The sequence below is a fragment of the Armigeres subalbatus genome, chromosome 3, assembly GCF_024139115.2.
Source record: "Armigeres subalbatus isolate Guangzhou_Male chromosome 3, GZ_Asu_2, whole genome shotgun sequence".
Taxonomy (NCBI): Eukaryota; Metazoa; Arthropoda; class Insecta; order Diptera; family Culicidae; genus Armigeres; species Armigeres subalbatus.
The window spans coordinates 187392231-187463871 of NC_085141.1; the positions used below are offsets into that span (position 1 = coordinate 187392231).

The 71641-nt window shown below is 41.2% G+C and overlaps 4 protein-coding genes and 3 long non-coding RNA genes across 8 annotated transcripts; 4 read left to right on the forward strand and 3 right to left on the reverse strand.

Moving 5' to 3' along the window:
• The first annotated feature begins 1241 nt into the window (after window positions 1–1241).
• Window positions 1242–2386, forward strand: LOC134219698 (uncharacterized). The gene is made up of 3 exons (XR_009981641.1): window positions 1242–1819; window positions 1887–2146; window positions 2248–2386. It is a non-coding gene; the product is annotated as an uncharacterized LOC134219698 (long non-coding RNA).
• Window positions 2387–15172: 12786 nt separating this feature from the next.
• On the reverse strand, window positions 15173–18159 carry LOC134227933 (uncharacterized). Its single transcript, XR_009983794.1, has 5 exons — window positions 18057–18159; window positions 17140–17262; window positions 16226–16873; window positions 15882–16160; window positions 15173–15791 (listed from the first exon to the last, which is right to left on the reverse strand). It is a non-coding gene; the product is annotated as an uncharacterized LOC134227933 (long non-coding RNA).
• A 4527-nt stretch (window positions 18160–22686) lies between these two features.
• On the forward strand, window positions 22687–25165 carry LOC134227064 (flap endonuclease GEN). Its single transcript, XM_062708295.1, has 3 exons — window positions 22687–22970; window positions 23031–23973; window positions 24033–25165. Exons 1-3 carry the CDS (start codon window positions 22813–22815, stop codon window positions 25140–25142), a joined length of 2211 nt encoding a protein of 736 aa, XP_062564279.1. The 5' UTR covers window positions 22687–22812; the 3' UTR covers window positions 25143–25165.
• A 108-nt stretch (window positions 25166–25273) lies between these two features.
• On the reverse strand, window positions 25274–26503 carry LOC134227065 (SRR1-like protein). The gene is made up of 2 exons (XM_062708296.1): window positions 26328–26503; window positions 25274–26220 (listed from the first exon to the last, which is right to left on the reverse strand). Exons 1-2 carry the CDS (start codon window positions 26486–26488, stop codon window positions 25464–25466), a joined length of 918 nt encoding a protein of 305 aa, XP_062564280.1. The 5' UTR covers window positions 26489–26503; the 3' UTR covers window positions 25274–25463.
• Window positions 26504–31278: 4775 nt separating this feature from the next.
• Window positions 31279–31725, forward strand: LOC134223225 (uncharacterized). The gene is made up of 2 exons (XR_009982485.1): window positions 31279–31489; window positions 31556–31725. It is a non-coding gene; the product is annotated as an uncharacterized LOC134223225 (long non-coding RNA).
• A 628-nt stretch (window positions 31726–32353) lies between these two features.
• On the reverse strand, window positions 32354–33613 carry LOC134226759 (lipid droplet-associated hydrolase). Its single transcript, XM_062707727.1, has 2 exons — window positions 33352–33613; window positions 32354–33278 (listed from the first exon to the last, which is right to left on the reverse strand). The coding sequence occupies exons 1-2, from the start codon at window positions 33548–33550 to the stop codon at window positions 32545–32547; spliced, it is 933 nt and encodes a 310-aa protein (XP_062563711.1). The 5' UTR covers window positions 33551–33613; the 3' UTR covers window positions 32354–32544.
• A 9052-nt stretch (window positions 33614–42665) lies between these two features.
• Window positions 42666–61979, forward strand: LOC134226675 (histone acetyltransferase KAT2A). Of its 2 annotated transcripts, none has more exons than XM_062707606.1 (7): window positions 42666–43272; window positions 43881–44794; window positions 60453–60733; window positions 60805–60983; window positions 61032–61318; window positions 61396–61488; window positions 61551–61979. In XM_062707606.1, the coding sequence occupies exons 1-7, from the start codon at window positions 42811–42813 to the stop codon at window positions 61615–61617; spliced, it is 2283 nt and encodes a 760-aa protein (XP_062563590.1). In that variant the 5' UTR covers window positions 42666–42810; the 3' UTR covers window positions 61618–61979. The 2 variants fall into 2 exon arrangements, with proteins under 2 accessions (XP_062563590.1, XP_062563591.1); XM_062707607.1 differs by having other exon boundaries at window positions 42668–43272; window positions 61047–61318.
• Window positions 61980–71641: the final 9662 nt, after the last annotated feature.

Genomic DNA, 71641 nt, shown 5'->3' on the forward strand with positions numbered 1-71641 from the left:
TTCAGAAGCGACACTCGCGACGTAACCGTAGCCTTTTCGTGGTACTTCTTCAGTTTCTTCCACACTTCGACCGCCGATTTGGCGTCTTTCACTAACGGCAACTGATTATCTTCGACGTTAAGAATAATCATTGCCCTCGCCTTCTGATCTTCTTTCGACCATCTCGCAGTCTCTGGCTCCGGTTTCTTCTCATTCACCGTATGCCACAGGTCGACACTGATCAGAAGCATTTCATTTTTTTTTTCCATGTTTGGTAATTCTTATTACCCAAACGCGCGATCGAAACTTTTTCAGCCATTTCAAAATCGTTCGTTTTCTGATGGTGCACACTGTATTCCCGTACACACACGAAGTCGGTACACAACAACGTCTTCGATCACCACCGGCTACAGTTACAGCTCGTTGCACAAAATGGTTCTCAGTCCGCACTAATTGCTTCCGAATCCAGCTTCGATGGAACGAAATACAGCTGGCAATCCGGACACTAACCACCTCCCGGTAATCACTATTTACCTTTTCCAACGTTCTCAGCTGCATTAACCACTCACTGCAGCACAGTCTAACGAGTGGAACAAATTTGCTCCCGCCGAACGACAAGCACAAAGGGTAGCGTCCGCGGGCAAACTTTCACACTGTTTTTAGCGAAATCTACCGTTTTCTCCACTATCACTGGGCCAATAACCTGTGGGAAGTTATCACTGAGGCTTCCCACGGTACACAGCGGAACCGACACAACTCCCGGCGGGGTATTTCGGACGCGTAAAGTGGACGAGAAAACACAAGCGATTCGCTCTCCGCGGTGGTCGTTTATTTACTTCTATTTACATTCAACATACAATAGACAACAACATATTCACAGGGCTGGTAAGGGATTATAAACATCGTACACATAACATTAGACTTGTCCAACATTCAACAGAATATTCCTGCCATACGATGGTGATCCTAAAAATACTTGTTATTTGGCAACACTATACAGTGGTGAGAACATCGTAAAATTACTTTTTTCTGGCAACTCTGCTTCTTGTTTATTTACAATTCAAAATGTCAAAAATGAAAAAGCGGCTTATTATTATTAGTGCTGTCCAATGAGCAGCTCGAAGTAGCTCGAAGTTGTTCCCGTCCTGCTCGTTCTTTTTTGTCAACAAACGGGCATGAGCGTGACAGGAACAACTTCGAGCTACTTCGAGCTGCTCATTGGACAGCATTATTATTTGTCGTAGGAAATCGGAAGTGTCGGGACTCGGGATTCCGAGAACTTTCTTGATTATTCATTGCCATCTAACCGGATCTAGGAACCATCTGTCGCGTAAGCAAAACAATGTTGTGAGTAAACTGGATAAACTGATAGGCTTGCATATCTAGTCCAGCACTCGTCCAGCACCATCATAAATCGCCTCGGCCGTATGTAGATGCCATTATTCAAGTGAAGTCTGACCAACGGAATCGAAACCGGATGGAAAACCAGGATGCAATTGGAATCGATTGGGGCACGAAGACATTTCCTATTGAAAAAGAAGGAAAGTGATCAAGCGATTGGTGCGAAAGGTTTTGTTTTGGAAAAGAAAACTCGGAGGAAGAAAAATGTTTAAGCTAATGTTGGTCGTGCTATACTACTATGAAGACAGATCAATCAGCTGGGCAATACCGCAGAGAAAGGTTTTTCGGCAATCGTCAGCAATATCAAAAGCCTCTACCTACTTCGTTTTTGAATTTTTGCCTTGCTCCCTGCTGGCAGTTCCGGATGAGTAGCATCATCAAACGATTGTTGCAATTTGGGACACTGGCGCGGTAAACAACCACTTTCGACGCAAAATTAGTAAGTAATTCATTCATTCAATAAAATACTGAACTATTTTCATAAAGTTCTATTTTTTCTATTGCAGAATTGTGCGACCGATTGGCTCTCATTGGGGCCGCCTCGGGAATTGTACATCAGCAAATGGAAGCACTCAATAAACCCGGAACGTTCGATGACGGCTGGTATGAGGGAACCGAACCAAATCCATCGTGAAGCGGCTGCACTGCAGAGTAATTCCAAGGATAAGCGCGACCGGAAGGGTTAAAATTCGTTGCCAGGACCGTTTTTGGGATCCGGTGGTGATTGGTGTCGTTGATCATTTCCAATCCAGGATAAAATACAACGGTGAGTCTTTGAAACTTCCAGCTTCCAAAATGTCATCCGAATTTCCTTCCTTTTCCGAAGCTTGCTGGGAATTCTTTCTTAATTTGATCAACATATTGCAGAATGCGAATGCTGACAGGATTCATGGAGAAGCCGACTATTCGTGGAAGGAAGGCACCAGACACCAGAAGTCGCGAGCTCAGCGTCGTTGACCTAGACCTCTACGGATCGATTCGTTCACGGTTCCATAAGATACAAGACGTAAGAACTAATAGCATAAAGCAACGAAAGAAGAGTATCAACACTCAACAGAAACGGTTCAACTAGGAAGTGATTGACTACCAGCCGTGTATGAGACAAAGCATAGTGTGAACCTGCTAGCTACTTCACTTTAAAGGTGGACCAAAACACAGAACTTAGTTCTTTGGTTGCCCCATTGTTTGGTTTGTCTCCGCAGGACACGAGTGTGGAGGACTTGGAGCTAGGAACGTGTGCGTCTCGTTGCTGTAATAATTAATTACCAGACAACAAACGTACGAGCCAACAGCAGCAACAGCAAAGACACGGTGAGAAGCCACCCAAGTGCAACAAAGATTTCACCCAATCTTGCAATCTACAATCGCACTACCGCCAGAATCGCGGTGTCAACGCGAAACTTACTTCTAGTTGTTTTTTTAGCTACAGATGTGACAGCAGACCACTGCCAGCAATTCTGAGTCCAATTATTCATCTCCTCAGTAGCTATCATCGTCGTCCGTGGCAATGCGGGAAATGCAGATGCTAATTCCCAAACCGTTCCAGTGTTCTGTTACGACAAACCATTATTTGATATGGAACTGCTACTCATTCACGAAGAAACCCACGTCTCGGAAGCACCGTTCGAGTGTTGCTTCGGTACCACGATGTTTACAGAACTGTCCCAATCTCAGTTCTCACGTCAATGTACACGAGGCAACTTGAGTGCTTAACCATCGCAGGCCCGTCACCTGATACAACAGTAAACTGCAGGGATTCGAGTGTTTGTAAATGGTCCGGTCAGGCGTAAAATGGTATCTTTTTATTCTAAATCTATTCTGAAACAATAGTTGCAGAAAAATGTTGTCTGTAACATATTAGGAAGCAGGGCCATTTGGGCTGCATCCCGATTTTTGTCCTCAGTTTTTTTTTTCTCGGTTGTATTCGCAGTTCTTTATGGGTTTTTACAGTAGAGCAACAGAGAGGAGGAGAATTTCGCCATCGCCAATGCTGCTACATTCGTTCTGATGCACTCGTGGCGTAGTTTAGCGCATGCAATGCCACATCAGTACTAGCTCAGGAAGCACGGAATCGTCTTTCGTTGTTCGTGTTTGCCGTAACAATTATGGGTGTTCAGCACATCGCACGGTGGACAGTCGGTGTCCGAATGACAGTTGTGCAGAATGGGGTGGAAACAGCTGTGTCGTCGAGAACTCGAAGGGGCACAGAGCAGTTGTATTGTGTTTTCCCTTCATACAGTGGCATTTGTGCTCTAAAGCATCTTCACATTAAATACAGGTTCTGTTGCGGTATTTTTGCGGACAGATATTGATACCGCCACTTAAAGCTCTTTCACAAGTGGTATTGCAAAGGATCTCATTTTTCAACGGCATATCATCGGTTTGGTGTAACGACCGCATCCACAGCTTCTCTGAATTATCGCCTGACCTGAAGAAGGTCCCGGATTGCAGCGCTGAGTGCACGAATGTTCACAATGCTCTTCTAAGCGACGACATAGAAGCTCTCTGCACGAATGGATCACATCGTTCCGATTTTATTGGGAGTAATGGCTGTTGGAAATACCTAGAAATAGGTATAAAACATATTATCTATCTAGATTCTTGTATTTCTACATATGGGTTTCCAATCACTTACAAGATCAATAGTCAAACCGGTCATCTCGACGGTACCAAAAGAAAGACCAATAATAGCGGTGCTTTTCCATATCGTGGGTTCCGTTCCGATTGTTGCTTTCTGTATTTCCATGTCAGTAGATATGGAATCGCTTTAGATCCTCGCAATTTTGATTTTCCTTGCGCCCCCACCGATGAATGCACTGCTTGTTAAATCACTCCGGACAATGAATTCTCGCGCAAAACCGATGAAACTATAACCGAAGAACACCTGAAACCCAGGACTATAGACCGAAACAAACAAATCGTCTGGATTATCTAGCGAAAACAAACAGAATCGCCCACGTTTTTTGAATGAAAGTCCGCAAAATTTCGAAAACAGATCGTTCGTAAATGTCTCGTAAATAAACAAAAAAAAAAACAAAAAAATTCACCACATGCATGCACAATATTATTGGGGAAAAAGGGGTACTGCGGGATTTGTGGGGAGAAAAATAAATGGGGAATAAAGGGTGAAATAGTGAAAAAATAGGTTTTGATTGTTTTTCAATAGTTGCGGGCTCCAAAAAATAGTAGTTTCTTGAGCAAAGTATCTCCAAAAAAATAAAGGAATCATTTGAGCAAATAATAATTTTTCACGGGAAAGGTCTATTCCAAATGAATAGCCTTAACTGCAAGACACACGAATATACAGATGTATGCCTTTACTCGAACGGTCTTACGCAGAACAACCTTTATATTCCGTGTATAGTAGAAAATCGAAAATTTGTTTTCAATAAAATGAAATATCTGCAGTTATCAGACGTCGCAACTCATTTCTGATTAGTGCGCATGATAGTACATCCATGCGTGCATGATGCGCAATACTAATGAAATATTTCAAATTGTCGCGACTCGCCGCGCAGCGCGAGTGCTCAATCGCGCGGTCCGGTTTGGTGGCGGCCCGACAATATACACCGGTCCCGCGAAGTCTACACCGGTTCGAGAGAATGGAATGGACGGAACAACACGAGCCTCGGGCAATCGGCCCATCATGGGTTGAAGACAGCGAGGGCGATTTCGAAAACATCTCAATACGAATGGTTGATTTGGCGTTTATCAACCAAAATCGTTGTCGCAACAACGACATTAATCCGGACGGTCCAAGATGTACATTTTCTAGATGCATATCGCGGATGAGGAGCTCACAAACTGGGCTCTTATTAGGTAGTAATAATTGGTGGCGAGCATCGTACACTAATAAAAATCCACACATTTTTATTGGCAAAAATCTAAAGAAATTTACAAATAAATGTTATGTGTGCGTTAATAACCACCCGCTATGGGAGAATCCACATAAAGGTTATTAGTTAATAACGATTATATGTGTTTCCACATATATGCTATGCGAATTCACATAGCCGTTATGTGGGAAATGCTATAGTCAAAATTTATGTGTGCCACACATAATGGATATGATTGAATTTTTGTCAGTGTAGGGTAAGCGAGCATTATCGAGTCTACCTCCTACTCTCAACAGGCCATCCACCACTACTGGATCTAACGCAGCGAAGCGACGACTAGGTTTTCCCGCGGAGATCAAACTGATTTCATCGGCCATTTCAAGGCGCTGGACCAATCCAACTATAGTTATCATCGACTTACGTAATTCGGAGACTGTCAAGCCTTTGTTTGATACACGATCATTACGATTCGATCGGCAGTTCGTTGCAAAGCGTAAAACGTATCCCACAATTCTTTGTAGTTTTCGAAACGATCCGAAGGCCTCGAGGAATGTAACGTCTTGTGGATCAATGGTGGTGGATATAACTGGCATAGTGAAAACGGTTTCAGGTAACTCAATTTCTGGAGGTAGTTCAATGTTAACCATTTCATATTGCAGGGTTTTCAAAAACGACGGACCATTCCACCACAGCATGTTGTTTACAAGAATCTGAGGTAATTGTCCGCGGGACACAACATCAGCTGGGTTCTCTTCGGAGCGGACATAAAACCAGTTGTGGTAGTTATTTCCGTCACAAGGTTACGGACAAAGACTTCGAGCTGACTGGGAGATTTCTTTAATCATGCCAAAACAATTTGGCTGTCGGACCATAGACAGACGCGATAGATTTCAATTTTCAGCGAAGCAATACGTTTGGGAATCAACCTTGATAACAACAAAGCCGCACACAATTCCATTTTTGGGATCGTCAAGGGTTTTAGGGGAGCAATTCTTGACTTATACTACAAAGCAGTGAAACCTTAACATCTGTACCGGAAACTGCTCTCAGGTAAACAACAGCTCCGTAAGCACGATTCGAAGCGTCAGCAAATCCGTGTATTTCATAGAATTCGATGTTTGGTAATCCAACGAAGCGTGGTATTTTGATAGAATCCACAAATTTTAAAGACTCTCTGAACGTAATCCAAGCCTGCAGAATGTCACCTTCCAAAGCATCATCCCATCCCACTCCATCCTTCCACAAAAGTTGCATTATCTCCTTGGCCAAAATTATCACCGGAGCAACTAATCCCAACAGGTCAAACAATCGTGCTATTTCGGAGAGAACGATGCGCTTAGTTGGCCTCGCCAATGGTTGGAAGTTCAATCGTTCAATTGACAATGAAAACGAAAATTATCTTCTGCAGGATCCCACAGTAGGCCTAGGCTCTTGATAACCTTATTGATGTCAGAGTTTTCGAATTCCAAATATTTCTCACGGTCGGTTTCGGGAACGGTTTCAAGAATGGCTGTATCATTCGCACACCATTTATGGACTGGAAATCCACCGGAATTCAACAGACTTGTCAAATCAGAAACAAGTTGCATGGCTTGCTCAATCGTATCAGCTCCTGATACCACATCATCTACATAGACGTCCTCTTCTACCACCAAAGACGCTGTTGGAAAACGCTGGTACTCATCGCGGGCTAACTGCAACAATGTTCGAGTGGCCAAGAAAGGGGCGCTGGATGTCCCATAGGTGACAGTTGTTAGTTCTAATATTTGAAGCGGATCAGAAGGATTTTCTCTCCTGAATATGCGCTGGAGGCCGGAGTGAACTTCATCGACACGGATTCTCCTGTACATTTTTGAAATGTCAGCCGTGATCGCAAAACGATACTTCAGAAATCTAAGGACAATGGCAAAAATATCATCTTGAATAGTAGGACCAGTCATCAAGACTTCGTTCAGCGAAGGACCAGATGTTCTTGCTGAGGCATCGAAAACAACCCTCAGACGGGTAGTGGAACTGCTTGGTTTCAATACTGCGTGATGGGGTAAATAATGGACCAACTTCTCTGGTGTATCATCGGACTCTGATACAATTTTACAATGAGACAGTATCTTATACAGTCGGGATTCGCTGGTTGGGATCTTAATACTTGGGTCACTTTTTAGTTGGGCCTCCGCTGGTTGGGCCATGACCCAACTAAAAAGCAACCGTACGTCAAAATTCAATGTAAACACGGAAAACGGGATTGGGCGTCACTGGACATCATTTGTGATGTTCAAGTCGAAATACACGTGTTCAAATGACTGTCAGTTGGCCCAACTAAAAAACCGAATTCGTTAGTTGGGCCGAGGTCGTGACCCAACCAGTGAATCGCGACTGTACTCATTAATGAAATCAACTTAAGCCATCTGAAGCATCGCAGATCTCACATTTCGCGTCACTGTTGGCTACGGGTGCAGCCACAGCGAACGACTTCATCGGCGTGGGCTTCGAGGTTGGTTTCTGGCTGGATTCCTTGGTTGACGATTTTGGACGACTGGCTTCACAACGCTCCAATAGTGAGCAGCGCTCCTTCAAAAACTTAACGGTGTCTTCATACGTCGGTATCTCCTTATGGGGAATGGTGGCTTCCCACTGCTTCCTGGTCTCGGGGTCAAAGGCATCAGATAGGACAACGACGACAAATCTCTCGGAAGCTCCTTCCAGATCCTGTCCTAGCAGCTTCAAACCTTCAACGTGGCGGATTGTCTCGTTCAGTAGGCTTCTCATTTGTTTGGAACACTCTCAATGCATCCGCTTCAAGCTCAGCAGACCGTGGATGTGGGAGTCTACCGCCTTTCTTTCATCTTCATAAACGTCGAGCAGTAGATCCCAAGCATGTGCAAAATTACCTTCGCTGAGTGTTCTCGGGTCGATGATCTTGGAGGCAGAACCACTTGCTAGAGCTTTCTCAAGATGATGTAGCTTGATGGCGTCAGAATCCTTGGACCTTGACATTATATCCATAAACACTTGCTGGAATCTCGGCCACTTCTCCGGTTTCCCATCAAACGAGGGGATTGGGACCGGCAGCGGTTGCTGCTGCACGACTACTTGTGCATGTGGGACACCGGGCACGGTAGCGGGTACGACTGCGGGGGTAGGTGGCGGGGTAGCATCCTGGATTAATGCTTCCACTAGCATTGCGGTTTCGGTATGATGGGTCTCGAACTGCAGATACATTTCATCGTTGTCATCCAATTTCTCCGCTGGCAATAAAGCGGTGATTTGGTAGTGGAAACTCAAATATTCTTGGAAGTGAGCATCCAGATTTTTCGAATACACTTTCAGTTGGGACAATGTTAATTGAACAATGCCAGCTTTCGAAATTTCTTCGATGGTTTTCCGGATCCTTGTCACTTTGGCCTTCGCTTGGCTACGAAGATGTACGAGCGTCTTCAGCTCGCCCATTTTATCTGCAGCACACTTTAAAGGTGTATGCGTCAGCGACATTGATGTGAATAGAATTCACCATTTTTTCAGTCCAATCGTTCACACACACTACAACACTGTTCTTTCTTCTTACCCAAAAAGGGCACAAACACTACTGAGCTGTCTATACCGAAACTTGTTCGGACCTGTTTCAACAGGATTCACTTACAACTCGCGCGAACTGTACTTTCGCAACGCGATGGCGAGGAACACGGGAAACGGAATTGTCACGACGGTATTTTCGTTTCACTACCAGAGCCAAACAAACATCCTTCAACTGCCTTCAGGGAGGCCCGATGCTGCTATCCGGTTCGATTTCGGACCAAAATGTGCGGTGCGCAATGTGGGGGAACGGAAGGCGACAAATACTCAATCTCTTCTTCTTCGGGGGTGGACAATCAATTTGCATCTCTGGCTAACACTAACAGGCCAAGGAAAACAGGTTGTCCGTGTGCAAGTCAGTCCGGTGTCCACAACAGATTACCGGAAGGGTCTGAGAGTGGATCGGACTGATGGAACAAACACTGAATTCCTTTGTCAGTGCTCCAGGAACAATTGACGCCGTGCAAATAGCCTGTCCGTGTGCAGTCGAACCGGTGTCCAAAACTGACTACCACTGGAGGGATCAGGTAATGGATCGGAACGAGGGGACAGCACTATTTGACTAGATGAGCTCGGATGAGCAACCAACGATGGACTGTATCGGCAGATTGGAGCAGCAGCAGCGATCGGTGACGAATATGGGAGGAGGTAATGGTTCTCTTTCGGTGGCAGGAAAAAGACTCGGAAACGTTTAACTCCTTCTATTCTTCGTTTGAAATATACAAAAACAATGAATCGCTCTGCGCGACGTGCTTCTTTTTGCCTTTCTCGTACAACAAAGTTGTACCAGAAAGGCTTTCATTTCACTCCCAAAACGTACTTTTTATAGAGCGCTTGTAGACCCATAGTATTATATACCATTCGATTCAGCTCGACAAACTGAGCAAATGTCTGTCTGTCCGTGTGTGTGTCCGTGTGTGTGTGTGTGCGTATGTGTGTGCACATTGAAACATTAGCCAATTTTTCTAGTACTAAACCTGAATCGATTTTGCTACAACAAGTTGCATTCGATGGGGAATGTTTTCTTCTTGTTCACTATTGAGTTTCATAATGATAGCGCTTCTCAAAAAATAGTAAATATTCAAAGAGTTATGAGACATCATTATTTCGTAACAAATAAGCTATCGATTTTCTAGGTTATGTTCTCCCAAGACACAATTTATTCGAAACCGGCACACTGACAGCATAGAATACACAGCTTACACGGAAGAAAAAACTTCACAAAGAAACATAGAAACCCATTAATGAGTTAAAAAGTACCTATTTTAAGATTTCATGTATACACTGAAAATTCTCGTTTATTTTTTCAAAATGACCTAAGAAACATATTTTCATGAATGAATTTTAATATTGCGATCAACAGACCAATATGATAGCTTTTGATTGCAGTACACAAATTAATTCATGAATAAAAGGTGACATATGTTCTTTTTAAAAGTTAAGCGTCATTTCTGCCATTTCTTTCCCTATGGGCCGATGTGAGCAGTGAGAAGTGAAAAGTGAGACGTGAGAAGTGCGAAGTGAGGAGTGAAAAGTAAGAAGTAAGAAATGAAAATGAGAAATGAAAATCACCAGATGATCCGAAATGAAAACAAAAATGTTTTTCCAAATTTAATCTAGACTATCCTTTGAAAAGAGCTGAAATTTTTTGCTAATATTTTCAAATGGATATAATAGAAAAACGAAGCATCCCACAAAAATTGTTGTATGGGTGACCATCGCAAAATCAGTCAAACTTTCTAGTGAAAATATCGAAACAATCCAAATTGAGCCCTACACTGAAAAAATCAGTTTAAAAATTTTAAAGTCGATTTGCGAAAAACGCCCTTTTTAATTTAAATGAAATTTTGTCTCAAGATAGGTGATTATGTTCCCTACCAACCGTCCATACATCGCAAGCTGGGCACTCTTAAGGAAAAAAAGTTTTTCTAACAAAAACTTTTTCTTGTCGGAATTATTTTCAGTGTATTTTCATCTGAAATTAAACCAATGAAAGCCATCGTTATAGAACCCCAAGCAAATCTATTTTTATTATACATTGTCTAATTTAGTCACTAAATATAGTTTGTTTTTAAATTAAGAGTAATATTAAGAAGGGGTTTATATCTTCAAAAAAAATATTATATTCCATTATTAGCTTCTTTAGTTGCGACCAGTTACGACCAAAACATTGTACTCTGCCTGACTGTACAGGAATACTTAATATGAGTATATTATGTATACATATGTTAAATCCACCCCTTAAAGACACTTAAAAAATCAATTCCGTCAAGAAAAAGTTTTTGTTAGAATTTTTTTTTTTCCTTCAAAGTGCCCAGCTTGCGATGTATGGACGGTTGGTAGGGAACATAATCACCTATCTTGAGACAAAATTTCGTCCAAATCGAAAAGGGCGTTTTTTTGCAAATCGACTTTTAATTTTTTAAATCGTTTTTTTAGTGTAGGGTTCAATTTTGAGTTTTTCAATAAGTTTTATTAGAAAGTTTGACTGATTTTGCGATAGTCACCCATACAACACTTTTTTGTAGGAAGGGTCGTTTTTCGATTATATCCATTTGAAAAATCAGTAAAAACAAGTTTGACCCTTTTCAAAAGATAGTCTGAATCAAATTTGAATAAACTAAGTATGCACTTTTCTTTTAACTGCACTTCTTAAATATTGACCAATAAATTTACAAAAAGTCAACTTAAACAATCAGAACACTTGCAAGTTCCCAAAAAGTTCTATTTTGGCTTTACGCATTTTATTACATTTCCCGCATAACTTTTCAAAAGGACCTAAGTAAATTTTTTTCATGAATTCTCGCTTAACTTTTCAAAAGGACGTACACACTTAGAAATTTTTACAGTATACGGTAAATTTTTACCGAACTTTCAACAGCTGAACGTTCGGTAATCTGTACGGTAATGTAAACAACTACCGAACGTTCGGTACTTAATGTTTTTTGATTACCTGTCAAAAATTACCGTACAGTTCGGTAATGGAATTTTTGCTCTGACGTCCGAATTACCGTACTGTTCGGTAATTCGAGTAGCGTAGGTACCGAACCTGTTCGGTATGTTGTTCATATTGATCTCTAAAATTCGGTTTTTTTAATCATCGTTATGCACACTTTTTTATTTTCATTTATTTAGACGATCCCCACCGATGTGTATCCAAATGAGTGTCTAGTATAGGAACGAAATGCGTTCATATTTTATTTATGCACTTGTTCTCGCACCGGTTGTTTCTATCAAGGTTGTTGAAGTGCAATCATGCTTCGCACCGGTGGTGAATATCCGGTTGCTATTGAGGCAAACACGGAAATAAAGAAAATCAGGAAAAAAATATTATTTATTTTCAAATCTTTCAGAACGCGCTCCAACTTTTGTAATATAAATATGTGCGTAATGCATTTTGTGATTATCAGATTAAATAGACACACATCTGCTAGGTGGCGCTAGCTTATATGCAATAATTTAGTGAGGTGGATATCTCGAGATCTATAAGACTTAGAAAGATTTTGTCTTCTACAAAGTTGTTCGGGTAGCCATAACATTTATGATGGAGACTAGTTTAGTTTGGAATTCATACGCATAGCTGCGTTAGTGTATGAGAAATAACCGGTTAGGTTAAATATTTCTAAATCCGTTAGAGTTAGAAAGTGGCCATCTTCTACAAAGTTATCCGAATTATCTGTTAGGTTGGTTATTATGTAAGTTTTAAAAGGGTAGTCAAAGCCAGAAGTTTAGTTTGAAACCGCAATACTCGTTGGCGCTCAAGGGGTGTCTCACAGCTATCGATCGCAGTGAATATCAATCGAAATAAAGTCGATTTAAAGTAAAGTACTGTTTGATCAATATTGCAACACACCTTCTATGACATTGAACTGAAATTTTTGTCCAAGCAAGCGTGGATTTTCACGTTACCAATGACATCAAAAAGTTGTTTATTGATCCTTCAACAACAACAAAAAATGGGTGGATCTTCTGAATTCACAATTGTTCATTGCATATAAACTAATAATAGATTCCCTTCTTATTTCAGACATTATTGTAACTGGAATAACCAGTAATCAAATGCGGTCTTTCGAAGCTCATTGGTTCACCAGATTCGTATTAGTTACAAAGACTGTTAAAGCATGCACTAAAGGACAACACAATCCCATGCGAAGATGATTCACAATAAAACCCACTAAAGCTGGGGTGTTGGCGTTTCATAGGAGATTAAACTCTTGCAAATGAGTCACTTGCAAATGTGATATTATTTTATTGTCGGACCAGACTTTAATAAACACAGCACAAATTTTGTATTCGAGACTCAAGTTATTTAGAGGCTCTAACATTGGTGGAAACTCTTGTGTTGTTTTTCCATGTGCCAAATCGTCTTTATTCGAAGATACATCTTCATTTTTTGAGTTCTTCTTTAAAATTTGCTTACACAGCTTTGATACTAAATGAATGGCATATAACGTGTGACGTAGTTTTTGGATGCATCCACTAACAAGAAACTAGGACACATTCCTGCTACTGAAATCTGATTTAAACGACTGAAAATGTATAGGTATAATATGCCGCAAAATTCAATATTTTCTCTTTTTTGATGTACCTAGTTGATCTATGTTTCTTGAATAGGCAGCGATGGATACACAGCTTTTGCTAAGTTAAGCGATTAACAACGACTATTTTATGTATGTCTTTGTTCAAAATAAATGCTCTCTCGAAACACAAATTCGGGAAATCTAAAGAACTATTTATAAAGAGTAGGGAGCCATCAATACTAATTTATATAAAATATGCAATGTAGGTACTTCTCGTGTTTAACTTGGGTTAATTTTCTTGTAAGCATTATCTATAAATGAAACGTGTTTACTATAAAACTGTCAACGTTCGATTTGACAGATAATGACGTTACGTTGCTAAAATCAGCAATAGCACTTTTAATTGGTTTTGATTTACATCGAAATAAAGTCGCTTTGGTTACTTGGTTAATTTTCAGCAGATATATTCAATTTAATCTATGTGAGACACCCCTTGTTGGCGCTTGAGTTGAGTCGAATAGAGTCAAGTACGAGACACTGAAGATGGCCTTACTGTAGAAGTCGAAATAAGTATCTGTCAAAGGTACAACCAAGTGGTGGAATTAAATGGAATTGAACGAACTCGTCTTAGAGCATCATTATCGGTCGCGAGCATTTTAATCACCCGCACAGCGCTTTCATTTTAGTTTCGTCACTCGTTTCCGTATCGGTCACTATTTTCGGCTCTCAATTTGGTTGCTGTATTCCGTACCGGTGACGTTTGACAGTTGACAGTTCATCAAATAGCAGCGCTCTTATCGCGCTACCAAATTTGGTCACCTGTCAGTCGCGCTACTGTTATAGCAGCGCGTTTAGTAGCGACCGGTAAAGTGTCAAGTAATGATACTGCGCTGCCAAACGGCTTAAACTCACCACCGGTAATCTTGCTCTTATGGCAAGTAACTTTGTAGAATACGGCAATATTCTGAAAATTCCCGATTTTGAGATATTTAACCTATCAGTTTATTTCTTATACACTAGCGCCACCAAGTGGTTATGTCTTAATCTAAACCTGCGTTGTTCATAATGGTTTTGACCACCCGAACAACTTTGAAGAAGGCGGCAATATTCTAAAAATTACATATTTTAATATACCTGACCTATCAGGTTATTTCCAATACACTAGCGCCGCCAAGCGGTTGTATTATTAACTAAACATGCTTTCGTCATGATGGTTTTAATCATCCGAACAACTTCGTAGAAGACGGCAATATTCTTGAGATTTCAACTATCGAAATATCTAACCTTTTAGATTATTTCCAATTCACTAGCGCCGCCAAGCGGTTGTATTTCAAATTAAACTTGTTTTCGTCATGATGGTTTTAACCACCCGAAAAACTTTGTAGAAGACGCCAATATTCTAAAAATTCCAGATTTCGAGATATCTAACCTATCAGGTTATTTCATATGCACTAGCGCCGCCAATCAGTTGAAATCCAAACTAAACTGACCTCCATCACAATGGTTTTGATGATGAATAATCGAACAGTTTTTCAGAAGGCGGCACATTTTTTATTTATGCGTTACTCTACACTGAGCTTAATTACCATCTAGATTGTATGTGCATTGCACATAGATTTTTGCAATCAAGCTTTGCATATAACTTTTATTAATCATGCACATAAAATTTGAAAATTTGGGAGCTCTTCAATTTTATGTGCAATGCACTCATAAAATAAATGCGCATCTAATCTAATTCAATTTGCTTTTCCAATATAATCTAAATGCAGCTGCAAATATTATTCATGTGGCCTGCTTCATAAACCAAATGTACTTAGTTTAGTTTTTTGTATTATTTATAAAAGAGGTTAACAAAAACACAATGTATTTAAATAAAGGTTTTTAATTATAATTTTCTGTTAGCGGAATAAAATCATGATGTTTACAATCGATGGTACAATGAATTACTATGCAGCACAGTTTCTTTGGGTCGTACACTAATTACGTAAGCACTTAGAAGGAAGGAGGTCTGTCATTTTCTTACTTTGCATATAAACAAAGAATAATTTGTATGGGAAAAATCTTACAAGGGGAAGGGGGTTTCGAAAAACCCAGAAAAAATGCTTACGTAATTAATGGTCGACCCCTATATATATTGGTACTAGCGATGTTTTTCTTGGTGATCCGGAGAGTGGACAGTATAGTGCGGATGCGAGTAATTCTGCCAGGGTTGATCTGGCAACTTTTGCAAAGGAGGGAGTACCGTAGAGTTGTAGCAAACGCTGGCACGTTTCATCGGTGGCGATGATTTGCTTGATGGCAACTGCAGCAGACTGGCTGGAAGTGGCTTGGGGATTGGTTGCAGGTAGAACAGCTCCGGCACCTGATGATAAATGTCTTCCAGAATTTTCATTTTTCGTCAGCAATCGGCAGCATTCGCAGCAGCAACTTACTAGCCAGGACCACGGCGATAATTTATGGCTCCCACAGCAGCGAAACGGTTTTACTAGAAGAATCATTTCCAAATTATTCACCATCAGTACTATTACTGAAGCTTCGCGCTGTCGCCTGTCAAGCATTTTGCGTATTTACTTACCATGAACGAATAAGAATGGTCCATTTGCAGGTCAAAATTGATCATTTGTAAATATTTCCGCTCCAGGGTCTTCTTACTTGGGATCATCTTCAAAGGATGGAAACTTCTGATCTATCAGCTACCACGAAACCAAACAACGGTGATTGCCACCGTGTTGTGGCCCAAGCTCAGAAGTGTTTCAACTTTCGGCTTTTATGATGAAACGAGCACACTGCAATCCATCTCGCAGCCGATTCCATCACGGATAGATGGCTTATTCCGGCACTGGTGCAGGTACAACTGGAGAAATTGAAAAATAAAAACTCACTAGAAGATATTCTGAATATTAAACTAAATTAACTTACATTTTGCTGGCGGAACGGCGGAACCTTCCAACCACAAACATTCCACGACAAAAATGTCTATTAGAGTTCGCTATTAAGTTTTATGTGCAGGAATCGATAATTATCAACTATCAACCATTGCACATAAAATTCACTGGCAGTTCCAATGACATGTAAAAAGATTACCTTTATATTATATATAGATAGCTATTAAATATCCTTGTTGATTAATTCATTCTAAATGCTGCACATGAAATCGTGATAACTCCTGTCGAATCGTTTTCATATGATTTGCGCACATAGAATATAACGGTGATTTAATTTCAGTGTATATTTCCGTGTGATGGTTTGGCAACGGTTGGAGCGGGTCGCCAAATTTGCCAACTCGCTATTCACCGAAGGTTGCGTTTACATTTCCCAAACCCGTTTACCAACGACCGGTGCGAGCTCGCGTCATGATAGAGGTTGCTATTTTGGCTTTATTTACGCACTGGTGGGGATCGTCTTAAGCATTTTATTTAAATTCAACTTTAGAAACAATCAAAAACCAAAATCCAATTTTGGAAAAGTCACACGTGTACGATTTTCATTCTCGTTGAGTGCCATATACAGCTCGATATACAGCACAAAAAGCAGCATCGAACGCAGCGCAGTGAAGTCGTCTTGTACCTACAAATATATATGTAAAATAATTAAAAAAAAAGAAATATTTGGATTAGTTATACAGTCAGGGCTCTGCAAAATCACACCAACCACCAACTAATTACAATTTTGCAAACAAAGTATTATAAGTCAGTCAAAAATGCAATGGTCTGTTTTCGTCAAGCCTTTGTCATATTTGCATTCTAAAAGTTGCTGATTTATTTATTTTGCTTACAGGCAGAAATGTTTTCTTGCGAAAACTTATGGAATTGTTTATTCCTTCAGCAATTTACCTGTTTCGTCGCCACACTTCAGGTTCCTGCAAGATTCCGGTCACTAAAAACGCGCACATTTTCACACAAGCGAATCGCAAATGATTTTTTCTCGGATTTTTCATTTTGAAAATGGCTATCAATCTGACAGATCATTTTAGTTTACCGAAGTTCGGTACATTCAATTGAATTTCACAGTTTGTTCGGTAGTTTTTTCACCATATACGGTGAAAATTTGTTTTTACCGTACGATTTGTATTGTTTCTACCGAATATTGTAAAAAATGACAGATCGTTCAAAACAATTTACAAAAATACGGTAAAATAAATCATGTTTACCGAAAAATCTGTAATTTCTTAGGTTTACCGAACTATTTCGTCAATTTCTTTACCGAACAGAAAAATTGAATTTAAGTGTGTAAGTAACATTTTTTTTCATGAATTAATTTGAATACTGCAATCAATATTGTGATTCTCGAGATATTATAGCATTTTGCTCATTCACCTCTGCCTCGCTTAGTTGTGCGCCGCTAAGGTATTGTGTCATATTATGGTACTTTACTCAATTTAAGTGTAGAATATTACATCACAAATTAAACATAATTGCACTACTAATATCCACTTAAACAATATCCCGAACGCAACACAGGCGAAAGAAAAGCAAAAAACTACTAAACCTCGAACAATTTCACTTAAAAATATCTTTTCGTAAAGGGACGACAATATGCTACATACCTTACAAGCGAATGTGGAAAAGCTTACCGAAAGCTCACATCTATTTGACATTGGTTTATTTACTTTTTGCATGGCGCACAACTCGGCACATGGGACCCGGCGCGTAACTGGTGAGCCAGTATGCTAATTTTAGAAAAGAATCGCAATAGCTTTCATGTTGTTCTGTTGATTGCAGTACTCAAATTAATTCATGAAAAATGTTACTTAGGTCCTTTTGATAAATTATGCGAGATATATAGTACAGCAGAAAGTCCATTGCTGATAAACGTTCATTTCGAACAATACACCGCAGATTGCTGGGTAATTTTTTTTGACATATACTCTGTCTCGCTCAAACCAACAGCGAATAATCTAGCGACTACTTTAACGAACTATTTAAGGAACAGCTACTTTAACCGACCGTGTCCATTTAGCAAGTACGGTGTTGAACATAATCTGGAGATTAAAATAACACTTAATAAAGTTTAAAAAAAACGAACAGTGGGTAATGTCTGTGACATAACCGCTAAGTGGACGTAGGACTTGACTTGACCATGCCTTTAAGATACATAATATGTCCAAATTTCTCACATCAACTATTTTGGATAAATAATCGGCGTTGCATACCATTCGTTGGCAAAATCTTCTCATCAAACCGACACAGAAATCAAATCTACCTCGAACAAGAATCATCAAAAACAATTCAGGAAGTATCTGTCCGGTCACGGAATATTAGCCTCGACAGTGGCAACCTTCCCACTGAAGGACTTCCTGAAATAAGCCACAAGTTGGCCCAGCAGGGGATGTAGGGCCTCCTAATCCGTGCGATAGCGACTGAAGGAGAACATTATTTTTAACTCTTATGGCCTTGAACAAGACTGTTTGCTTCGGCTTAGTCCAAAAAGTAAGAAAACGATCTTTTCAAATAACCGCGAATTTCTAGTGGTGGTATAAAAAAGACTGAATGCTCTGCGAGCGAATGCACTTTTCTTTTATACCTTATTTTGAATCTTCTCTGCTTCCCAATTGGTGGGCCAATCAGCCAGTTTCTTTTATCCCGCTTCTTTGTCAGCCAAAGCGTCATCATCATCAACGCGTTCGAGAAGGGCTTCTTCTTTTTTACGCTTGTTGCTCGCTGCTGGCGTCTATTTCCTAACGGGACTTTTCGCTTGATACAGGCCAATAAGCCGGGCAAGCGAGCTTAGAATTGCAGTTCAGGTGAGAAGTACGTGTTCTTTTCTGAGACAACATTGTTAGTAGTAGATGGAAGGAAACACTCGGACATGGGATTTCGAGTGATAAGATTTAGAATTGGTCATGGGACGATCATTCAGTCACGTTCGCTTTGTGTGCGGTCAGTATCAAACAATGTTTATCTAGATATTTCTTGATCAATGCCAAAAAATCCAACATTTGATGAAAAATCGATTGATATTTTATTTATGTTTGAGCTGTTATCGGTGTTTTTTTTATTCCAAATATCCAAATATTATGTGAGAGATTTGGACATCTTAGGTTTTTTAGGCATGGTCAAGCGAAGTCCTTCGTCCACTTCGCGGTTAAATCAGAAAAATTATCCACTGTTAGTTTTGACGCTATTTATGAAAATCACGCATAAAATTTTATCTCTAGAATATTGGATTTGGCACCCAAGTACAATTTCTATCCCGAAGGGTATTGAAAGCTTTGATATTGGTCTCTATTATTGGCTCTCTGAAGAACCGTTTGTGTTTTGGACATACATGATGCATCATGTGGCTTTTCTTCAGCCTGTCTCGGCTCATCACCGATGGCGGCCGGTCTCGGCTCGACTCTGCTGCTGCTGCCGGTATCTGCTCAGCATTGCTGCTTTGTCGGGTCTGTAGGGTGGACTGCTGCTGTACTGGCTAGGTTTCGGCTGATGATGGTGGCTTCGATGGTGTCGAGCCGAAAAAGCGGACGGTGCAGACTTCATTCCCTGCTAAAAGATGTGAGTGCTGTTCAATCGATGGTGCGGTTGCTTCGCTTGTCCCGGTCAGAATGAAAGGAAAAATCGCGTTGCGCTATTTTATGGCTTCTCGGCAGACCCAGCGGCTGCTCATTCGCTGGTGTCTGCACCAATGAGAACGTGGTAATGGAATAATGCAAGAATTATGCGGTACCCATATTTATAGGTTCCCTTGATCTCAATGTTTTCCATTGAAAACAGTTTCATGCCTATTGAAACAAGTTTTCGGGTATTATCAAGCATGGACATGAAAGGCATACTTGAAATCTGTCGATTGAGGGCTTACCGCAGAGATTCGTCCATTGAGAAGAACGCTATTAACGTTTAAAATCTTTCAACACAGCGTAACGCGGTCGATTTGAATTTTTTTGAATGACACCCGGTATAGTAACGAGAGACGTAAGTCCTACGTCAAAACTTAGCAAGTAACCGCACAATATTGAGTAAAACAAATTAAGGGTGTAGCATTTCTGCATGCGGTGAATAAATTTCGCACCGTGTATATAACTGACAGCATGAATGTTTGTGTTGCTTCTTTCGTGCTTTATTGATGATGCTAACCTCTCAAGCAAAGTTTTCCAAAGCTTCAAATGTGGAACACGAAAACTAATGGACGAACACACACGCGCTAGAGACCCGAAGCCGATGACTTCAGCCGCTCGCCTCAACACAGCTGTAAAAGTTTCGTCGTTGGAAATAAAAATCGCATACCTACGTACATGCTATCTCGTGCGCTCGTTACGTTTGCTGCCATTTTGTTTCATGCTTTGGAAGGAAAGAAGAGGCGTGTCATTAAGGCTAACTGCTTTTTGGTTTGGGTGGTTTGGTTGGTTTGGGTGGAATGATGGTGTAGTTTGGGCATATGGGTGATTTGAACCTCGATTTGAACATAACTTTCGTTTTCATACACCTCCTTATTTCCATATTATGCGGCTTTTTTTTCATTCATATTTATGTGAATTGTTGGTTTCATTTTCCCAAATGTACTTGTTCAATTATTACACAAAGGGATGCAAAATCAATGTATGACATACAACTATGTAGTATTATTGAACTTTAATATTACATTGGTGAAAAAACACTACGTGGGAATCAGGAAAGTTGGAAACATATCGAATTTTAATCCATATGTATTTTTCAAAACGGAAAACACGCCGTTGCGCTAATCATTGTATTTACTATCGCTAATCATTGTACTACCGCACGATCGCATATTTGTAACATATGCATTTTTTCCTTTCTCGTACAACAAAGTTGTACCGAACGGCTATATGATTGCTAAAAAAACTTGATAAAAGGCCCGGAGACCCATAGTGTTATATACCGATCGACTCAGCTCGACAAACTGAGGTGACGTCTGTTTTTTTTGTGTATGTGTGTGTGTATGTGTACAAATTTTGTAGGCACACTTTTTAGAACTTAGAATTATCCGATTTACTCGCAACAAGTTGCATTCGACGGGGAATTGTTTGCTATTGGAAATGGGCCCGATCATTGCTTTTCGGAATTATTGAAAAAACATTGTTTTTCCCCAAAGGTCCCCCTTGAAAATTCAAAGAACAATTTTTTGAATGGTGGCAAGGCAAAATATTAAAAATGATCGAAAAAATGTGATCTATTCCCCAAAGAGCTTTTTTGACCTTTCTAATGTGATTTTTTCAATATATTTTATAATGCACGAGAAAGGCATCATCACTGCTAGGTGGATTAATCTGGGTTTTTATACACATATTTTCTGTGATGCAACAGCTTATTTGCGTGACTTAGCTCCTCCCATATTCGAAGGAACAACAAACAAAAATAACAAAAAGGAACATTGTGTTTGGTTGGGAGGAGGCTACTGTGATCGTGCAGTAATGACCGTTGTCATGATTGAATGATTGAGGGATTGGGGAAGGAAGGAAGGGATTACATTTTGATTCACAAACAAATGGACTTAATACTATGAATAACATATCGATGGGAAAGGATATTAAAATTAAGAATAATAAAAAATAATCATTCGTTTGTAAACGAACACCCCCGCTCATAAGAATGGCTGGTGCTACCCAGCAAGACCAACAAAACATCTATCAAAAATGATTCAACATCTGTCAAAAGTAATCTTGCTCTGCGAGCAGGGTTATTTGAAAATTATCAAACTATAGCTATAGCCAATACCTCGTAGTGTTCCAATGTAACAGTATCAATGCCACCCAATTCATCCGAAGTTATCCACATTTTCAACACATATATGTCTGCTGAAAATCGTCGGTGGGTATTCTTAAATTAACCCTTGGAATGGTAGTTTCGACCGCAACATTTGTTTGCGTGTAGGTGAACTGAAGTAAGCGTGTATAATAAATACAATATTTCTATTCGAAATTTTATTTTCTAATATTAAACTTAAAACTCAATGTTACACTGAAAAAAACTTTGTAGTAGAAATTACAATTTTGTGGTAAAATTAAGAACAGTACCGACGTTTTTCAACTGAAGGGACAAATCGCTTAATTTTACCATAAATGTAGTAAATTTGATTGATATTATTTTCAATTTCACCACAAAAATTTTTATTTAGCATAGACTCAAACAAAATAGTTGATTTTACTATACAATTTTACTATGTTTTCAGTAAGAATAACCATGTAAGCGGTTGAATATACTATTTTTATAGTAAGATAGACCATATTTTAGTTATTTTAAGACGATTGGCACTTCGGTTGAAAAACGTCGGTACTGTTCTCAATATTACCCTCGAAATGGTAGTTTCTACTATAAAATTTTTCTCAGTGTAACATCAAAGCGCCAATTGAAAATACGACCTTTTCAAAAAGCATACAATGAATAACGCCTGATCAGCGTCGGTAAAGAAGGCTTATTTGTTTTGAATGAGGAAGCGCATTGTTTGCATTGCATTGTTCGTTATTTACAAAAAATTTGCCGAACTGAAAATATTTTCACTGTTATTACTATTTAAAATGCAAAATAAATATACGCACAAATTATAACATCATGGGCATCAAAGACCTGTGGAATTTGCTTATGCCGCACAGCGAAAAGAAACCTTTATTTCACTTGAACGGCCAAGCGGTCGCAATCGACCTTTCAGGCTGGGTGTGCGAAAGCTTGAACGTCGTGGATTATTTCGTTCATCCGCGGTTTTATTTGAGGTAGGTGCATTTTTACAACAACGAAAAACAAAGTTTCTAATCCTACATATATTTATATAGGAATTTATTCTTCCGTACTTACTATTTGTTGCAAACAGGCATCATTCCAGTATTTGTGCTGGAAGGTTCAGCCCCGCCTCTGAAATATGGAGTCATTATCAAACGAAATCAAATGCAGTTCCGGGGGGCGCGGCCAAGAAAAACGGCCAACTGTGACAAAACGGGTGCAACGCAAAAGACAAGCGCGGTTGAACCAAGGGCACCTACGGAGCAGAAGCGTAACCGTTTCCATCACGTTCTGAAGCAATGCGAAGAACTATTGAGCTCGATGGGCTTGGTTTGTGTTCAGGCGCCGGGAGAAGCGGAAGCCCTGTGCGCTTATTTAAATCACGACGGGTTGGTCTATGGGGTGATCAGTCAGGATTCTGACTGCTTCGCCTATGGTGCCGTTCGAGTGTTTCGGAACTTTTGCGCTTCGCAGACTGGTGGAGGCTCAGCGGATTTCTACGACATGGTTAAAATCCGGCAAGTGATGGATGTGGGTCAGGAAAAGATAGTGGCAATGGGTATACTGTCCGGTTGTGACTACAGTCCAGCCGGAGTACCGGGTGTGGGTAAAGAAATGATTAACCGATTTTTGAGTAATTATCACAGTAGCGAGATTTTGGGCAGGATTCGATCATGGCGCAGTACAGCAGATCGTCTGACCGAGCTTGAAGTGAAGGTTGAGGACAAAAATGTCTGCTCAGATTGTGGACATCGTGGAAAAACATTCGTACATCGCCGGTCAGGTTGCCAGGATTGCAGAACGAAGTCCGGCTGCGATGAATTTCGTTGGAAAAATCAGCGGTCGAACATCAAGGCTGAGTTGGATATCAAAAGAAAAGCTTTACAAGACCCTGATTTCCCGCCAGAGGCAATTATTTGTGAGTTCATGGAACGCAGATGTGAACTACCCACGTTGGATTTAGAGTGGAGGCAGCCAAACCTCGTGAAGTTTATTGTAGGTAGTTAAAGCCTTTACAAACTAATGCATGATCTCATTAAAGTTTTATTTTACAGCGTAGCATTGCGAACCTTCTTCAGTGGGATGAAATCTACAGTTTTCTCAAATTGTATCCTCTTTTTACTCGGTGGCAGTTGCTAACTCTTAAAAAAGACCCATCCCGTAGCATCAACGTTAGACTGGAGCCGGATTACATCAAGAAAAAGCGTGCACCAAAAGGCGTTGCCAGCTACGAAATTGTTTGGAAAGACGAAGGATCAGTTTTCTCCGGATTGATCCCGGTCAATCAACTTCAATTGTACCTGAATGAGCCGGGAAACACCAAAGAGTCTTTGTGGAGTACCATTGAGCCCCAAGATTTAGTGTCCGCGGTGTACCCTGAGCTTGTAGAAGCGTTTTTGGCCTCAAAGTCTAAACCGAAGAAAAAAGCGAAGAAATCGCCCAAGAAGAAAGCGGATGCGAAAACTATCAAAAAAACAAAACAGAGACGGTTGGAAGATCTTATTAATATCGTGACTGGTGACGATGATCTGCAGCAGGAAGAATTGGAAGATGTCCTCATGGGCGAACCATTGGATAAACCACCACGGTCTGATAACACACAAATGAATCAGAATGAACATGCTAACATGTCTGTGGATTCCAATTCGGATTCTTTCTACTGGGATCTAATTGCAAATGGTTCGGCGTGGGATGATGAATATTTGGATATCTCGCAAGTTGTAGAAAGCGTTTGTCATCCTGACTATGGCCGTGTCAAACCATTCCCGGGGGCAAAAGAAGAAGAGGAAGACAGACGAATAGAGCAGTTGTTGGCAAAGGCTCGTGCTATGAAGCAATTGCTATCGATGAGTGTTCAGCCAGATGAACCAGTCTTCGACGAGGAAACCGATAAGCCAAATATCGTTCAGCACAGGCTACTCTTGAAGCAGGACCTTCTCAACGAAGAACCAGATTTGGCCAACCAATCTTTGCTGAACAGATCAGCGAAGCCTCGAAAACGTAAGAGTTTCTTTTTCGAATCTATTGACGTGCCGCCACCGGAGCTGCAGGATGGTTACAACGAAATGGACATGTTTGAGTGTTCCATTGCGCTTAAGGACCAATTTGTGATGCCAATTCCGGACGAACTAAATCAAACGATTGTCTACGATTTGGATTTTTGAATGTAAGTAATGTTTAATCAAAATCTACAGATGTACAGTGTTTTTTGATGACGTCCACCTTCCTTGACTTATTTCGGATCATGCGGAAGTTTGAAACCCACCATATCAGCCGTCTCACGGATGCTTCTCTCACCACGGCCGCTATAAGCTTCGCTTAGTTCCTTGTGCTGGCGGACGCTGCGTAGATAGCAAAGATAAGCTTGTGCAGCGAACTGCATTTCTTCTTTGGCTCGGCAATGTTGCTGCTCGGTCGTTTCAAACTTTTTATACTGCGAAACTATATATTTAGCAGCCAACGAGCCCTTGCGATTTTCTTCAGGGCTAATGGCTTTCAATTCGGTGAGAAGCTTCTTCAATGTTCTGCTCGTTGCCTTTGTTGTTGCCATTATCGCTTATTATAAGACCTTTCTGGATGTTTCTTGTGATCAGTTCAAGATCTTCGTCGGTGTACTGAGGCTCTTCAATTAAATTCCAAAATTTAGTCGGCTTTTCTCGAGCAACAGAGTTATCAAAATAGTGAAAAGAAGTGTCGTTGAAAATGTCTTTGTGCCTGAAGGTGTTGTCGAATGGAATTTCCCGACAGAAATCCTCAACTTCTAGAATAAAATGGCCGGTTTTCTGCAGCAATCTTTTTGGACAGTTTTCAACAATTCCTGCAAAACTATTTCCTATCAGAAACACGTTCTTCAACAATTGACTATTCCAGTTCTTCCAGAGTAGATTGTTACTGATTTGCTTCGGACAGTGCGGCAAATAGAACAAGGTTGCCACGTCGGCCGAATATTTTCCTTCGTAATTCTCCCGCGAAACCACACCTCCAAGTTTTTCTAGAATAACAATCGTCTGTTCGCAAAAAACCGGATCAAAATATTCTATCGTTCCGTCAAAGCTTAGTTTTTCCTGCAAGCATCGAATAAATGCCAGTTGATGGCGCGAAATCGGACACTCCGTGACTTTTCCTAGTCCAAGACAAACGATTCTTTCAAGTTTTACCGTACCGAGCACAGGAAGCACCTTTCCGACCGTATTTTTTAAATATTCTGAACTTTTCAAATCATATTGCGTCTCGTTGAAGCACCTGGAATTGGAATCGTTTATGTAATCTTTCTGACAGTTTCTGGCCGCAGACAAAGTTTGTATTGTGATCATGTTAATAAATTGCGTTATAAATAAATAGTATCTTACCTTAAGAAAAGGTCCACATCGATTGGGCTTTTATCGTCACGATCTGGTTGGAAGTCGGCTGGTTTTGTAGTACGTTTTACAGAATTTCTGGGTTTTCGTTTATTTTTAGTTACTAAAACAAATCCATCAGACCTCTGATCAGTGGCTAACTGTTTTGACATTTTGCGTGCATTGGCGCTTGATGTGTATTTATTTCAAGCATATTTTTTCATAACGACGTATGTAACAATTATGATAATTCGAGAAATCCTTTGCAGAAAGTTGGCAAAACTTTTTCTAAAACTGTTTTAAAGCTAAATCTTTTTTCAATATTTTTTTCCGCTGGCATGCATCAATACATGGCACTTAATAAGCGTGCTTCACGTCATAGCTCTGTGAAATACGATAAATTTATACATACACCGGTATACTACATCTCTGTACATACGTCGCTGTACATTGGTCGGTTTTCCATAGTGCACGATTGACGCAACTGTAGTTTTGTTTTGCTTTTTTGGTACATAGGTCGCTCTTAGTTCCCATATGTAACAGTGAGACGTCAAAAATAGAAAATTCTACATACGTCGATTCGTAAAAAGATTAAATTAAAGAATTTAAGATCTGAAATCAGTAAAATCGATGCGTATTATATAAAGTCGTGTGTGATTGTCATGTTGTATCAGGGATGCCAGATACAATTTTTAGAAGTCTGTATTAATCTCAGCAAAATGTCTGTATTTGTCTGTATGGAGTTCATAAGGTACAGGAATTAAAAAAATATTTAAAAATCATGCACTTTTGACAACGTAGAATATCGAGGTTTCAAGAATCAAAATGTCGGTGTAGGACTTAGTCGCGTCAAGTATGATACACTAAAGACAAGTAAGGTTGCTGTTGAGGTCGAAATACGTATTTTTGGAAATTACTCTAAAGTTACCATCAAGTGGTGGAATTAAACGGGATAATACTTTCTTGTCTTATGCTAAGTGAAGATATTCCACTACAAAGCTCTGAATAATGTTCTTATCAATATGTATGCGAATGTAACAAATCGATAATATATACGCAACTTTCTAACTGAAAATCCGTTGGGAAATTCAAAAGAGTTCAGCTCGGAGGAGAGGCACAGAAAGAAAAAATCCGTTTAGAAACCCAAAAAAACGGATCTTTTGGGTTTGCAAACAGAGTAAACCTTTGGTCTTTTTGGGCTTCCGAACAGAACTCTTTTTGCGCTTTTGAACAAAATCGTTTTGGCTTCCGAACGTTATCTTTTAAGGCTTCGGAATCCCAAAAGGATATCCCTTTTACTGAAACAGAAAAAATGCATTCAGAAGCCCAAATGGCTCCACTTGGAATTCCAAAAGTATTCTTTTCGAAATTCCGAGTCCGTTTGAAAGTAAAGTCCAAAATAATTTCGTTCAGAAGCCCAACAAGGTTTCGTTCGGAAATCCAAAAGAATTCTTTTTAGGAAGCCCACAAGAATTTTGTGTGGCAGCGAAATAGCACTTGCCATTTACTATACAAAACAAATACTAAATTACTTTGAAACCATCGAAGTAGGCTCCATGCGAACCATACCTGACAGTCACATTATTAGCAATCAAAGCAATCGGACAATGTGTCAAATGGCATAAGGTGTTGGAAGTACACGTGGCTCCCGCTTGCCTACAGTCAGATTACACTGCACAAATTTCTTCCAGAATCCCAAATAATTTCGCTCTGAAACTCCTTGTTTTTGTTTTACAAACCGTGATTTTTTGGTTTTCTGAACGGAGTTCTTTTCGGCTTTTGAAGAGATCTCTTCTAGGTTTTCGAATCGATTCCTTTCGCGCATCCTATCCAAATTATGTTAGAGCTTCGGTAGGAAATCTATAAGTATCTAATCAGAATCTCTTGCCCAGAAGCAGAAAAAGATTCCGTTCAGAAGCCCAGAACTCTCCCATCGAAAGTCCAAAAGACTCCGTTCGGAAGACCAAAAGTACAGTATACCCCCGCTGATCCGACAAATGTATGGCCGGACTATCGGGGTTTCTCTCGTTAATCCGACTGTCAAATCCATACAAATGAACCAAAACAAATTTGAAAACTGACAGCATAATGTGTTTAAATGGGTGTTGATACTTTTTAATCCGGAAATTTCCAAATTAGCGAGATCCGGACTAACAAGTTGTCGGACTACCGAGGTCCGGATAAGCGGGGGATATAATTGTATTCCGTCCAAAAGATTCCGTTCGGAAGACCAAAAGTATTCCGTTCTTAATTCTAGAACGATTTTGTACAGAATCCCATCAATTCCGTTTGGAAGTCCAAAAGGATTTCTTTGGGAAGCCCAGAGTGATTACTTTCAAAAGCCCAAAAGAATTTCGTTCAGAAAATCTAATAGATTCCGTAAGTGAACTCTGAAGGATTACGTTCGGAAGTTCAAATAATTCTGATTGAAAATCCGTACGATCTGATATATTTTGCGCAACCTAATGGGTTTTTGTGCTTTTGAATGGATTGATTTTGGACTTCTGAATGCAATCTTTTTACGTTCCCGAAAGGAATCGAAGAATCTTTCCGTTTGAAATTCTAAAAGGATTCTGTTTGGCACCCAAAATAGATGCCGTTCAAAAGCCTGAAAGGATCCACTTGGAATTCCAAAATGATACCGTTTGGAAACCTTATAGAATTTCGTACGAAATCCCCATAACGATTTTATTTGAAAGCCCAAAATAGCCCTCCTTAGCCATGCGGTAAGACGCACGGCTACAAAGCAAGACCATGCTGAGGGTGGCTGGGTTCGATTCCCGGTACCGGTCTAGACAATTTTCGGATTGGAAATTGTTTCGACTTCCCTGGGCATAAAAGTATCATCGTGTTAGCCTCATGATATACGAATGCAAAAATGGTAACTTGGCTTAGAAACCTCGCGGTTAATAACTGTGGAAGTGCTTAATGAACACTAAGCTGTGAGGCGGCTCTGTCCCAGTGTGGGGATGTAATGCCAAGAAGAAGAAGAAGAAGAAGTTTTATTGGAAAGCTCAACAGGATTCTGTTTCCAGCCCAAAGTTTTTAAAAACTGAATGTCTGTAAAAGTCTGTAACTTTAATCAAAAGTCTGTATAATGTCTGTAATCTGTATGAAGTCTGTATGCAAGACCAAATGTCTGTATAAATACAGACATGTCTGTATGTCTGGCATCCCTGTGTTGTATTAAAACCCTCGTTTTGTTTACTTTTGTTACATACGTCCTTATGAAAAATTATGCTTGATTTATTTATTATAATGTCAAATTCAAGACAAAATTTTCAAAACGACTTATCTGCTTTTGTAAACAAAGATTCAAACGACAATTTGACGAATCTGATAGCTCTCCCATGCAAACCAGGAGGGTGAAACGCCTGTCATCCGCGGTACAATGGCACTCTACCCAACATCGCTTTTGGTACTTCTGTTTTTGGTACCCAGTTTCTGTGTATTATACCCGAATTCAGCGCTCATTTTGGGTGATTGGCTCGTACGCAGTTAGTGCTAATTATCGGCATTTAACTTCTCCTGGCGAAAACTTGCAATTAGTTGAGATACATCGAGCCTTTTGTGTTTGTATGGCTTCTTTATGTCGAAAAATAGCTCGTCGATAATTTCGAAGTTCTGTTATCATGAATCAAACGAAATTAAAACAAAAACATTGTACGCCATATTGAATGAATGGTGGGTAGGCGTATTAGCCTTCTCTTCAGTCCCCTGATGCAAACCAACATCAACAGGTAGCGGAAACCTTGTTTACAAAAGCAGATAAGTCGTTTTGAAAATTTTGTCTTGAATTGTCAACCACGCTCGTTACACTCAAAATAATCCACACGTCCATGCTACGTGGAAAATCACGTAGATAGCAGAAAATGAACTTCTTTACAGTTTTATCTGCGATAAAGGTAGGGTATCCAATCATGGTTTGAACCAAATGGCGGGTTTCAGATGAGCCGTCAAAACAATTTTGATTTATTTCAATTAAGGGACATGTTAGAACTACGATTTCTAGTTTATATGGAAGCTTAGTTTATTATCTTTCTAAAAACATCCTGGGTGCACATATTTATGCTTAGTTTAATTGAAAAAACTTAATAATTACATAACTTTGATTCGTACCATGGTTTGAACTACACTGTTCATGGTTTGAACTAAATTCGTACCATGGTTTGAACTACTGCAGCAGCCAGCAGCTGCTAAATATAATACTAATCGCATGCATGAAACGCTCAGGAAATGTATAGAAAAGCAAATTTGCTTTACTATTCATCTTCTCGCATTAGATTAGTAACTCGAAACGTGTGAAAATCGACTAAATTATCGATATGAAAATTGATATTTTTCATATTGGAAATGTATACAAAATCTACAGAATGCTCCAGCTATGCGCATGCAGCGCTCCTAGCGGACAGCAGCAGAACATGACTGCATTTACAAGTTCATACCATGATACGAGTTTAGTTCAAACCATGATCAGTTTTTATCTTGTATAACTGTTACTATTTTAACTATTTAAAATTGTTTCTCAATTGTATGATGGTGTCAATCGATTACAGATAAAAATAGCGTTCTTTTGATATATTGATCTCACTCCTGTGTCATAAAATGCGTCCTTTACGAGCTTTTTGAAATTATGCCACTGGTGGGGGGGGATTTAGCGCAAATTCAGGACGTTTTTAAACCGCTTTATTTTATTACTTAAACAATATGTACGAATGTTTAAATAAACTCTATCACTTTCAGAATACCTAAATATGCCATTCATACTGTTTTAGGTTCATTTCCTGCCAATGAGATGGTAATTTCTACTGATTTCAAAATGGTTCAAACCATGATACGCTTTTCACTAGTTCAAACCATGATTGAATACCCTAGTTATTATCGGACATATATAGACGTTACACGAACATTACGGTGACCGCTTCATCACTGTTACGAGAAAATAACGTACACGACTGATATTCATTTTGGCTGCTAATGTTTGCATTCTAAAAATGTAATGATCAGGCTTCGAGGCAAAACAGATTTGTTTCTTTTCTATTTTAAAGTTAAAATTTGTTTGTGAATCACCAGTTCTATATAAATAGATGTAAATTAGTGATAACCAAAAATGGTAATTAATTTTGGTGTTTCAAGTGTATGGCAAGATAGCGAAGCAAAAAAAAACTACGCCGGTGAGAGATTATTTTTTAAATTGTACTTCAATCAAATCGTACATAAATGTTTGCTTATATTCACAGGGAATTAATTGAATCGAGGAATCAACTCAGATCTCTGCCCATGCAAATACTGCTTGTATACACTTCCACTATCAAAAGTAATTTTACAAACTCTGTTGGCAGCGACATTATGAATCGAGTTATGAATATGTGAATTATTTTAAATAAATAAAGCTATAATATCTAAACAATTTTTGCCTTTCTCGTATACTAAGTATACGTAAAGGCTATATGTATTAAGTGTAATATCACAAAATAAAATTCCGAATAAAAATATTGTGTTTATTATACAGTAGAAGAAAAGTCCAACCCCGTACTGCTTACCGTTTTTAATTAAATTGCTTCTAGAATTTTTGAGAAGAGTTTTAAAAACTTCTTCGTATGGCTTCCCGTTTCTTCTTCATGCAACATCAAAGCGCCAATAGCAACCGATCATGTATCACGTCAGTAGCAAGCTACGCATAATTACGTCAAAGTTTTCACATAGGGGAACTGTACCGGTTTTGGCCATGTTCCTAATTTGGCCAATTTTGCGAATAACTCCAAAAATAAAGCAATTCGCGAGGGTTTTATTATTTCCATCAAAAGATATATCCCTCACGGTTCAACTTTGCTTTCAACTGATCGATTATTTTGGAAAAATATGTACTTTCCAGGGTTGGCCAAATTAGGCACTAAGTTGGCCAAAACCGGTGCACTTCCCCTACTCTAATACACTTCCGTTCAATGAAGACGAAGACGTTTATTGTAAATGATCCGCCTAACTTATTATTTTCGTCAAAGTGATATTACCATATATTACTAAAAATGTTGAGAAAATTATTAAGCTCTCTTAGTGGAATGTCTTCAACTGTCATACGACGAGTTTAGTTCCGAAACGTGGTGAAATTAAATAGAATATAGTACCAAACTCGTCTTATGACGGGGAATTTTTTCGAATTATATATTTAAGCTTCAGAAACTTAATGCCTATTCGCTAGTTCCCTTTTTCCTTGAAGTATATTCACAACCTAATCAATCACCCGATTCTTAAGAATCCATTCGCCTACCATAAATCCCATTTGATCAGCACTTCGAAGCACGAAAGCATGTTCAAATTTACGCGTGCACAGCTCCGCGTCGGCATCCGGCACCTTTTCTACAAGCTCTTTATAGTACTTCACTGGAACCCATCCGTCGGTGGTCCCGTAATAGAATTTCAGCCGGCGTGCGTTTTGTTCTATGGTGGCTATATCTAGGCTTCGTACCTTTTCCATTTCGTCCAGGGCCATAAACCACACTTTGTCCATAACTGCTGGGTTGGTGTATTTGAGCGCAGTGCCAATATAATACTTGGGTGCTCGCGTCACGACGAAATAGCAGTAAATAATCCAAATCTTGATGACGTTGGGAAGCAACGCAAAGCACCGATAGAACCACTGAACTATGAAGTAAATTGGCCTGATAATTTGTGTTAGAATAAACCCATTTCGAGCATCCTTCATTCGTTCAAGAGTCGGGAATAGAAAATAGCAGTGCTGAATCTGCTTATTGATGTCTGGGATTTTGAGCAATTGCAAAGCTAGATAGCATCCGATGGAATGACCAACCAGATGAATTTTCACATGCGCTGGGACATATTTACGTATAAAATCGATTTTATGTTGTAATTGCCCTTGGAGGTTGAACAGGTGCTCATTGCCCTCGATTGGTGGTACCGGTTTCTTGTAAGGGCTGTCACTCGCTTCGTCGTGTCCAGCATGACCTGTAAAAAGATTATAGAGGGTGATAACTCACTGAAGGTCAAGGGTAATTACATTCGATTAAAAAAAACCTACCGATAACCCAAACCGGAATCTCCTTGTTGAGACAATTATAAACGGTCGAAAGGAATTTGGTGTAGAAACCGGGCAACCCAGGGTTGCCCGTAATACACAGGACAATTTCTATATGGTCACCCAAAGATTCTTCGATCCACTTGCCCCATGTCAGGATGTGAGTTGGAACTCTTCCTATCACTGGATACGATTCTTGCATTTTTGAAACTAGACGGGAATTGTTGCTTTGCTCAAGGAACAGTCAAATGCAACAAGAAAAACAAATATTTCTCGGGTACTTATTCAAAAGGACGTATGTGATTTTGTAAACAAAGATTCAAACGTCGATTTGTCCGATCTGATGAAACTCCCACGCAAAACAACACCACCAACAGGTAGCCGAAGCCTCTCCCTATCTGTATATGGTGATGGTTTGCGTGGGAGGGCAATCAGATCGGACAAATCGACGTCTGAATCTTTGTTTACAAAATCACATACGTCCTTTTGAATAAGTACCCGAGATTTACCAACGTGTGCAAGTGCAAAGTGCAACAGAAGAACAGTTCAAGACAAAATTTTCAAAACGACTTATCTGCTTTTTGTAAACAAAGATTCAAACGACGATTTGACGAATCTGATAGCTCACCCACGCAAACCAACACCACCAATAGTTAGGCGAAGGATCCCGCTACCTGTTGATGGTGTTGGTTTGCATGGAGAGCTATCAGATTCGTGAAATCGTCGTTTGAATCTTTGTTTACAAAAACAGATAAGTCGTTTTGAAAATTTTGTCTTGAGTTACTGTTACTGTCAATGACTGTAAAATCGGTAAAATCCGTAAAATCAGCTGATTTTGAAGGTTACATCAAAAGGCCTTTTAAAAAATCCGGACGCGGAAAAAAAAACAAATTAATCCACCTATAGACCTGTGCAGGAGTTCATCAAATTCACTCACTCGATGGATTTTGACATTTGAGCGGGTCGTCTTCTCGAACAAAAGTTCATTTTTCGTTCATTATGCGACCCGCTCAAACGTCATAATTTCTTGGGGGAGTTCATTTTGCGTTAGTCTATTGGCGCTTTGATGTTGCATGAAGAAGAAGAAGCAGAAAGATGATAATCGAAAAAATCTTCACGGAAAACCATACGGAGAAGTTTTTAAAACTCTTCTCAAAAATTCTAAAAGCAATTTAATTAAAAACGGTAAGCAGTACTGGGTTGGACTTTTCTTCTACACGCCCGTAACAAACCACTCAAAATTGAGTGAAAAACCACTCATTTTCAGAAAAAGTGGAACAACTCAAAAAATGAGTAAACTGGACTTTACTCAATTTTTAGTAAACACTTCCTCCTGTCAGAAAATGATTCAAATCTACTCAATTTTACAAATGAATAATGAAATGCAAATGATTACATTTTACTCAATATTGCAAACTTTCTGGTTTAGAATGGTATCAATGAAATCTGTGATAAAACAGGGGAAAGGCGGCTTTGTCTGTGTTTTGTTTTATTATTGGCAGAGGGAGTTTTGTACGACTAATTGTTCAAAAATAAATATATATATATATATATAAAGATTCGTTCTATGTTGGTGTTTTTTTTATCTAAAAAACCTCCCAGGCAATAACTAGAATGAACATTGTCAAAACCCTTTACTAGGTATTTTAGATATTTTGTTCGATTTCTCAGTAGTAAACCAAATTTACCAGCATCTTCCCTTCTCCCTAGTGTACCTCAACAATTAGACGGTCTTCTTTTCACTAATGAAGCTGCAAATATTCGATTTATTTCAAATTTTTAATAAAACAAAGTGAAGCTTGTTAAAAACCATCAAACTTGAGATAATATTATTGCTTTTTGATTCATAACAAACGATTTTGATGACTATTCTTCGGCTTCGGCTACCTCCTTGATTGACTTACCAAGCGGTTTACAGATAATTCCCACGAAATCATATAACATTCTCAACTGCTGTGGAACCGTTAATCCGAAAATGGAAAAACATTTCCATAGCCTGAACTGCATGCTCCACCTCCGCGATTTTCTGCCGTCGTAGCTCAAATTTAAGCTCAACTAATTGACCACATTCCGGTAAATGACAGCGGAATCCTTATTTAAAACATTACTTAATTATTTGAATATAATTCTAGGTACATTTAGTAAAAAGCTTACCTCTATAGAGTTTCATAACCTCCGTGTCGACCGTTTTCGACAAACGATCCGTTGTTGAAGAAATTACGCACTTAGTTCACTAAAATTTATACTAAATCGAGGTTTAAGTTCGGAAATAATTCAATTTCACGTCTTAATGGCGTCGGCAATTTTCACTCAAAATCGAATGAAGTCATTTCAATAGATATATGATTACATTTTGCTCAATTTGATAAAAATGTTTTAGTCATTTTTTGACGTATTGCATACTTTTCCGAAAATGAGTGAAAGTTAAACATAAATTGAGTAACATTCAACGGGCGTGTACTGTATAATAAACACAATATTTCTATTCGAAATTTTATTTTCTAATATTACACTTAAAACACAGTATAAGAAAAGTCCAACCCCGTACTGCTTACCGTTTTTAATTAAATTGCTTTTAGAATTTTTGAGAAGAGTTTTAAAAACTTCTTCGTATGGTTTCCCGTGGAGATTTTTTCGATTATCATCTTGCTGCTTCTTCTCCTTCATGCAACATCAAAGCGCCAATAGACTAACGCAAAATGAACTCCCCCAAGAAATTATGATGTTTGAGCGGGTCGCATAATGAACGCAAAATGAACTTTTGTTCGAGAAGACGACCCGCTCAAATGTCAAAATCCATCAGGTGAGTGAATTTGATGAACTCCTGCACAGGTCTATAGACCTGTGCAGCGGTTCATTAAATTCACTCACCCGATGGATTTTGACATTTGAGCGGGTCGTCTTCTCGAACAAAAGTTCATTTTGCGTTCATTATGCGACCCGCTCAAACGTCATAATTTCTTGGGGGAGTTCATTTTGCGTTAGTCTATGGTCCAATGCTGAGATGAGATAAGACAACTCAGAGCTGAATGCTCTCGCACAACTTCCCCACGATTCACACGACGGGCACTTCCAGTGTGACCATATTGTTTCAACTAACTGAAAATTATCAAGGCGCACACATTTCAACCAATAATTATCGAATGTTGAGCTGTTGACCTACATTACCTGATTGCAATTCTGTATACGATGAACACATATTTTTTTCATTCCATTTCGCGCTTAAATTAGCAATACAAAAGTTAATTCGTGTTTACTTGCATCTTTCAAAATTGAAGTTGAAAAATCCCCGACTACTAGCAACACCGCGAAAGTAATAACAAAGCACCCGACTGCAAAATAAAGCAACACTGCGCTTGCCGGCGTCTGTCAAATCGCCCAATAAAAATTGGCCTTTTCTGACAGGCAAATGGATTCAAAAAGGAACAGTGAGATGTCTTATCTCATCTCAGGTCCAATGCACCGAGTTCATCATTGACGTTTGAGACGGGCGCTGTTTACTAATGCTACGTTTTGACAGGGCAAGTGAGTTGAACAACTCAGTTGAATTCAATTGACTTGCAAAAGTTGAACATGTTCAACTTTCTTTTCGTTCAAGTGAATTGAATTAAAGTGTTTACACGTTCAGTTCGCGTTCAATTCAAGCGACTTGCTCAATTCACTTGCCTTGTCTAAACGTAGCATAAGAATGAATACTTTTTCATTCATCGAGTTCATGCAAGTGTTCATTTTTAGTAAACAGCGCCCGTCTCAAACGTCATTGTGTTCATTCGGTGCATTGGACCATAGACTAACGCAAAATGAACTCCCCCAAGAAATTATGACGTTTGAGCGGGTCGCATAATGAACGCAAAATGAACTTTTGTTCGAGAAAACGACCCGCTCAAATGTCAAAATCCATCGGGTGAGTGAATTCGATGAACCCCTGCATAAGTCTATGGTCCAATAGACTAACGCAAAATGAACTCCCCCAAGAAATTATGACGTTTGAGCGGGTCGCATAATGAACGCAAAATGAACTTTTGTTCGAGAAGACGACTCGCTCAAATGTCAAAATCCATCGGGTGAGTGAATTTGATGAACTCCTGCGCAGGTCTATGCACCGAATGAACACAATGACGTTTGAGACGGGCGCTGTTAACTAAAAATGAACACTTGCATGAACTCGATGAATGAAAAAGTATTCATTCTAAGTAAACAGCGCACCGCTCAAACGTCAATGATGAACTCGGTGCATTGGACCATAGGCTATAGCGGTGACGATGCCTTTCTCGATTAAATCAAATATCCAGTCTTCCGCGAGCGGTAATGGCCACCAGCTTGCCTGCGGGTTAGTCTCTGATTTGACGGTGCTGGAGGTCAACTGCACCCACCGTTCGAGCATTTTGATCAATGTGGTATACAAGAAGGCTTGAATTCACTTAATCAGCACCTTCTTAAATGCCACATTGGCCAGAATGCTCGGAGCGCTGGGTGCAGTTGACCTCCAGAAATGTCAAATCAGAGACTAACCCGCAGACAAGCTGGCGGCCATTACCGCTCGCGGAAAACTGGATATACTGAAGGTGGTAACTTCGTTTTTTTCCAATTCCTAGGAATGTTGGCAATTTTGTTTTTCTGTAAAATAAGCATAATACATAATGTTATAATCAAGTTATGACGATCGTGAAATTTTCTTTCATACATTTTTGACAGAGAATTTATAACACATTTTTTTCAAGTTTTGTTATTTGTAACATATTGATATAATTGTTCTGACTAACTGGTCGGGTTGGTAAATATTGCAAATTTCTTCCAAAACGCGAAATGCAAAGATCTTGCAAGAAGTTTCCGACCAAAATGCAAGCAGCGAGCTGTCAACTTTTTTGTGTCAAATCCTATCCTTCCTATGAGCTTGAAAGAGAAGGACGATTAGACGTCAGCTGACAGCTGTCCGTTTGTTTTCGTCGAGCTTTTTTATTCGAAGCGCGCTAAAAACAGTGATGCCAGACTTCCAGGAATGATTTTAATTGTATAATTGTATAATAAAAAAATATGCTTTTGAAGTGAAATTTGTCTTGTTTAAACAAGTATTTTACTGTTTTGAAAATTGAACGTTTCTTGGAATATAGCGTGGCTAAAAACCAAAGATTTTATTTGACTCCTCCAAGATTGAAAAAAAAAATTGTTTTGCGAAAATCAAATACATTTTCATTTTAATTGCCAGCAACACTGGTTGCAAGATGATCAGGCGTTCCTCAACATTTGCTAGCCAGATTGCATGCATTTTGACATTCCACTGCAACCTGCAATATTTCTTTTTATGCGATGTGGGCACATAAAATAGCGGATTGTGAGATTTTATCTACATAAACCATTTCTTCCTTTTCATGTGTTGTTCTTTGATGAAGAAGATTGAATGCAGTGTTGGCAGAGTCATATCTGGGTGGTGCGGATAGAATCGATTTGGTTGTCAAACTGAAGCCAAAATTTTCTATTGTGCCGGAGCCAAACATTGAAGATTGTGGTTATGTTCGTTTCAGATTCTATATTGAGAAGTATTGTTATTATTTGGGAAAACAAATAAAAATAAACTTAGTTTGAGTTTTGTATTATTTGTAACAAATATTTTCACATTACATTTCGAGTGGAAAATTAGTAGGAATGCAATTAAAAAGCACTCGTTATGAAATTTCACGAGATTCAACAGCTGATTGGAGCAGAAATGTATGTAAATCATCAAAAAGTCATGTAGAGTCTTGCGCATTTGTGCGCCCTCATGCAGCATGGAAAGAGAAATTCGAAGAGCGGGAAATGTTTGACAGCTAAGTAACTGCAAAATAATTTTGCTTATGGGATTGATTTCAAAATATCCCGCTACTCGCTTGAGAACAGAAAAGCGGCTCTATCCGCAGCACCCAGAGTCATATTGTCGGCGTAGCACCAAGTTAGAATTCGGAAGTCGGGACTTCCGAACCGAACTTTCTTCCGAAGTTTTATTTGTCAAACTAATTGATGCGTTGTTTAGCGCATCTTTATGCGAATCCAGCGCACTACTTCCGAAGTTGGGAAAGTTATTGTAGATTTACTTGACCAATGGATTCGAAGGTCAGTTCACTTGCCCATTTCAAACGTTCCCTTTTCCAGCAAGGTTTGCCAAACTCAATAAATGTTTGGTAGATTACCTTGTTTTTGCTCCTTGTCTATCAAAACAGATGTCAAAATATCGGAAAAAGAAAGAGAAGTCCGAGGGAAACAGCAAAAAGCACGTGACAGACTTGCCAGTTTTGACAGATTTTACTATGAAGATGGGTGTGAAGGTGAAAACGGCGATTTCAACGACCGTTCAAGGAGCGACTATTTCGAACGGTCGGGTCCAATAGGGAAATCCACGTACAATACCTCTATCTGGAGAAAAATCCAACTTCGGTATAAAAAGCGGTATAAATTTATTCCGGATAGACAATATTTTCTATCCGCGTTTCTCTTATTCAGTCCTCTAGTCGCGGTTATAATTTTTTTGCAATAGCGTCACCCTAATATAATCGATATGGATCCACACATAAATCAAATAATTGCCTATTCGTAATCACACATGAAGTTTATTTCAATATATATTTTATAAGTGGTTTGCGTGAAGAATTGTTATGTGTGCGCTTATATACATAATAACTTAAATCTATGGATTTTTGCCAATAAAAATGTGTGGATTTTTGGTAGTGTATCCTCGCCAGCAAAAGATGTTCCAAATCGATTCTATCCGCACTATAGATAGTGGAATATATAGATGAGCGAAGATAAATCCACTGTCTCCAAACGAACTGTCAAACGTGTCTCCAAACGAGCATGACGTCACGATTTTGTTGGATTAAACAATGTTTGTTCCTCGTACAAACTGGCGGTCTGGCAACACTGTACCCAAAAGTTGTCGGTTCGCAAATTGACCACATGGGTACTAGATGTTAGTGTATGTGTTTTTGATGACAAGACAACTATAGAGAAATGTAAATAAACATATTTTATTATGCCACCATGACTCGTACTGTGTAGTCGACTTTTATTTCGTTGTCCCCGTGAAAGTTCCCGTGTTGTGTTTTTCTTTCTCCCGCGGCCGGTTCCGTTTGTGTTTACCCGTTGCGCTGTGTCCACCTCTGCCCAACAGATTTCAATGGAAACGATAAGGGCTGTGACGTCATATGCGCGTGTGCACGGGCAAAAAAATCGACTCAGCCATGCTTTCGCTCATCTATAGATTCTACTATCTATAATCCGCACTATCCAGCTTTCCACGCTCGGTAATGGCGGCTTATCGGTGTGTAAAAATCAATTGGTCACTGTACTGTTTGACACTAGCTGGAGGAAAGCCCACTGGCGTTCCTGGGTGAGGGGAGGGGAAAAAAGGCCTTTTCGGCAGTGAGTTTTCCTCCAGCTAGTGTCAAACAGTACAGTGACCGATTGATTTTTACACACCGACAAGCCGCCATTACCGAGCGTGGAAAGCTGGATAGATAGTAGAATCTATAGATGAGCGAAAGCATGGCTGAGTCGATTTTTTTGCCCGTGCACACGCGCATATGACGTCACAGCCCTTATCGTTTCCATTGAAATCGTGACGTCATGCTCGTTTGGAGACACGTTTGACAGTTCGTTTGGAGACAGAGGATTTATCTTCGCTCATCTATATTTAAATATATTCCACTATCTATAATCCGCACTAGGGATCCTATAATGAGAGATATGCGAAAGCGGCCATTGTAAGCCAATCGAGCATTGAGAACTGTCAAAACGTGAGCCAAATGAACGTTGTTATTGTTGCAGATTGAGACGAGGTTGAGAGGTATTGAGATAGATTTCAAGAAAAGTTTCATCGAATAAACATTTTGTTTTACTTTCGCGAGTAGAAGTAATCTAGTTTATGTATCGTGTTTCGCCTATTTGAATTGCACTTTTATTTTAGTGATAATGCTTATTTAAACACTGTTAGTGGACAGACAAACATATTCCAAATTGTTATGAAATGCAAAGTCATATAGAAGCTTCAACATTTTGCTCTGCGGCAAGTGCTGGAAGCGTTTGCTAACAAAAGTAACAGCGTTGCTAAATCGTCTGGAAAAGTATTTGCATATCTCTCATTAGACGATCCCCACCGATGTGTATCCAAATGAGTGTCTAGTATAGGAACGAAATGCGTTCATATTTTATTTATGCACTTGTTCTCGCACCGGTTGTTTCTATCAAGGTTGTTGAAGTGCAATCATGCTTCGCACTGGTGGTGAATATCCGGTTGCTATTGAGGCAAACACGGAAATAAATAAAATCAGGAAAAAAAAAATTATTTATTTTCAAATCTTTCAGAACGCGCTCCCACTTTTGTAACATAAATATGTTATCAGATTAGCTACACCGAAAAAAATCTTTATATTGAATATATTTGTCGCACACATAAATTTTTGCAATTTGGCGACCCAAATATATGCAATTTGTACCGACACATAAATTCAATAACTGCTTATTAGAGACCACACATACATTTTATTTGATTATAGATTATATTTGTACTTCGCGTGGAGAGTGGTTATGTGTGCACTAATTAGAATCATGAATTAAATTAATGGATTTTTGCCAATAAAAATGTGTGGAATTTTTGTAGTGTAGACAAACATCTGCTAGGTGGCGCTAGCTTATATGCAACAACTTTGTAGAAGATGGCAATATTCTTAAGATTTCAAGTATCGAAATATCTAACCTTTTAGGTTATTTCCAATTCACTAGCGCCGCCAAGCGGTTGTATTTCAAATTAAACTTGTTTTTGTCATGATGGTTTTGATCTCCCAAACAACTTTGTAGAAGACGCCAATATTCTAAAAAATTCCAAATTTCGAGATATCTAACCTATCAGGTTATTTCATATGCGCTAGCGCCGCCAATCAGTTGAAATCCAAACTAAACTGACCTCCATCATAATGGTTTTGATGATGAATAACCGAACAATTTTTCAGAAGGCGGCACATTTTTTATTTATGCGTTACTCTTTATTTCCGTGTTATGTTTTGGCAACGGTTGGAGCGGGTCGCCAAATTTGCCAACTCGCTATTCACCGAAGGTTGCGTTTACATTTCCCAAACCCGTTTACCAACGACCGGTGCGAGTTCACGTCATGATAGAGGTTGCTATTTTGGCTTTATTTACGCACTGGTGGGGATCGTCTTATAGGATCCCTAATCCGCACTATCCAGGTACAAACGACCACTGGGTTGTTTCAGGTTAGCGTGTAAGCGTGTAGTTCAGTTCGGCACCGCCACGAAAAGGCCTATTATATTTTCATTTGGCAACCCGGTCCGTCAGCATCAGAATTTTGTCCGACTCGTCAGATTCAGATCGAAGGCATCATAACAAAATTTCTGAAAATTTGGAAAATAGCTTTAAGAATAACATTAGAATACCCTTAGTAAAGTGATATTTACGCGAAGTTTTCCTTGAATAATGAACGATCATTCGAAACATCATACAGTAGAGGTAAAAACCGAAAAGCAAGATGATCGTTCGGCAGGTAGTGGATCGCAAGAAGCAACCCGTCAGGACAGCATCGAGAGAATTTTGCAGCGAAAGCAAAGGGTCTACCAGCTGCCAAAGAACCAAAAGCTGACCAAGTTGTCCATGTATTCGGCCTGTCAGACTACGGAATGTCGCTGTACAGGCTGGAAGACACCTGAGGAGAATCGACACAAGGACGTAGAAGTGGACTATTGTCCCAATTTCAAGGAAGAATGTCGGAATCCAAACTGCAAGCATCCTCTTGATATGCATATTGCCCATCTGGGTGAGATCAGCGATGATCAGATAAACGAACTACTGGGTGCGATCGTGGATGTGGAAAATCTTTATATGAGTATGCTGCGGGAGACGGACACCGACACGAAAAAAGTTTACGCGTACCTTTTCCGGGTAAGATTTAAATTATGTATAGATGTTACTTATCCAAAATACAGTAAAGAACAATAAAGTCTTTAGTTAGCCTTGCAAGTATCGGATTGGCAATCCGGATATGGCGAGTTCGATTCTCGGTCCGGCCAAGGATGTTTTCGGGTGTGAAACATTCTCGATTTACTGGGCATATTGTATCCATTTTACTTGCCACACATGCGATACATACAATGCAATGGCAAGCATAAAAAAAGCTTTCAATTAATAACTGAGGAAATGCTAATCGAATATTGTGCTTCCAGTTGAAAACCGAAGTGAGGTCTCGCGACGATTGAGTTTTTCCTTATTTCCTAATGTCGCAACTGCATCGCGTCTAGTGCGCATCTATGCCACCGCCATGCGCCATGATGCGCACTGATCGCGACGTAGTTGCGACAAAAGGAAACGGAAGAAAACTCGATTGTCGCGAGAGCTCACTTCGGTTTTCAACTGGAAGTACAATACTAAGTTGAAAGCAACCCAAGTTCCAGGTGAAATGTAGAGCCATAGAAGAAGAACAACAACGAAGTTATACTACTAAGTGCATGATGACAAACAGAATAATATTGCTTTGTTTTTATCCTTTTCAGCTTTTGAGACAATGCATTCTCACCAGATCGCAACCCGTTATTCGAGGTCCTCTTGGAGATCCTCCTTTCGAACAACCATCCATTTCCAAGGCGGTAACCAATTTCGTGCTGTTCAAATATAGCCATTTAAACCAAGGAGAGCTGGAAACTATGACAGAGGTAGCAAAAACATTTCTTCATTGTTTGAATCATTGGAATTTTGAAGCGCCGAGCGCGAGGAAAGATTTGAGTCATGAAGATGCTTCCAACTATAAGATCAATTATACACGTTGGCTGGTATTCTGTCACGTTCCGGCGTTCTGCAGCTCACTGCGTCATTTCGAGACATCAATTGTGTTCGGTCGCACGCTACTAAAAGCAGTTTATCAGTACGTCTACCAGCAATTGCTAACCAAGTGTAAAACGGAACGGGATAGAATGCCTCCGGAGAAACGTCTCATGCTGGCTCAGTTGCCCAAGTTTTTGGAGGCTTTGAAGCACGAGGTGATTAACGAAGAGTCTCAGATATGGGATCCAAACTTCAAACCAACCGCTTCATTGATGTTGCAAAAGAAACGGCAACACGAAGCGGCTGCATCTTCAAGTGGTAAAAAGTCGAACGAGGCCAAGCGGTACAAGAAAGATTCCGACTGTGAGGACCTTCCGGATGATGTGGTTATCAAAGCGCTGAAACGCCTCAACGATTCGAACTACACTAGCCGAACGGAGGTCGTATTTCCGCCGAATGCACCGCGGGATGAAGCGGCCAAAGCTGAGGAGAATCGTCGGGAGATAGAGTTCCACGTGGTGGGAAATTCCCTAACCAAACCGGTCACCAAGGAGTCAATGCTGTGGCTTCTGGGCTTGCACAGTGTGTTTGCCCATCAACTGCCGGGAATGCCGCGGGAATACATTAGTCAGCTGGTGTTTGATCCGTGAGTATTTGTATGAATCTAGTAGGTAGTAAATAGTAATGTTTGATTTTCAGAACATAGTAAATGCACCCTAATGTTAAATTAGTACATCCACAAATTTTACTTTTTACATGGTATTCATTAATGTATTTAAAAGTTCTTATTTTTTGTTATCATGGCAAATGTTGATATTATTACTGTTTTTATCTCTAAGGGCCAATTTCTTCACCTTCGCTTAACTCTTAAGCGGTGCTTACCCATACGTTTAAACCTGGTTTAAGGCCTAAGCGGAGGTGAAGAAATCGGCCCTAACATCATTAAATTATTTTGCCCTTGTTACTCTTATTTAGAACAAACAAATATATTTTTTCATTCTGATATTAAAAAAAATGATGGTATAATTTGATATTTATTTGCAATTTCCACGGAAACGGAAGCAGCAGTCCCGCCTCTTTTACAAGAAGACACACGATGCTTGTTAACCATCGCAGCATATGACGTGAAATCGTCCGCTTTATTCTTGAAGTACTGCTGCAGGCATTGGTACCGTGGATCTGCTGACCAAACTGCTTCTTGATTTAGAAACAGTTTGATCGAGCTTGAAATCCGAGGGCAGTTTACCCCGAGCTGTCGGCTAGTGTGCTCAAGCTGTTATCGGAGCGATACTTTTTGAGTTTCTCGATTTTTCATACAATATTATTGTTTTGTTACGAAAGTGGATAGTAACGTATCCAGTCAGTTCGCTCCACATGAAAATGTGGACAGTACTCAGTCTAACATAACATTCCGGCGCGATTTTGGTAAATAACTACAGCTTACCTTGAACTGTAGTATAAAGACGATCGTGACGATGCCAAGCGTTGTTGTTTCCACCAATTCTTCTATGATGGACTCATCGACACATCCATACGATACACTCTCTGAGTCTCTGCTGCCGATCCGGAAGGCAATGTAAACAATGCCAACTGCCAACTGACAGAAAGCGCCACGAAGAAGCGCCGCCGCCCACCCCCAATTACCATCAAGTTTAACAAGGGAACTAAACACTCGCGCGAAATACTGAATTCGGCCAACATCCCGCAAACAGGCTACCAGGTAGAGTCAGTGAAATCTGGTACACAGCTTATCACAACCGATCAGGATGTATTCGATGCTGTTATCAATATGCTATGTTACACAAACCGAATTCTTTACGTTTACTCCATCGCATAAGCAACAAGTTCGTTTCATTTTTTTCTGGTCTTCCACTATACGGTCTGGCTGAACTGAAAGAGGAACTGGAGCTTAAAGGAGTCCAGCCAGCCGATTTGATATTTTCAAAGAAGAAAATTGGGCCTGAAGAAAGCGTGCTTTATTTGCTGTATTTTGAGAAAGGTTCCATAAAGATGACGGACCTGCAAGGTGTGAAGGCGCTATTTAATACTATGGTCAAATGAAGATTCAGCACAGTTCGATGATGTCCATGCTCTCAAATCATTACATTGTGCATTAATTCGAAGCATACTAGAGTATGGAGTGCAAATCTGGGATCCGTATCACTCCGTTCACATTGAACGCATCGAGAGAATACAAAAACGCTCCATCAACTACGCCTTGTGCCGCTTACCATGGAACGATCCATCAAACCTGCCGCCATACCGAAATCGTTGTGCTTTGATTGACTTACAACCATTGGCAGACCGTCGAGTAGGGCTGTGCACAATGGAGGTTTATCGATATCGACGATATTCATTAGGTGATATATCGGTATCGGCGATATATCGGGTTTGAAAATATCGGATCGATATCCGATAAAATAAAAAAATACAGTTTATACCCGAGTTTGTCTACTATCGATGTTATCACGTTTCTAACTCTAATTTGTCACTCCAAAACTATTTGAAAATTTTAGTCACTCTTATTCATTTTAATTGGGAAAGTTTTTTTTTGATCACCGTACATGACTCAATCATTATTGATTTTATTGGCATTTATCGGTGAGTACAACATCTAAAGCTCAAAGTAAGAGGGAGCGCAACAATGAAGAACAGTATGGATAGGTGTCACAAGCGAGCGACGAGTATGAAGCGAACAGAAATTGAAATTTTAGTAGAGGGCCAGTTGTGAGAACAGCATTGTTGAAATCGCTGTTATTCTGCCTAACGTCCACCCAGGAACGGCTTGGGTAGTAGCATGGTGACTACTCTTACCAAGACAGGCGTGTAGCCTACTTATGTTTTAAAGGATGTAGTCAGTGAGTCAGTGTATGTAGTTGATTTAATTGGGCATCATCATTACATCGATTACAAAAAATTATCGATATCGGCGATATCTGAGTTCAATGATATCGGATATCGTATCGATAAATTTCTTTCGATAATATCGATATTATCGATTTTATCGATATTTGCACAGCCCTACCGTCGAGTGATATTTCAGAGGATGTTTATTTTCGACGTCATAACGTGCAACATCGACTGTTGTTACATCCTGGAGAATGTTCGATTTCATGCACCATCTCGTCAACTCAGGAATCGTCAACTGTTATGAATCCGTGGCCACCGCACACATTACGGTCAAAATAATCCATTAGAATTATGCTTCAGACTATTCAACGAAGTTTCAGTCATTCAGTCTGTGCAATTTATAAGTTGGAGACGATGTACAATAAATATTTACCAGGAAACCGAACGACACAGTCCAATGCCATCGATGTCAACAATTTGGACACGGAATTGTAATGTCTCTCCCCTCTGTGTCAAGTGCGGTGAGAAACATTTCACGAATCAGTGTAAGATACCAAGTGAGGCCCATCTTAACGACACTTCTGTCACGCGCAATAAAATTCCCTGTACAAATTGTAGCGCAACCATACAGCAAATTATCGAGGTTGTCCCAGTTGCGCGAAGTACATTAAGCAGCTAGAAGAAACCCGGCGGCGTACTTCCAAGCATACAATCTCGAACATACCCCGAACATCATCGATTGCGCAACGAAATCCAATTAGGAATGCTCCAACCGTTAAACCATACCATAATAATGCAAGGCTGTCGCACCAAGGAGCAGCAATTTTGGCTCTGTCAGAGCTGATCATGAAATACGTGTACATGAACAATGGCTAACCCGTCAACTTTGCGTATTAACTGGAACGGTAGATCCGTTTATAATAAACATCTAGAGTTTTTCGACTTCGTCCACCGACACAACATAGATGTTGCAATAATAACCGAAACCTGGTTGCGGCCGAATACGTCTTTTCTACACCCAAATTTCTACTGCGTTCGTCTCGATCGTCCTTCAAGTGTAGACGCTGGTAGAGGAGGTGGTGTGTTAATTGCTATACGAAAAGGATTACGCTTCAAACAACTTGATGTCGCTACTTAAGGAACAGAAGCCATCGGCATCTCCGTTTTAACTGATGGTGGGAATCAAATCTGTTTTATCGCTGCCTATTTTCCTGGAGATCGTCGGGGTGCAGACTGGTCGCAATTTCGGCGCGATATTCGGACAATCCCTTCTTCATCGTCGGCGATTTCAACGCCAGACATTGCCACTGGAATTGTGTCAAAAAGAATAAGGAGGGAAATATCTTGTATCAAGAAGCGTAACATTCTGGCTTCAATGTCAATTTCCCAGACTCACCGACATTCCACCCGTCCGGCCGTGGTAACCCGTCCACCCTGGACCTTGTTCTATTCAACAACATGGTAGACATGACGAAGCCAATTGTCCTGAATGAACTTTCGTCAGATCATTTGCCCGTAACTTTCGCAATCAATATCACATAAGCAACAGATCGACAACACTGTTTCGCCAAGTAAACAACTCTAATAAATCGCACTCCTTTTTTAGTTACTTTTCAATTTATTTCCGAAGTAGTAATCGTGAATTGACATCCTGAAGCCGCAGAAAGCTCCCGCGGATCCGGACGGACGATCAGGGGCCTCCCAAACGTCGCAAAGAGCTTCTCGTAGCCATACTCAGTCAAGGCAAAAACGCGGACTAGATGCAACTCATAACCTCGACACAAATATTCACCCCCCGCGCGCGATGAGCCCTTATATAGACGAGATGTCAACAATGGCAAGCAATAATTCGATGTCAACATCACCAGCATCTGCTAGTGGCAATGGTAGCCACGCGATTAATATTACTGTGAGTAATGAATTCGAGTTGCTGCAGGACAACGAAGCAGACGAATTAAACGACGAAACAATGAAACAATCGAACATTCAATTTCATACCTATACCCCCGCCTCTGAGCAATCGGTGAAAATTGTTCTATCGGGGCTACCAGTGGTTAACATCGCCGAACTGGAATCGGAGCTAGCCACTCTTGGAGTGATCACAACCGAGGTGAAAATGTTTTCTCGCAAGGTCATCGGTCTGGAGGAAAGTGCGTTATATTTGCTTCAGTTCATAAAGGGGTCGGTTAAACTGTCGGATCTACAAAAGGTAAAAGCAATCTTTAATATCATAGTGAAATGGCGATACTACGAAAAAAGGTCTACCGATGCTGTTCAATGTCACCGTTGCCAGCGATTCGGCCACGGCATGAGGAATTGCAATCTTGTTCCACTTTGCGTTAAATGTGGTGAGAAGCATCCGTCCGTCGAATGCAGGGTTGTAACGGAGATCCTGAAATATTTTCCGCGCCAAATCCGCGCTGACTAAAATCAAATCCGCGCCATTTCCGCGCGACATGAAATCCATTTCGCGCCAAATCCGCGCGGCCAGAACTAAATTTTAAGCAACTACACGTGACATATCAATTTTGGTTTCCACAATTTACTAAACGTCTTGTCTTCGAGGTCGTTTTTTAATATTCCTGATTTAAAATATGATTAAAAGCTTCAATTTTGCACATGTTTGTACCAAATTGAAAATAGGACTAAGGCTGTGAACCAGGGCTGACAATATAGTCATAGCACGAAATGCCACAGTAGCGACGAGTTGCAGTAGTGCTGTCCAATGAACAGCTCGAAGTAGCTCGAAGTTGTTCCCGTCCTGCTTGTTCTTTTTTGTCAACAAATGAGCATGAGCAGGACAGGGAGAAACTTCAAGCTAGTTCGAGCTCTCATTGGACAGCACTAGTGTCTTCATTGCTACTCTACACATCGTCAATGACGCGCATGATGTTAGCTTTCGTCGTGTAACCAAATCGTCATGACGACATCGAAGAACGAAGACTTCATACCGTTTAGAGATGGGCGCTCCGCTCAGGAGCTGTTCCAAAGATTCGCTTCCTTACATTGAGCTGATGAGCCATGGATCTTTTTTAAAGAAGCCCAGCTCAGCAGCTCACTTTAAATTGATAAAATCATTGTCAAATACGCGCCTAGAGAAACTCCCTCGAGCGTACGCACTCGAGTACGCGCGCTGTTGTATTTTGTACAGCACAAACGAAAATACCACGCTCGCGGTACACAACACAAGCGAGCTTGTATGAGCCTTCCAGTCCAATACCGCGCACGTGCTGATCGTTCATTATTTGCACCTCCAGCACCATCAAGCCAAGCGACAGAACCATCTAGCCAAGCAACAGAAATCATTTCTGCTGCAGAGAGGAATAAGAAACACACAAGCAAAAATAATCTAGCTTGCCACCTATTTCTTAACCCATACCCACATACTCGGCGCTACGAACGGACACACAAAAGATACCTAGTAGTGCGGTAGCGAACGAACCGTACCAAGCAAAAGATCCGAAGATCCGAACAACTCTCAGTTCCGCTCATGTCGTCGTCCAGCTCGAAATTGCTGTGACATGGACGCGGGAGCTGCGCCACTAGCTCAGATCCGTGCGACACGGATCTCGATCCGGATCAGTCGCGACCGATTCTAGCGAGCGAACCGCGTGGTTCAAACGAACCGAACTGGGAGCTGTGTCTTGCACGGAGCGGATCTTTTACTTGCGACGGGTTTTCCCGCCAGCATACTGCTACATGTGCACTCGGTTTGTTTGTAGCACCGTGCTCTGTATTTTTTTACTCTCTTGTTTTTATTTCTCTCGCATTTCGGGAACCAATATAGATGATCATCTATCATCATCATCAGCCCATGGGCTCGCTTGTATGAAAATGTCATCTACGCATGGTTAGAAGGGTTAGAAGCGTGTGCAAACAAGGCATTGATTTACTGCACCCAGTATGAAGAGAAAACTTATGACACGTGATATGGTTCATATACATATCACAGACTAGGGATTGAATTATTCAAATTAACGATTTGAGAAACGTTATCAACAAAATGTAACTTAGAATTATGAATAGAAAATAATGTTGAGTTAGTTTTTGTATAGAAATAAATGTGATGGTTCTAAATGAACTCCTAGACTTCTAAACTAGACGGTCAAAAAAGCGTAATAAATGTTATTAGTTTAAAATTGTCGGTTTTTCAATAGAAATTATTACCTCACTGTAGCTAAACATTTTAAAAATTTCAAAGAAAGGTCAATAGATGAATGATGAATGAATGATATAAATTTTTCAAATTTTTGAACAATAATTAAAATAGTAATATTAACAATTATGTTTTATTATATGTAGCATTAAAGAACTGAAGAGCTGATCCAAGGAGCTGACTCTTTTCAATGAGCTGAACGGATCAGATCCGCTCACTGCAATGAGCTGTTTTGCCCATCTCTAATACCGTTATTCTTCAAGCGGCAGCTGCCATGCGAAGATTTTTACTAATTCTTTGTAATTATGAATTTGAAGCAACGTATGAAAGCGTTATGAATGTTATCGATATATTTATGTTACCAAAGTTCCTACTATTTGTTTATTTGAGACGCTATTATGTTTTTAACCACGCCATCTATAGTGACGTGCAATCAATTGTGTGAAGAAGTGACAACGAAAATCGTCATAACTTTTGGCTGCGCGACTATCGAAGTGGTACGCATGCGGCGCGAAGAAAACGAATAGGTGTTGCGTCGTGCAATGTTATGACGAAGACTAAATTTTTTTCGCTTCCTTCATACGACGAGAATGACTATTGTCAGCCCTGCTGTGAACCATTTCGCCGTTTCGTTTAACTTTCAGTTAAAACTTGATAGTTTGATGGTTATTTTCCCATCGTAGTTAAAATTTTACCCCGAAGCCGACCCATTTGAGTTTTGACAGATTGATAGTTATTTGGAACAAAATGGATTTGGCGCCAATTTTCTCGCGAACAAAGTTCAAGACAAAATTTTCAAAACGACTTATCTGCTTTTGTAAGCAAAGATTCAAACGTCGATTTGACGAATCTGATAGCACCCCCAAGCAAACCAACACCACCAACAGGTAGCAGAGACCTTCAGCTACCTATTGATGGTGTTGGTTTGCGTGGGAGTGCTATCAGATTCGTCAAATTGACGTTTGAATCTTTGTTTACAAAAGCAGATAAGTCGTTTTGAAAATTTTGTCTTGAGTTTAGCTATCAAACTGTCAAATCTAACCATGCTGCGGAGCAGGGTTATTTTTAACCACGGAGAAATAACCATCGAACTGTCAAATTTTAACTAAAAGTTAAACGAATCGCTGGAATGGTTCACAGCCTAAGAAAATCGCATTTAATTTAACAGCCTCCACCAACCATCTAAGTTTTCACCACTAGAGATATTGAAGCTAAGAAAACAAGAACTAAACAGCCAAAACTATTTCAATACGCACCGCTTTTTAAATGATATGATGATTTTGACATTTTTTGTTCCATTATTGTCAGTAGAATTCGGCACAAAGATGCAGATCATAATTGATGAATAGATGAACTTGGCAAAAAACAAAAAATCTGCCAAAAACGACAGTTTCTTCTGAAGTAACAAATTATGCAACTTTGTTGTAATTATAAAATTGCGTAGAGCTTCGTAGAGTTCTCCAAGGAACTTATGCGTAAACGTCCAGAGAATCCTGAGATCTAGCATTTTATTTATTAAATTTTCACCTTAAACTAAATCCGCGCCAAATCCGCGCGAAGTCCTAAAATCGTTATGTAAATCCGCGCCAAATCCGCGAAAACCGCGAAATCCGCGAAAATCGCGAAATCCGCGTAGTCGGAACAACCCTGCGAATGCAAACTACCCAAAAAAGCAGAGCTAGCAAACTACGACAGAAACGAGACACGAGGATCAATAAAGTGCGCAAACTGTAGTGGGCAGCACACCGCCAACTATCGTGGCTGTCCCAGCCGCAAAAACTATATTGAAAAATTAGCAAAGATGAAAACGGAACGGCAGTACCCCGCACCTCTTCCACCTCCGCCACGACCCCCTCAAGGTGGTCTCTTCAATTCCACAGCCGCACCATCGTCCGGCTCCTATGCACAAGTCCTACAGCAGGGCGATAGTAACAACCTCTTCTCGGTGTCGGAATTTCTTGCTATAGCGAGGGAGACATTTGATCGCTTGGCAAACTGTCAAACGAAGCAGCAACAACTTCTAGCTTTATTCGAGCTTACAACCAAGTACTTGTACAATGTCTAATCAACCCAACTTGCGATTTGCTAACTGGAATGGACGCTCCGTTCACAGTAAGAAAATGGAATTTTTTGACTTCCTACAACGACACCGCGTAGACGTTGCAGTAGTAACTGAAACATGGCTGCAGCAAAAACACGCTTTCTACCATCCTGATTTCTGCTGCGTTCGTTCCGACCGTAATTCCAATGATGCCGAAAGAGGGGGAGGCGTACTGATTGCTATTCAAAAAGGTATTAAGTTTGCAGAGCTGAGCATCTCGACAAAGATCATCTAAAGCATAGGCGTTTCGATAAACACAACGAACGGTATTGTACACGTTATCGCCGCATACTTCCCGGGGGGCGCAACACGATCCATCTGGACTCAATTTCGGCGAGACATCTCCACACTTACCAGGTGGACTGAACCATTCTTCGTCGTGGGTGATCTAAACTCACGACACCGTCAATGGAACTGTTCAAAGGCCAACAAAGCTGGCACAATATTGTCTCAGGAGGCAGCCAGCCATAACTTTTTTTATCCATTCTTCTATCATATTCACATTTCATCCTACGGGGCGCGGTCGTCCTTCGACCCTAGATCTTACTTTGTCAAACAACCTACTGGACATGACAAAGCCAACCGCGCTGAACGAATTGTCATCGGATCACCTCGCGGTCAGGTTTGACGTCAACTGCTAGCTTTGAGTTTTTCACGGTCCCACACCAACCAAATGGCAGACGATCCCGAAACCGTGGCAGCGGTAAACGACTCAGTTACAGACATCGACCAATCCTTCCTGACTGGGGAACACTCTTGGTTGATTCGTCCGAAGGAGGTAGCTCAGCTTATTCAGCGACTCAAATCCAAAAAAATCTCCTGGACAAGACACGCTCCGGAACTGTGTAATAAAGAAACTACCTCGAAAGGCGCACATTCATTCATTTCATTTATTTAGTTAACATCTAAACAGATAACACTGAATCAACAATTTGACGCCACAATGCACGGTTCGAGGCCGCATCTCTCCATCCTCGGATACGCCCCACGCTCGCCAAGTCGTTCTGCACCTGGTCTGCCCATCTCGCTCGCTGCGCTCCACGCCGTCTCGTACCTGCCGGATCGGGAGCGAACACCATCTTTGCAGGGTTGCTGTCCGGCATTCTTGCAACATGTCCTGCCCATCGTACCCTTCCGGCTTTAGCTACCTTCTGGATACTGGGTTCGCCGTAGAGTTGGGCGAGCTCATGGTTCATTCTTCGCCGCCACACACCGTCTTCTTGCACACCGCCAAAGATGGTCTTAAGCACCCGTCTCTCGAATACTCCGAGTGCTTGCAAGTCCTCCTCGAGCATTGTCCATGTTTCATGTCCGTAGAGCCAACCGGTCTTATAAGCGTCTTGTACATGACACATTTGGTGCGGTGGCGAATCTTTTTCGACCGCAGTTTCTTCTGGAGCCCGTAGTAGGCCCGACTTCCACAGATGATGCGCCTTCGTATTTCACGACTAACGTTGTTGTCAGCCGTTAGCAAGGATCCGAGGTAGACGAATTCCTCGACCACCTCGAAGGTATCCCCGTCTATCGTAACACTGCTTCCCAGGCGGGCCCTGTCGCGCTCGGTTCCGCCCACAAGCATGTACTTTGTCTTTACCGCATTCACCACCAGTCCAACTTTTGTTGCTTCACGTTTCAGGCGGGTGTACAGTTCTGCCACCTTTGCAAATGTTCGGCCGACAATGTCCATGTCATCCGCGAAGCAAATACATTGACTGGATCTGTTGAAAATCGTACCGCGGCTGTTACACCCGGCTCTCCGCATGACACCTTCTAGCGCAATGTTGAACAACAGGCACGAAAGTCCATCACCTTGTCTTAGTCCCCGGCGCGATTCGAACGAACTGGAGTGTTCGCCCGAAATCTTCACACAGTTTTGCACGCCATCCACCATCCAAGCTGCTCTCGTCCATAATTTTCCATAGCTCTACGTGATCTATACTGTCGTATGCCGCCTTGAAATCAACGAACAGATGGTGTGTTGGGACCTGGTATTCACGGCATTTTTGAAGGATTTGCCGTACAGTAAAGATCTGGTCCGTTGTCGAGCGGCCGTCAACGAAGCCGGCTTGATAACCTCCCACGAACTCGTTCACTAATGGTGACAGACGACGGAAGATGATCGGGATATCACTTTGTAGGCGGCATTAAGGATGGTGATCGCTCGAAAGTTCTCACACTCCAGTTTGTCGCCTTTCTTGTAGATGGGACATATAACCCCTTCCTTCCACTCCTCCGGTAGCTGTTCGGTTTCCCAGATTCTGACTATCAGTTTGTGCAGGCAAGTGGCCAGCTTTTCCGGGCCCATCTTGATGAGCTCAGCTCCGATACCATCCTCTCCAGCTGCTTTATTGGTCTTTAGTTGTTGAATGGCATCCTTAACTTCCCTCAAGGTGGGGGCTGGTTGGCTTCCATCGTCCGCTGAACTGACGTAGTCATCTCCTCCGCTGCCTTGACTTTCACTGCCTGTACTCTCAGCGCCATTCAGATGTTCCTCGTAGTGCTGCTTCCACCTTTCGATCACCACACGTTCGTCCGTCAAGATGCTCCCATCCTTATCCCGGCACATTTCGGCTCGCGGCACGAAGCCTTTGCGGGATGCGTTGAGCTTCTGATAGAACTTGCGTGTATCTTGAGAACGGCACAGCTGTTCCATCTCCTCGCACTCCGCTTCTTCCAGGCGGCGTTTCTTCTCCTGAAAAAGGCGGGTCTGCTGTCTCCGCTTCCATCTATAACGTTCCACGTTCTGCGACCGCCCGCGCTGCGTCCTTCTCCTCCAGAATCTGTCTGCACTCTTCGTCGAACCAATCGTTCCGTCGACTTCGACCCATATACCCGACGTTGTTCTTCGTTGTTGAAAGGCGCACATCTTCCTTGCAAAAATATTTTCTGCTTGCATCCGTCTTGGATACTTCCCGACAAATTGGAAACATGCCATAGTAACAACCGTTCCGAAACCAAACAAAGAATTACTGAAGCGTCCAACTACAGACCTATAAGTTTTTTGCCTACCTTTAGCAAACTGCTTGAACGAGTAATACTGAAACGCATCGAACAGAAATTGGAAAATACACGGCTTATTCCTGATGCACAATTTGGATTCAGAAAAGGACACTCAACCAACCATCAGCTCGTTCGTCTTGTGAAGGATGTACGTAGCAATTTTGCGCTGGGTCGATCTTCAGGTATGGTGCTTCTTGATGTTGAGAAAGCCTACGATTCCGTGTGGCAAGATGCAATTCTGCATAAGATGTTGCTTGGGAACTTTCCTTTATATATTCTTAAAATTATTCGCTCTTTCCTAACAAACCGTACCTACCATGTAACTGTCAATGGACAAAATTCAGATCGACAATATATTCCTTTTGGCGTTCCGCAAGGTGCTGTCTTAAGCCCCACGCTCTACAACATCTTCACCGCGGACCTGGTGATGCTTGACGGAGTCAAATATTTTCTTTTCGCCGATGATACCGGTTTTATTGTGTCAGATTCCGACCCAAACATCGTGCTCTCTAAGCTACAAGCAGCCCAAAATGCCATTGAAAATTATCAAAGAAGGCGGAAGATAAAGACTAACGCGGGGAAAACACAGGCCATCTTTTTTACTCGGAAGCGAAGCCCTAGCAAACTACCTCAAAATGAAATCTCCGTATAGGGAAGCCGCATCCCATGGTCAAATGACGTTGGATACCTTGGGCTAAATCTCGATAGGAAATTGACTTTTGCCACTCACATAAAGAACACCCTAGTAAAGTGCAGCAAGCTCACCAATATGCTCTACTCACTCATCAAACGACGTTCACATCTGAGCACTGAATCGAAGCTACTACTCTACAAGACCGTGTTCAAGCCATCATTAACTTACGGATTCCCTGCCTGGTACAATTGCGCTGCTGTTCACCGAAAGAAACTTCAAGTGAAACAAAATCAACTATTGAAGATGATGCTGAATTTAGATCCATTCCACTCAACTGAAGATGTCCACTTTATTGCAAATATGGAACAACTCAACGATTGGTTTCAACGTGTTCTCCCAAAATTTTGGCTGGGATGCGCCACATCAGCAAACCCTTCGCCAGAGCACTTAAGCTTATAACCTGTGATATTAGTATAACATAATCTTATCCTTCCTCTAACTATCCATAACACTATTTTGCTATTTCGAAGGTTTTTTTTTTTAATTATTTTCCTTCTCAATCCAAATGATCATAAACGTTTGTAACTTCATCTTCTAAAACAGCGGTTCTCAACCTTTTTCTGAAGAGGTACCCCTTCGAAGTTCTGCATTAATTCAGGTACCCCCTCTTCAAAGTAGGTTTCCAAGCCTTTTGATAAAAATAATTCGGAGCCCTTTGGAAGGAGGCTCGCCAGCCTCTTGAAAGGAGCTCCTGAATCTCTTGAAAGTAGGCTTCCGCACCTCTTGATAGGAGGCTTCTGAGCCTCTTGTAGAGAAGACTTCAAGCATCTTGAATGGCAGCTTTCGAGTCACTTAAAAGGAGGCTTCCTTTGCATCTTGAAAGGACGCTTCTGAGCCTTTTGAAAGTATGCTTCCAAGCCTCTTGAAAGAAGAATTCCGAGCTTCTTGGAGGGAGGCTTCCGAGCATCTTGAAATCAGGCTTCCGAACCACTTGAAGGTAGGTTTTCGAGCCTCTTGAAAGTAGGCTTCCAAGCCTCTTGAAAAGAGCTTTCCGAGTCTCTTAAAAAAGGCTTCCAGCCCTCTTGAAAGGAGGCTTCCGTGCCTCTTAAAAGTAGGCTTACGAGCCTTTTGAAAAGAACCTTAAGCCTCTTGAAATAAGCCTTCAGAGATTTTTGAAAGAAGGCTTCTGGGCCCCTTGAAAGGAGGCTTCTAGGCCCCATGAAAGGAGGCTTCTGGGCCCCTTGAAAGGAGGCTTCCAAGCCTCTTGAAAGGAGGCTTCCAAGCCTCTTGAAAGGAGGCTTCCAAGCCTCTTGAAAGGAGGCTTCCAAGCCTCTTGAAAGGAGGCTTCCAAGCCTCTTGAAAGGAGGCTTCCAAGCCTCTTGACAGGAGGCTTTTAAACCGCTTGAAAGGAGGATTCCAAATTCCAAGCCTCTTGAAAGGAGGCTTCCAAGCCTCTTGACAGGAGGCTTTTAAACCGCTTGAAAGGAGGATTCCAAGCCTCTTGAAAGGAGATTTCCAAGCCTCTTGAAAGGAGGATTCTAAGCCTCTTGAAAGGTGGCTTCCAAGCCTTTTGCAAGGAGGCTTCTTATCATCTTGAAAGGAGGCTTTCAACGTCTTGAAAGAAGGCTTCTGAAAGAACCAACCAAGCCAAGCCTCTTGAAAGGAGGCTTCCAAGCCTCTTGAAAGGAGGCTTCCAAGCCTCTTGAAAGGAGGCTTCCAAGCCTCTTGAAAGGAGGCTTCCAAGCCTCTTGAAATCAGGCTTCCAAGCCTCTTGAAAGGAGGCTTCCAAGCCTCTTGAAATCAGGCTTCCAAGCCTCTTGAAAGGAGGCTTTTAAACCGCTTGAAAGGAGGATTCCAAGTCTCTTGAAAGGAGGCTTCCAAGCCTCTTGACAGGAGGCTTTTAAACCGCTTGAAAGGAGGATTCCAAGCCTCTTGAAAGGAGATTTCCAAGCCTCTTGAAAGGAGGATTCTAAGCCTCTTGAAAGGTGGCTTCCAAGCCTTTGCAAGGAGGCTTCTTATCATCTTGAAAGGAGGCTTTCAACGTCTTGAAAGAAGGCTTCTGAAAATCTTGAAAGAACCAACCAAGCCAAGCCTCTTGAAAGGAGGCTTCCAAGCCTCTTGAAAGGAGGCTTCCAAGCCTCTTGAAAGGAGGCTTCCAAGCCTCTTGAAAGGAGGCTTCCAAGCCTCTTGAAAGGAGGCTTCCAAGCCTCTTGAAAGGAGGCTTCCAAGCCTCTTGAAAGGAGGCTTCCAAGCCTCTTAAAGGAGGCTTCCAAGCCTCTTGAAAGGAGGCTTCCAAGCCTCTTGAAAGGAGGCTTCCAAGCCTCTTGAAAGGAGGCTTCCAAGCCTCTTGAAAGGAGGCTTCCAAGCCTCTTGAAAGGAGGCTTCCAAGAATCTTGAAAGGAGGCTTCCAAGAATCTTGAAAGGAGGCTTCTAAGCCTCTTGAAAGGAGGCTTCTAAGCCTCTTGAAAGGAGGCTTCTAAGCCTCTTGAAAGGAGGCTTCCAAGCCTCTTGAAAGGAGGCTTCCAAGCCTCTTGAAAGGAGGATTCCAAGCCTCTTGAAAGGAGGATCCTAAGCCTCTTGAAAGGTGGCTTCCAAGCCTCTTGCAAGGAGGCTTCTTATCATCTTGAAAGGAGGCTTTCAACGTCTTGAAAGAAGGCTTCTGAAAATCTTGAAAGAACCAACCAGGGTCTCCAATTTGCCTTGGGTGCAAAGGAGTACGATTGCCAATCCGGAGATGGCAAGATTTCGGATGGGAAATATACCTTTTAAACGAAGGCTTCCGAAACCTTAGATTCTGGATTTTAGTTGAAAAGCGTATACTCAAAATATTTTTCAACATTTCATTTAGATCAGGAAGATTGCATTGGAGATTTTAAAAATTTGCGCGTTAAACGTTTTGTTCGTTTTATTTTTTGTTCCGCAGCCCTTCATACACTGTGCTGGTTGAGGATTTGGCTTTGATTTGCTAATCACCATGCATATTATGCACAAGACAAAATTATGATATATTAAATACAAAATTATCAAAACTTTATCAATAAGTTTCGAATTGGAATTGTAATACGTTCGCCATTACGCATTTTTGTCCGAGGTACCCCCTAGGGCCAGCGAAGGTACCCCCAGGGGTACATGTACCCCAGGTTGAGAACCGCTGTTCTAAAAAATATTAGCTGTTGAAAGGTCTTCCATACCTCAGCTTAGGTTAATTAAACTATAAACTGTACTGCTAACATATGAAATAAATAAAACTTGAACTTGAACTTGAATATCACACAAGCACCGTACAACGTGGTATCCCGCATATTAGCTAATTGGTTCAAATCCGTCTTTTTATTCAAATTAGTGATGGTGCTACTGTGACTTAGTTGCCTGGACCTGGAGCTAGTACCATCGACGGATGCACTAAATGTTCGCAAATCTTTTTGTCTCATACTCTGCCGTGAATCGCATATCTGTCCCATTTTTTTCATATGGGACAAATATGCGATTAACGGCAGAACTATCCGTAGTATTCCGTACAATCTTGCGCATAAATTTATGTATTGATTGATTTTATGTTCCAGAAAACACAAAACACTTGCGCTGGTGAAAGACGGCCGACCAATTGGTGGAATCTGTTTCCGTACGTTCGCTACGCAAGGCTTCACCGAGATTGTATTCTGTGCCGTCACTAGCAGCGAACAAGTGAAAGGCTACGGTACTCATTTGATGAACCATCTAAAAGACTACAGCACTCAGCGAGGCATAAAGCATTTCCTTACCTACGCAGATGAATTTGCAATTGGCTATTTCAAGAAGCAGGGATTTTCCAAGGATATAAAAGTGGCGCGACATGTCTACGCTGGTACGGAGAAGCGAGCTACTAGTACTCCTTCAGTGAATATGAATTTTTTTAACTATAACAATGATTTTTAGGGTACATAAAGGAGTACGAGGGCGCTACCCTTATGCATTGCGAGCTTCATCCAAGTTTGATTTATACACAGTTCAGCTCAGTAATCCGAAAGCAAAAGGAAATCGTTAAGGAATTGATTGCTCAGCGTCAACAAGAAGTCCAGAAGGTTCATCCTGGTTTAACGTGCTTCAAAGAAGGGGTGAGAATTAATTGAAAGACACGATTGAAAATTTCGTTTTGTTAAAAGAAATGTACGTTACAGCTCCGCAGCATTCCCATTGAATCGATTCCGGGATTACGCGAGGTCGGATGGAGACCACAGTTTCGTGCCCAGCGTACTTCTCGCCCACTGGAGGAGTCGGCCGATCCAGACAAGTTGTCTAACGCCTTGACTGGTGTGCTTCAGTCAGTCCGACAACATTCAGCTGCATGGCCGTTTTTGAAACCGGTTAATCCTGCCGAGGTTCCGGATTACTACGACCACATCAAGTATCCAATGGATCTGAAAACGATGGGTGAACGACTGAAGAACAAGTGAGTCGTGTGCCAAAAGGGCAACAATATGTCCGATACTGGTTTATTATTGCGTAACTTTTATCGTTTCTTTCCAGGTATTATATATCGCGTAGGTTATTTATGGCTGACATGGCACGCATATTCACCAACTGTCGATTGTATAATTCTCCTGAGACAGAATACTTTCGGTCAGTGTAGCAAACTTAATAGGATTAGAAGATGAATCATTACTTTTGTTTCTCTTTTACAGTTGCGCTAACACGGTGGAGCGATATTTTCAGACCAAGATGAAGGAAATCGGTCTGTGGGACAAATGATGTCCGCCCATAACGGTAGAACTGGTCAAGAATTCCGACCCGGATGAAGACGAAGACGATGATGATAATGATAATAATGACGCTGGCGTCGGCGTGATAAATTCGACTGTAGCTGGTAAGAAACCCGGCTACGGCATGAAAACCAAACCGACGTTGTCTATGACGCAGGCTGCCGTTTCGGGGGTGGAACTAGGAAAGGATCTAAAAAGGATGGCAGGCTGTCTGCCGGATTTGGGAAGTGTGTAAATATATGGCTAGTCGTTTAACACTCATGAAACATGCATTTAGCGTGTTATTCTAGATTAGGTATTTCTCGGAAACGAAATATAATGACATGCTGTACTCGTTTTGAAACTTGATCACATTTTAACCCTGTTATGCTAATCAATAATTGCAATTGAGATGTTTTGTGTGATAGGGTTGGAATGAGATTTGATAAATTGAAGAAGTGTTCATCAATAGCTTGAACCAAATAGCACTAAGGGGCACTCGTATCCAAAAAAAATGAGCCTTACACATTGTCATATGCACTTTTCTCACCACCCTCTAAATTATCCACATGATATATGGACAGCTCCTAATCTAGAATACAAATTTTATAACACGTAGGATTTAGATCATGCAAAAAGTTAAAATTGTAAATTTTTTCACTAAAAGTTGAAACTTGATTCCTTATCAATAACAACTGTTCCATTTTAAACCCCGTTTTTGCTTAAAATTGTTTTTATATACTCTCGTTTGCATTGTGGATAATAGTTTTAGATATATATGTGTAAAACTAAGTTATCAAAATATATTTTAATGGTTTTTTAAGCTGCGTGCACGCCGCGTTCACGCAAAGTACCCAGCATTAAATGGAATACGTGTGCATTACTTCATTTGATGCTGGGTATCTGACATTATGACGTTATGAAACCGCTACGTGCACATCGGTCCTTAAGGTGAAACTGTCCAGGTTCCATATAAAATATGCCTCGCGTTTTCAGAGGCACCAATCTCGATACAATTTAATAAGCAACGAATAACTGCCATCTTTTTTTTTGGCTTTACTGCGTCGCAGCAAGCGTAGAAATCGTAGAAAGATGACAGCTGCTTGTTGCTTCAGTATACTGCCGTGAATCGCATATTTGTCCCATATGAATAGGAAACCCAGCAAAGATGGGACAGATATGCGATTCACGGCAGTATATTGATAGTGAGGCCCTTGAAAACGCGAGGTAGAACCCAATTTGAATTCCGAAAAGTTCGTCGCTAAATTTACTGTATTTTATTCTGAAGCTACAGTTATTATCTGATTAAGTTCAATTTAGACTTGCGCGTGAAAGAATATGAAATAGCGTCATTCGAATAAAACAGAACTGATTATAATGAAAATTATTCGCTATTGTTTTATTGACTTGTACAAGTACAGATGATATCCTTGAATCTCTTCGTAACCTACCGTGGAGCGACACAGTCAACCTTCACGATTAACGAGAACGTTGTCGTTTAATATAGGTACCTAGAACTGCTTGCCTGCTTCTAATCGTTCCATTGATCGCTTCTAACATAGGGTAACTATCCTATGTTGAACCCCTAGAGGAAGTGCATCCCAATATATGCTTATATCTATTGAAATACAGGTTCGATATGGGCGGAAATGACACCTTTACAAAGATGAAAGTCTTATTTATGAAATAGAAATTCGAAATGTGCTTCAGTTATTGATAAATCACTGAAATTTGCCATTTTCTGAAATGAAAATATTCTTCGTTTTGGACAGTGCAACATATTTTGGACCCCCAAATGTACACATTTTGGCCACCCCCATTTAGTCTCTTCAAAGTCGAATTTCTAATTTACCCTGGTCAATTGAGCCGAAGCCAAGTCTTATCTTTCGATTGGCATGCATCAATGAGAAGATTCCCGCGTTTTAAAATTCACAATTTCGACAAAAACTTATTGTGTATGTTCTGAGATTCAGTGATGTATACTTTTCAGCGTAACGCTTTGTAACGCTCGCCTTCTTGAACAATCTAATTTCCTCGAAATTTCATCTAAATATCGCTTTTTGCACGGGAAACCAGTGAAACAGATGCTGAACGATAGTAATTTCCTGAAGCCAATGGGGGAATTAGCAGCGGCATTGTTCTTAGTTCAGAAATCAGAAAATTGTCGCCAGGAGGGTCCAAAATGTGTAGGGGTCCAAATCAAGTTGGTTACCCTACATATCCTGTATTTCAGACAATCGGCGAGTATACGTGTGCTTCCGATGAAGTTGAGATATTTGCAGTTCCACGTACTAAGTTTCCAATCGCTAGCCGTTTTTCGTCGCTGTGGCCTTCGCCGATTGTTCCGTTCAGTATTCTCTCGTTGATTATTCGGCTGTTATCGTTTAAAAGGCTGGCTTACAGGACCTGATCGTTTAAAAGGCTGGCTTACAGGACCTGACACCAGTGTTGGGAAAAACTCAAAATCTTAAAACTCATGAACGATTCAAATCACTCGTGAGTTGAAACGCACCCAACTCAGCACCTAAAGAATCATGGCTGAATTGAATCATCCATTTGAATCATCGTAGGTTTTCTTTGGTTCTCCTTCGTAAAATAACAGTAAATTAACGTTCAACACATAGAACAATGGATATTCTTGCGTGTGTAAACAATGAATTGCCCCCAAATTGATTATAAACACTTTTTAGAGCAAATTGATTTTTTTGGGAAAATAGCACCAGTACTTGTACATTGAAGATGTGTGCTAGTCCCAAGCAAACATCTGTTGGTTCCCTGTGCAAGAACAGCTGATCTGGTCATAATGGAGTAGCAACTACGAGCAGTCAATCAAGCTCAAGCTCAAATTGATTTTTTTGGGAAAATAAACGGGCTTGGTGGTCATATGGCTACCGCTTCTGCCTCATACGCAGGAGGACGTGGGTTCAATCCCAGGCCCGTTCCATTCCTTATACTTAGTATCTTTTCATAAATTTCTCATGTTCTAGCAATCGCTAGAACTGGAAATGGGCTTTCATACCGTTTCCATCTTCTATCCCTATACCTACACAACTTGATTAGTTCTAGCAGGCAACTGTTAGAATTCGAAATAAGCAAAAAAAAAGCTCGTTTCGGCATCCAATTAGAATATACACCATCCTTTCATTCCTATCACATTGGCAACCCGTTAACCAAGACGAACCTCTGCCTATAACCCTATCCCCAGATTCCAATAAAATTCCGCAGGAACTCGTGGCGAGTGCAGAGGTGTTCTCGGCTTGCTGTGGGCGAGTAACTGTATCATCAATTCCTTCCCATCCCGATGACCGTGAGGACGTGGCCAGCGCTGTTATCGACCATCCAAAATACTAGAGCTCTCGGACTGTGCACATTGAGGTTGGAGAGCAAGTCCCATGCTTCCATCCATTGGTTCCCTGTGCAATTGCGATTGTTTTGGTTGATCACGGAGTAGCAACTACGAAATGCACGGCCATCATGCTCATGCTCAAAATGATTTTTTTTGGGAAATTAGTGAAATGATCCGTTTTAGCATGAAAAACGACGTGATGCATTATTTTAAATTCGCAAACGAGTTAGCTCACGCGGGAGCGCTCAATGATTGAGTTTTATGAATGATCTTACCAACACCCTGACACCAAACCCGCTGAATTTAGACGATGAACAGTCGCCTCTAAGATAGGAGACAAACTTACATAGACGCTATTGTGAGCCGCACCTCTGTAAGTACCCCTCTTTGTGAATCGCCAACAAGCAGTACTTAGGCCAGACCAGGACACGAGAGACTCTCCGGCAATCCCAGGGTCGGCTAACTACTGGGCAATCAAGGGTTTTTTCGGTATACAAAAACAGGAACACGTGTGTTCTTCTGTGTAATCAAATTATGTGTTAATTTGTTATGTGAGGCCAGAAGCCCTGCGAGCAAAGGCGTAGGATTGCCAATCCGGATATGTCGAGTTCGATTCTTGGTCCGGTCTAGGATGTTTTCGGGTTGGAAACATTCTCGACTCCCTTGGCATAGTATATCCATTGTACTTGCCACACAAGAAACATACTCGTGCAATGGCGGGCATAGAAAGGCTTTCAAATAATTACTGAGGAAATGCTAATAGAATACAGACGATGAAAATCATTAGTTGTTTCAGTATTATTTCTGAGTATGAAATTCATGGAAAAATACATGACAGCCTAATAGAACTGCTACCGACTACATGGCTTTGCCTATTCAGATATCAATTTGAACGTGATCATAAAATACCTTATATTTTATAACTTTTATGGTAATTTTCAATACAAAACAATGGGATAGCATCATCAAATTCAAATTGTTGCAATAAATCGGTTAAGGATAAATGCCCGTAAAATGAATGAGTTTTTAAAATGTATTTTGGCCATAATTTCTGAGCCCATAGTCCGATATGGCCCAGGAAACAATAAAAAAGGACAACTTGTTGTGAATAAATAAGTTAAGAATAAGAGTCCTAACATCTTCTGGAATGAATTTTGCGAAAAAAATGTCTCCGGGGCTCATATAAAAAGATTATTTTTTTGTAATGAAATATTACATTGTCCTAACATTCCGAGTCAAGCCCAATTTTCAATGGAAACAATGGGACAAGATTCCCCGTCGAAGGCAAATTGTTGTCAGCAAATTAATTAATGGAAACAGTTCAAAAGGTTGGCGAGACTTTTATGCCTTTTTGCGGAAAAAATGTATTTAGCCCAGTTTTAAATAGATTCTGCAACTTTTAAGACCGAACTAATGGTTATTATAATAATGCATCGCTGCATTCCTAATGCTTCTATAGGGGGAAAAGAAAGTCTGCAAACAGACACCTGAAATTATCACTCAGGGAGTGAGTGGGGTTGACAGATGGCCGACCCACTCAAGGAGCGGAAAGTTCACTTGTCATAAGACGAGTTTGTACCTTCCCATTTAATTCCACCACTTGATTGTACCTTGACAGATACGTATTTCGACCTCAACAGTAAGGTCTTCTTCAGTGTCTCGTACTTGACTCGACTTGAAGAAAATGATCGCAGCTTACACTATTTATACTATGCGTAGGTACAATAACTTATCTAGGTACATTTACTACGGTGCTTACTTCTACTCGCTTGTTGCGCTTAATGCTTAGGTATAAACTTGAAGAGCCAGGAGCTACCATTTCCTTGATCTTTATTCAACAACCGCGTTTGTACCTGTCAGTAGATTTCCAAGCTCTCAGCAACATCAAGTTTCCACGGAGAAGAGACATTTCTTAAAATTTTAATGTTTGATGTCGTAATTAAATGATTTTCTTGAAATCATTCAAAATCATTCAATTACGACATCAAACATTAAAATTTTAAGAAATGTCATGCTTGTTGACTGCTGCTAGGCGCGCCAGAGTGGTTGCAACCTGAGTGGTTGCAGTCAAAACTGCGTTCCGCTCCTCCACCGCCTGGCACATCCTCTGGATAAGGGTATCCGGGGTTGTGTCCCGACCGCAAACGTCTAGCATAGCTCTTCTTTCGACTTCGAAACGAGGACATGCGAACAGTATGTGCTCTGCAATTTCATCAACACTCGGGCAGTCAGGGCAGACGGGGCTCTCCGCGTGCCCAAACTTGTGGATTTTCTGCCGGAAGCAGCCATGGCCGGACAGGAATTGTGTCAGATGGAAGTGAACTTCCCCATGGGGTTTCCCCACCCAGTTCAATATGTTAGGTATCAGCCGGTGGGTCCACCTATCTTCAGAAGAGTTATCCCACTCGCGCTGCCATCTGGCGACTGAAGTCACCCTGATGCGTTCGCGGGCTCCTCTGGTGCCACGTTGGTCGAAACACTCCTCGTCTTACTGGATGACCAGCGCGACTGGCATTATACTCGCTATTACGCAGGCTGCATCGTGTGATATCGTGCGGTAGGAAGATATCACTCTGAGACACATCAAGCGGTACGTGCTCTCCAGCTTCCGTAGGTAACTGGTTACCCCCGAGCACTCTCCCAGGACAGTACCACCGTATCTAAGAACAGACACGGCAACGCCTGCCAGTAGCATACGTCTACAGCCACATACCTTGGAACTGTTGGACATCATCCTCGTTAATGCCGTAATAGCAGTCGAAGCCGTCTTGCACGCATAGTCGACATGGCCGGCGAAGGTCAGCTTGTCGTGTATTACGACCCCAAGGAGCTTCAAACTCCACTCTGATGCGATCGCACATGAGCTATAGTTGACCTGCCTGTGATGGCTTACTGAACCGTAGACAATCCTTTTGTCAAACTAATTTTATTTACTAATTATCTAATACATGCATTCACCTCCTAGACTAGATGCTCTTACCACTATTATCCTTATTTGCTATGACACATTTTTAGTTATTATTATTAATACATTTCAATTGCCTCTGGCAGTTAGCGGTTTTCCTCTGGTTGAATTAATTATTATTATTATTATTTATTCAGACTAAGGCCGAAGTGGCCTGTGCGGTATATAAGAGTCTTCTCCATTAGGCTCGGTCCATGGCTACACGTCGCCAACCACGCAGTCTACGGAGGGACGCAAGTCATCTTCCACCTGATCGATCCACCTTGCTCGCTGCGCACCTCACCTTCTTGTGCCCGTCGGATCGTTGTCTATAACCATTTTCACCTGGTTACTGTCCGACATTCTGGCTACGTGCCCGACCCACCGCAGTCGTCCGATTTTTGCGGTATGAACGATGGATGGTTCTCGCAACAGCTGATGCAACTCGTGGTTCATTCGCCTCCTCCACGTACCGTCCGCCATCTGCACCCCACCATAGATGGTACGCAGCACTTTCCTTTCGAAGACTCCAAGTGCGCGTTGGTCCTCCACGAGCATCGTCTAGGTCTCGTGTCCGTAGAGGACTACCGGTCTAATGAGCGTTTTGTAGATTGTCAGTTTGGTACGGCGGCGAACTCTATTCGATCCAAAGTCCAAAGTATATACGATTTCCAGCTACTATGCGTCTCCGAATTTCTCTGCTGGTATTATTTTCGGCAGTCACCAGTGAGCCCAAGTACACAAATTCTTCTACCACCTCGATTTCGTCACCACCGATGGAAACTCGCCGTGGGTGGCTCACATTGTCTTCTCTTTAACCTCTTCCTATCATGTACTTCGTCTTCGACGTGTTGATGACTAGTCCGATCCACTTGGCTTCCCTCTTCAGTCTGATGTAGGCTTCCTCCATCTTCTCAAAGTTACATGCCATAATATCTATGTCGTCGGCGAAGCCAAATAGCTGGACGGACTTATTGAAAATTGTACCACTCGTGTTAATCCCTGCTCTTCGTATTATCCCTTCCAAGGCGATGTTGAATAGCAGACACGAAAGACCATCACCTTGCCGTAACCCTCTGCGGATTTTGAAGGGACTCGAGAATGCCCCTGAAACTCGAACACATCATCCGATCCATCGTCGCTTTGATCAATCCGTGTTCGTGCATTAGCTGCCATAGCTGGTCCCGATCGATTGTATCATATGCGGCTTTGAAGTCGATGAATAGATGATGAGTGGGCACGTTGTATTCGCGGCATTTCTGCAGTACTTGGCCAATGGCGAACACCTGGTCCGTGGTGGAGCGTTCGCCCATAAAACCCGCCTGGCACTGCCCCACGAACTCCCTTGCAATTGGTGCTAGTCGACGGCATAAAATTTGGGAGAGTACCTTGTAGGCGGCGTTCAGCAATGTGATTGGGCGGTAGTTGCTACAATCCAGTTTATCGCCCTTTTTGTAGATGGGACAAACGACACCTTCCATCCACACCTGCGGAAAAACTTCAGCGCTCTAGCCAGTGCTTCACCACCGTGTTTAAATAGCTCTCCTGGTAGTTGGTCAACCCCAGGGGCTTTGTTGTTCTTCAGCCGGCCAATCTTCTCCTGAATTTCCTGGAAATCCGGAGCCGGTAAAATTATGTCCTGCTCGCGTTCTCCCAGGTCCATCACCATACTGCCATCTTCGTCTGCCACATCGCTATTCAGGTGTTCTTCGTAGTGCTGCCGTCACCTTTGGATCACCTCAAGCTCGTTCGTAAGAAAGTTCCCGTTTATGTCCTTACACATATCAGACTGTGGCACGTGGCCCGTACGTGAACGGTTCAACTTCTCATAGAACTTTCGTATGTTATTAACGCGGTACAGTTGCTCCATCTCTTCACGGTCTCGACCATCCTGCTGGCGCTTTTCCTCCGGAAAATCGAGTTTTGTTTGTTCCGCACCTGTTTATATCGTGCCTCGTTCGCCCTCGTGCGGTGTTGCAGCAATCTCGCCCATGCTGCATTCTTCTCTTCCACTAACTGCTACCATTCGCCGTCATACCAGTCGTTTCTCTGATCCGGGGGTACGTTGCCAAGTGCAGCGGTTGCGGTGCTACCAATGGCGGATCGAATATCTCTCCAGCCATTTTCAAGAGACGCTGCGCGGCTAGTCTACCGTCTTGTAGCCGCCCAATGTTAAGCCGCGGCGTCCGACTTCGACGCGTGTTGTACACCGTCGAGAGTTTTGAGCACAGGTATACTGCAACCACAGACAAACAGACGTAACAGCTAGAACAACTTTTTGGAAAATCCATCACCCAATTACTTTATCACCATCTCGCGTGCACATTGCACGAAATGTTATTTTGTGCAACATCGTCAACAGAAGGCGCAAGTGTGAGATGTCAAATATAAAGGAAAACGCTGCGCGCGCCTCTGTGTGTGAAACTCGTAAGCAGTTGACTTTAAAACGATCGTTGATGGACGATGGGAATTTCATTAGTGTTACGTCTGGTTGTCTGTGCTGCAACGAAGTAGTGGTTGGATTTAATATTCGCACTGCGGTAAGTGCGGACGTTCGTGATGTCGGAGAAGAATTTACCGTCGATTAGAACGTGGTCAATTTGGTTTTCCGTTTCTTGGTTAGGTGATTTCCATGTGGCCTTGTGGATATTCTTGCGGGGAAAGAAGGTGCTTCGGACTACCATTCCGCGGAAGGCTGCGAAGTTTATGCATCGTTGGCCGTTGTCATTCGATACGGTGTGCAGACTATCCGGTCCGATTACCGGTATATACATTCCCTCCCTTCCTACCTGTGCGTTCATGTCACCGATAACGATTTTGACGTCCCGCAGTGGGCATCCATCGTATGTCTGCGTAGTGCGTAGAACGTTTCTTTTTCGTCGTCGGGTCTCCCTTCGTGTGGGCAGTGCACGTTGATGATGCTATAGTTGAAGAAACGGCCTTTAATCCTCAGCTTGCACATCCTTGCGTGGTGTTACCGACAGAATCGGTAACATTGAAAGGTCTTAAAATTAGTTAGTTAAATAAATAAATTATATTATGATAAATTGCCGATAGATGCTAAAAAAACATAAACATTAGTAAAGAGAAGTATTTGAGAACCCCTGAAAAAAATATATTTAAATCTAGTTTATCAAAATCATGAACCCCTCGTTATATGTAAACTGATTAAAATGGGGAGCAGCTTAGAGTACGACAATACTAAATTTGGCATTTTGCCGAGGAATGGAGGACTATATAATGGAGCAGGATGATGAAGGGGAGGGGATGGAAGGTGTCGAGGATGATGGAGGTAAAAAGAGAGATGGCGCGCTTGAGCTCGGGCACTTATGTCCGGGATAGGAAGCCAACAACACGTTTTGTGCAAAAGTTCCTCACAATAAAATATTGGTTGAAATTAGTGATAGAATTGAGACAAGCTGAGTTAGTGGAGTTTGGAGATAGAGTTACAAGTGTTGTTCGCTCAGTGAGGTCTGATCTGCCACCGCCGTTAACTTCGGCATGAAAGTCCACTCCACCTCAACGGGACGTTCCGGCTCACGCGACGTCGCTTCCACGCGTGGCCCCCGGATTAACAAACACCCGGACACCCGCATTCCTGTGCCTACCGCCAACGGTACAGAAAATATTCTTCAACCCTGCAAATAATAGCCGTGCTTGCCACGGTGCGCATCTCTGCGAACAGTGGTCAATCCGCCGCCCGGCAGCGCGTGAATCCAAGAATTGCCGTCAGATCGTCAAGCG

Bases quoted from the DNA above. Each gene is read 5' to 3' on its own strand.
- LOC134227065 (XM_062708296.1), bottom strand. From the start codon at position 26,488: ATGTCAAAACAGTTAGCCACTGATCAGAGGTCTGATGGATTTGTTTTA. The intron at 26,221-26,327 runs GTAAGATACTAT...TTCCAATTCCAG, and splicing joins GATGTGGACCTTTTCTTAAG to GTGCTTCAACGAGACGCAAT.
- LOC134226759 (XM_062707727.1), bottom strand. From the start codon at position 33,550: ATGCAAGAATCGTATCCAGTGATAGGAAGAGTTCCAACTCACATCCTG. The intron at 33,279-33,351 runs GTAGGTTTTTTT...ATCTTTTTACAG, and splicing joins GATTCCGGTTTGGGTTATCG to GTCATGCTGGACACGACGAA.
- LOC134227064 (XM_062708295.1), top strand. From the start codon at position 22,813: ATGGGCATCAAAGACCTGTGGAATTTGCTTATGCCGCACAGCGAAAAG. The intron at 22,971-23,030 runs GTAGGTGCATTT...ATATTTATATAG, and splicing joins CATCCGCGGTTTTATTTGAG to GAATTTATTCTTCCGTACTT. The intron at 23,974-24,032 runs GTAGGTAGTTAA...TTTATTTTACAG, and splicing joins CAAACCTCGTGAAGTTTATT to CGTAGCATTGCGAACCTTCT.
- LOC134226675 (XM_062707606.1), top strand. From the start codon at position 42,811: ATGAACGATCATTCGAAACATCATACAGTAGAGGTAAAAACCGAAAAG. The intron at 43,273-43,880 runs GTAAGATTTAAA...TATCCTTTTCAG, and splicing joins TTTACGCGTACCTTTTCCGG to CTTTTGAGACAATGCATTCT. The intron at 61,319-61,395 runs GTGAGTCGTGTG...GTTTCTTTCCAG, and splicing joins GGTGAACGACTGAAGAACAA to GTATTATATATCGCGTAGGT.